This window comes from Hypanus sabinus, chromosome 1 (genome assembly GCF_030144855.1).
Source record: "Hypanus sabinus isolate sHypSab1 chromosome 1, sHypSab1.hap1, whole genome shotgun sequence".
Lineage (NCBI taxonomy): Eukaryota > Metazoa > Chordata > Chondrichthyes > Myliobatiformes > Dasyatidae > Hypanus > Hypanus sabinus.
In genome coordinates this window covers 206,823,044-206,895,132 of record NC_082706.1, presented here as the reverse complement: position 1 = coordinate 206,895,132, position 72,089 = coordinate 206,823,044, and the positions used below count along the sequence as shown (strand labels likewise).

General features: G+C 45.6%; 1 long non-coding RNA gene across 2 annotated transcripts; it reads right to left on the bottom strand.

Moving 5' to 3' along the window:
• Positions 1 to 36,726: 36,726 nt before the first annotated feature.
• Positions 36,727 to 70,513, bottom strand: LOC132385412 (uncharacterized). Of its 2 annotated transcripts, none has more exons than XR_009509186.1 (3): positions 70,066 to 70,513; positions 69,712 to 69,952; positions 36,727 to 36,776 (listed from the first exon to the last, which is right to left on the bottom strand). It is a non-coding gene; the product is annotated as an uncharacterized LOC132385412 (long non-coding RNA). The 2 variants fall into 2 exon arrangements; XR_009509182.1 differs by lacking the exon at positions 36,727 to 36,776 and adding an exon at positions 67,723 to 69,012.
• Positions 70,514 to 72,089: the final 1,576 nt, after the last annotated feature.

The window sequence follows — 72,089 nt, the reverse complement described above, 5'->3', positions numbered from 1 at the left end:
GATAAGTGTCAGAGTTTGGCTGTTTGTTAAATTGCCATATAGCAGTTAAATTCCAGTTAAGTTAGTCGTTTGTTTACTTTTGTTGAGCAGAGTTTAATAAATGTTTATGTTTGTTTATGAAACCTGACTCAATTCTATATTAATTGTTGCTGACCACATAACTCTTCCAGTGTTTTTAAAGCTTTGACCGAAAGTACAGAGTAGTCAGAGCAGCAAAAGAAGCTTGTCAGGCCCATGTTCTCTTCTCACTGCTGCCATCCAGAAGGAGGTACGGGAATCTCAGGTCCCACACCACCGGGTTCCAGAACAGCTATTATCCCTCAGCCGTTAGGCTCTTGAACCAAAGGGGATAACCTCACACACCTCAACACTGAACTGATCCTGCTGTCTCTGATAAACAAGAGACGCTGGAAATCCAAAATGCTGGAGGAGTTCAGCAGGCCAGGAAGCATCTATGGAAAAAAGCAGAGTTGACATTTTGCGATGTGTGCAACGTCGACTGTGCTTTTTTCCACAGATGCTGCCTGGCCTGCTGAGCTCCTCCAGCGTTTTGTTTGTGTTGCCACAATCCATGGACTCACTTTCTAGGACTCATGTTTCAGTATTATTATTTTGTTGCATTTGCACATCTTGTCTTCTTTTGCGCGTGGGTTGTTTGTCAGACTTTGTGAGTGGTTTCTCATTGATCTATTGTGTCTCTTTGTTCCATTCTGAATGCTTGCAGGAAAGTGAATCTCAGGGTAATTTGCTGGCCTCCATCGGTCAGGGTCAGCCGTCGATGTTGCATCCGAGCTGTCTAGGTACGCAAGCCAGGGCAGTACAACCTGGAGAGCAAGCTGTGCCCCCTCCCCCTCTCCCTCTCCACACAGCTGATGACTTTCCCACTGCATTTGTTGCTTAATGTCTGATTCCCTGCATCTACAGAGTTTGAGGCTGTTGGGTAAATACCTGACAGGATTCAGGCTGACCTATGTCGGGGCTGTGATAAAATATCAGGCAAACCTGTGTAAAGTTTGAAAGTTTGTGTTCACTGTCAGTCAGATCTACGTTTCCAATAGTGGGAGATTCTAGCACCAGCCTCAGATCCCCTTATTTATTTATTTATTTAGAGATACAGCACGGACAGGCCTTTGTGCTTCACTGAGCCATGCCTACCAGCAACCCATCCATTCAACACTAGCCTAATCACAACGACCAATTAACCTGCTAACTGGTAGGAAACCCATTTGGTGGAAACCCACGCAGTCATTGGGAGAAGGTACAAACCTATTACAGCTAGTGCTGGAACTGAACTCCCCACTCCGACATTCCAAGCAGTAACAGTGTCGTGCTAACCGCTATGCTACTGTGGCCCCCAGCACCTTCAGAACAAAGCAACACACACAAAGTGCTGGCGGAACTCTGCCGGTCAGGCAGCACCTACGGAAAGGAGTAACTCATTACTTTTTTCCACAGATGCGGTCCGGCCTGTGGAGTTCCTCCAGCATTTTGTGCGTGTTGCTCGGATTTCCAGCATCTGCAGATTTACAACAGAGCTGAGGAGGAATTTCTTTAGCCAGAGGGTGGTGAGTCTGTGGAATTCTTTGCCACAGACGGCAATTCACTGGTTATACTTAAAGCAGAGGTTGAAAGATTCTTGATTAGTAAGGATGTCAAAGGTTACGGAGAGAAGGCAGAGGAATGGGGAAATAAATCAGCCATGATGGAATGGCAGAGCTGACACGATGAACCAAATGGCCTAATTCTGCTCCTGCGTCTATGGTCTTATGGTCTTATGGTCTTATAGAACATAGAACAGTACAGGACAGAAACTGACCCTTCGGCCCACAAGGTTGTCCCAAACCAATTAAATTAGTAATCAAATGGCCACCTCAACTTAACTTTTCTGCCCACACAATGTCCATATCTTAGCATTTTACTCACATTCATGTGCTTATCTAAATGCTTCTTAAAAGTCCCTAATACATCTGCCTGTACCACCACCCCAGGCAGCGCATTCCAGTTGCCCACCAACCACTCTCTTGTGTTCCCCTCTCAGGATTCAGGATCAAGTGAGTGCTGGAATTTTGACCATTGCACTTCCAGCAATTCATGGGAAGTTTAGAAGTTGCTAAGTTTTCGATCTTGCCTTCTCCACATGAGCGCTTGAAGACAGGCCAGCTGACCTTTGTAGTCTTGCTGACGAGCCATCCAGGGACCCCAGTCCTTACCACAGGGAAACCTACAGCAGAGTTGAAACTTGCAACATGTTGACTGCTGTTTGCATGACCTCCCAGAGATTTGTCTTGTGCAGATGTTGCAATAAGTTGAGAAATCTCTTTCACAGAATATCCGAACTGGAATTGATTTATTATTGTCACATGTATGGAGATACAGTGAAAAGCTTGTCTTGCATGCGGTTCATACAGATTAATTCTGTACACCGTGCTTGGAGGTTGTTCCAGGCAGAACAATAACAAAGTGCTCAATACAGTGTAGGGTCTATAGAGAAAGTGCAATGCAGGAGGACAATGTCTGTCAGTGACTTGGACTATGGGATTAATGGATTTGTGGCTAAATTTGCCAATGATACAAGGATCGATGGAGGAGCAGGTAGCGTTGTAGAAACAGAGAGACTTGGATAGCTTAGGGGAATGGGCAAAGAAGTGGCAAATGAAATACAATGTTGGAAAGTGTACGGTCATACACTGTGGTGGAAAAAATAAATGGGCAGACTATCATTTAGATGGAGAGAGAATTCGAAGTACAGAGATGCAATGGGATTTGGGAGTCCTTGTGCAGGATACCCTGAAGGTTAACCTCCGGGTTGAGTCGGTTGTGAAGAAGGTGAATGCAACGTTGGCATTCATTTCTAGAGGTTTAGAATATAAGAGCAGGGATGTGACATTGAGGCTCTATAAGGCACTCGTGAGACCACACTTGGAGTATTGTGTGGAGTTTTGAGCTCCGTATTTTAGAAAAGATATACTGACATTGGAGAGGATTCAGAGAAGATTCACGAGGATTACTCCAGGAATGAAAGGGTTACCGTATGAGGAACGTCTGGCAGCTCTTGGGCTGTATTCCCTGGAGTTCAGCAGAATGAGGGGGGATCTCGAATAAACATTCCAAATGTTAAGAGGCCTGAACAGATTAGATATGGCAAAGTTATTTCCCATGGTAGGGGATTCTAGGACAGGAGGGCACATCTTCAGGATTGAAGGATGTCCAGAGATGCAGAGGAATTACTTTAGTCAGATGGTGGTAAATCAGTGGAATTTGTAGCCACAACAGTCTGTGGAGACCCAGTCATTGAGTGTATTTAAGGCAGAGATAGATAGGTTGTTGATTAGCCAGGGTATCAAAGGGTATGGGGAGAAGACAGGGGAGTGAGAATGATTGGAAGAATTGGATCAGCCTATGGCTGAATGGCAGAGCAGACTCGATGGGCCAAATGGCCTACTTCAGCTCCTATATCTTACGGTTTTATCTTATGATAAGCTGAAAGATCATGACCGGTTGGACTGTCAGGTCATGATTCCTACTTATCGTACTAGGAACTTACTAGACTGACAGTACCGTGCTAAAGGACTTAGGCACATCTATAGTGCCTATAAAAAGTAATCCCTGCCTTGGAAGTTTTCATGTTTTATTGTTTTACAACATTGAATAATAGTGGATTCAATTTAGCTGTTTTTGACACTGATCAAACAGAAAATGACTCTTCCATATCAAAGTGAGAACAGATTCCCTTGCACACTGCATCAGGATTCCCTCCAGGATTTACCTGTATTTTGCTGCATTCACTTTACCCTCCACCTTCACAAGTCTTCCAGGGCCTGCTGGAGTGAAGCATCCCCACAGCATGATGCAGCCACCACCGTGCTCCACGGTAGGGATGGTGTGTTTTGATGATGTGCCGTGTTTGACTTATGTCAAACAGTGTTTAGACTGATGGCCAAAAAGCTCAATTCTGGTTTAATCAGACCATAGATCCTTCTTCCAGCTGATGTCAGAGTCTCCCACATGCCTTCTGGCAAATTCTAGCTGAGATTTCATGTGAGTTTTCTCTTTGTCACTCTCCCATAAAGTTGCAACCAGTGAGTCACCCAGGCAACAGATGTTGTTTGCGCAGTATCTCCCATCTCAGCCATTGAAGCATGTAAAAACCTCCCGAGTCGTCATAGGACTCTTGGTGGCCTCCCTCGCTAGTCCCCTTCTTGCACGGTCACTCAGTTTTTGAGGATGGCCTGCTCTTGGCAGATTTACAGCCGTGCCATATTCTTCCCATTTCTTGATGATTGGCAACTGTACTCCAAGGGACATCCAGTGACTTGGAAATCTTCTTGTATCCATCTATTATAGACAATAGACAATAGGTGCAGGAATAGGCCATTCGGCCCTTTGAACCAGCACCGCTATTCAATGTGATCATGGCTGATCATCCACAATCAGTACTCCATTTCTGCCTTCTCCCCATATCCCTTGACTCCACTATCTTTAAGAGCTCTATCTAACTCTTTCTTGAAAGCATCCAGAGAATTGGCTTCCGCTGCCTTCTGAGGCAGAGCATTCCATAGATCCACAACTTTCTGGGTGAAAAAGTTTTTCCTGAACTCCATTCTAAATGGCCTACCCCTTATTCTTAAACTGTGGCCTCTGGTTCTGGACTCCCCCAACATCCTGCCTCTAGCGTGTCCAATCCCTTAATAATCTTCTACAAACATTGTATGTTTCAATTAGATCCCTTCTCATCCTTCTAAATACGAGCCCAGTCGCTCCAATCTTTCAACATATAACAGTCCCGCCATCCAGGGAATTAACCTCGTGAACCTACGCTGCACTCCCTCAATAGCAAGAATATCCCTCCTCAAATTTGGAGATCAAAACTGAAGACAATACTCCATCTATTGGCTTGTTCTTTTCAATAACCTTTCCGTGGCGTTGCTTGGAGTGTTCTTTTGTCTTCGTGGTGTAGTTTTTGCCAGGACACTGACTCACCAGCAGTCGGAGCTTCCAGACACAGGTGTATTTTTACTACAATCAATTGCAACACCCTGACTGCACACAGGTGATCTCCATTTAACTAATTATGTGACTCCTGAAACCAACTGGCTGCACCAGTGATGATCTGGTGTGTCATATTGAAGGGAGTGAATACTCATGCAATCAATTATATTGTGTTTTTATTTGCAATTAATTTGGTTAACTTTGTGGAGATCTATTCTTACTTTGACACAAATGAGTCTTTTTCTGTTGATCGGAGTCAAAAGAGCCAAATTAAATCCACTGTGATTCAATGTTGTAAAACAAAAACCATGAAAACTTCCAAGGGGGATTATATACTTTTTATAGGCTCTGTACGTAGCTAGGGCAAATAGAACATAGATGAGTACAGCACAGGAACAGGCTCGTCAACCCACAAAGTTGTACCAAACCAGCTTAAAGTAAATCAAAACCACTCAAACAGCAATCCTTCCTACCCACACAAAGTGCATATTCCTCCATCTTCCTTACATCTATGTGCCTATCTAAACATCTTTTAAATCCTCTAATGTATCTGCCTCTACCACCATACCAGGCATCCACCACTCTGAGTAAAAAACTTAACCCTCTCACTTTCAGTGTATGCCCTCTGGTAGTAGATATTGCAACCCTGGGAAACAGATACTCCCTGTCCACTCCGTCTATGCCTCTCATAATCTTATAAACCTCCATCAGATCTCCCGTCAGCCCCCGGTGCTCCAGTGAAAATAACCCGTTTATCCAGCCTCTCATTATAGCACATGCTCTCCAAACCAGACAGCATCTTGGTGAACCTCTTCTGAACCCTCTCCAAAGCCTCAACATCCTCCCCATAGTGGGGCAACCGGACCTTGCCCTTAACACTGGACTGTCTCTTTTTATTTGCCCTACTGAGGTGCAACACCTCACATTTCCGTGGGTTAAACTCCATCTGTCATTTCTCAGCCTACATCTGCAACTGATACATATTGTGCTGCATTCTTTGCCAGTCTTCTACACTATCCACAATTCCATCAATCTCGGTATCATCCGCAGGTCATTTATACACATTACAAACAGCAGAGGTCCCAACACAGATCTCTACGGAGCTCCACGGATGAAAGACCACCAGCTCGAATAAGTCCCTTCAACCACCACCCTCTGATACACAGCCAGTTCACTGCAGACTCCATGCATCTCAATCTTTCGGATTAGCCTCCTATGAGGGAGTTTGTCAAATGCCTTACCAAAATTCATCAATCTCTCTCATCACCTTGTCAAAAAACTCAATGACCTACCCTGCACAAAGCCATGCTGGCTCTCCCTAACTAATCCATGGGTTCTAAATGCTCATATATCCTACCCCTTAGTATTTTCTTCAGTAATTTCCCTACTGTTTAAATGAGACTCACCGGTCCATGGTTCCCAGGATTTTCCCTTGCTTTCTCTGCCCATAACTACACCTGATGTACGTTGTGCTGTATTCTTTGCCAGTCTTCCACACTATCCATTCTTAAATAACGCTCAGCCAGAACCTCACCTGTGCTACAGAGAACATGAAAATACTGGTCAAAGTCCCAGCAATCTCGTCTCTTGCCTCCTTCAGTAACCTGGGGTAAATCCTATTATGCCCTGGGACTGATCCAGCTTAATACTCATTATGAGGCCCAACACTTCCTCTCCCTTGACTTCTAAACATCCTAATACATTTATACATTCAGCACTGATTTCCTGGTCCTCCATATCCTTCTCCTTGGTCAATACTGAAGCAAATTACTCATTAGGTACCTCACTCACATTCTCTGTATCCAAACAAATGTTCCCCATTTATCGTTTAGTGGTCCCACTCTCTCCCTCGTTATTCTATTGCTCATGATGTATGTATAGAATGCTCTGGGAATCACCTTCATCCAACATGTCAAGGACTTTTCATGGCCTCTCCTAGTTTTCCTAATCCCCTTCTTTAGTTATTTTCCGGCTTATTTATATTCCTCATGAGCTTCATTTGATCCTAACTTCCAAAGCTTTACTTACTTATCCTTTTTCTGCCAGAAAAAAAAAAGGTGTTCTCAATTAACTCTACTGTTCACCCACGGGAAGGTCAGTCCCCTGGCCAGGCTCATCACCCAACACCTGGTCCAGTACGGCCACTCCTCTCATTGGACCATCCACATGTTGACTGAAGAAACTCTTTAGGGTGCACTTAGCAAATTCCTCACCATCTAAACCCCTTACACCGAGAAGGTCCAAGTTTATATTAGTGGTTGACAACAACCCTATTATTTTGACACATTTCCTTAATCTGATTACATAACTGTTCCTCAATGTCCCGATGGCTATTGGGGGGGGGGGTGCCCTGTGGTACAATCCCATCAGTGTGATTGCACCCCTCCTGTTCCTGAGTCCCACCCAAATGTCTGATCCCTCTTCTATGCCTCCCCTAAGGGCAGCTGTGATATTGTTCCTGATTAGTAGTGCAACTCCACCCCCCCTCGTTTACTGCCTCCTCTATCTTTCCTGAAACTGAAAACCGGGTGTATTAATCACCCATTCCTGCCCCTTTCTCAACCAAGTTTAATGGCTACAACATCGTAGTTCCATGTACAGATTCATCACCTTTACCGAGAATTAAAATATATACACTTCAAACTATCCGACCCATCATTCCTGTTATTTCAATTTTGCCTTTCAGTTCTTTCCCTGACAGCTACATTCCAGTCAGATCCATCCCTTACTGACCTGGGCCTCTGGCTCCCAGCCCCCTGTTTGAACTCTCCCGAGTAACATCAGCGAACCTCCCAGCCAGGGTATTGGTTCCCTTACAGTCAAGGTGCAACTGCCCCTCTTGTAGAGTCATCCACCCCTAGAAAAGGTTCCAATGATTCAAGAACTAGAAACCTGCACCATCTCCGCAGCCAGTCATCCATTCGTGCTAACACCCCATTCCTACCTGCACCAGCCCGCGGCACTGGGAATAATCGAGATTACTACCTCTTCAGCCCCTGTCCCAAGTCTGCATACTCACTGGATAGGACCTCTTCCCCTTTTCTGCCCATGCCAACCTCTGGTTGCTGCCCCTCCACCTTGAGAATACATCATGGACCCAGCACCCAGGAGGCAACACACCATCCTGGTGTTTCTTTTGCAGCCACAGAATCTCCTTTCTGTTCCCATAACTATTGAGTCCCTTATAACTACCGCACTGTCTGACTTTAGACTTCCCTGTTGAATTTCAGAGCCAGGCAGAGTACATCCAAATCCAGCTCCAACTCCTTGTCATCATGCAGTAGACAGTGAGCCCATAAACCTGACGGAGCAAAGGAAGTTGGGCATGCTGAGGGCAGAGTTCCACTCGAGGGGTGAGGGACAGAGAGGGAGTGCCAGGGGCATGGGGGGGGGGGGGGTTGATGCCACCAGTCCAGACCTACCCAGCCCTGAGACACCAGGCAAGGTCATTTGATTCCAAACAATTGGTTTATTGATCATTACAGAATGTCTCTCTGGTGCTTCCCGCTCCCTCCCCTCTCCCTTCCCGTTTTCCCTACCATGATTCCCCTCTCCCTGCCTCCTTCCCGCTGTCAGTCCACAACAGAGACCCATATTGGAATCTGGTTTATCATCACTCACAGATGTCATGAAATTTGTTTTTTTTGTGGCAGCAGTACAGTGCAATACGTAAAGTTACTACAGTATTATGTAAAAGTCTTAGGCAGCCTATATGTGCCTAACACTTTTGCCCAGTACTGCATAACCATGCTGTCCTTGAGCCTGGTTGTACATGGCTTCAGCCTGTTGTATCTCCTGAGAGGGGAGAAGAGCAGATGTCTGGATGAATGATGTCTTTGATTTTGCTGGCTGCTTTACGGAGGCAGTGGGAAGTAGGGCACATTCTTTTCGCAGATTTGATTTGATTCAAACGATGTGGTTCATCGTATGACTCGGTGCACATGTGACCAATGAAGCTGATCTCTTCAACTTTCATATTGGTGGTTGTTGTCCGCCATGTTGGACGATGACGGGAAACCTGTGCAGTGAGATTTTTTTAGTGTGGGGAAGCCATTGCACTGGGGCAGTTCCACTGAGGCCCAGGTCCAGTGGTACAGAGAAGCGTCACAAACAGAGGTCTTCCTTGGTTGCAATGGGTGACCATGACTTCCTCTGTGCCTTGTCACGTCCTGTGCCCTCTGTGCAGCTTTGCAGTACCACCTTCCCGGCCATTGGATCTGACTGCAAATCTCATTACCCAATCCGTCGGAGTTGACAGGCGTGTCCCTCTCTCACCGGGCCTGCCCGCCTGTCGAAGCAGTGTGGCCACTGTCGAATGCAAACAGCCACTTGGAACCACAGGTGAGAACTGACTGTCCAGTGGGGAGCAAAGATGAGTGAGCTGCCCCAGAATGGGCACAAGAAGCCCCTTCACCAGAGGTGATACCCCTCATACAGCCCACATACTTCTTTACATTAAATGTTCTCAGGACCTCAATAACCATCACAGCGTCAACAGCGACCAAAGATGCTTCAACGAGACAGGAGCAAAGGAAGGAACAGATGGTGAGGAAAATATTAACAGCCAGAAAGGCAAGTGAAATAAACTGGAATGAGGGAAGAATTCACAGAAAATAAATTACAAACAAGATTAGAGAAAGCGATGGCAGAGACAGGAAAGAAAGGTGGGGGATGGAGAGAGAGTGGGAAAGAGGAAGAAAAAAGAGCGAGAGAAGTGAGGAAGATGGGGAAGGGGAAAGGCAGAGAGAGTGAGGCATAGCTGTGGATATGGAGAGAAAGCAGATAGAGAAATGGAAAAGAAAGAGTGAGGGAGACAAAGAGAGAAGCAACAGAAAGGGGAGAGAGCCGAATGAAAGACCACTAGGAGAAATTAGAGAGAGAGAGAGAGAGAGAGAGAGAGAGAGAGAGAGATGGAGTGAGAGGTGAAGAGGCCAAGACAGTAAGAATGAAAGAGGCAGAGAAACAGAGGGGAGTAAATCACAAAGGAAGAAGGAATGTGGCATGATAAAGATATTCGTTCTGAGCAGATCCTTCAACCAAAATCATTTTTCATATTTGAATGCAGATCCAACTGCAGCCTTCTTATGACATTGTCAAGTGAATTACTCTGCTTGAGCCAAGCGATGCTGGAGTCTGCCCTCAAAGCATGAGGCACAGCCTTTTGTAAGCTGCTGGAACATCCAGCTTGATGGACTATTTAAGGATAAGGGGGGTCAGAAGAAAGAAAACACTCTGACATGCTCGTGCGGGTGCCGACTCAGAGGAGCTGTACTCCAAATCTTCGCTGTGGTCTCCACATCCTAAAGCAGCAAACGGATGGCTGAGGGAATACAGAGGCTCTCGATTTCACCACTTCACTTGTCGTTCGATTTGCCAGAGCAATATGAAGCCATTTAGGATTTGTAAGGTTAGTTGGATTCACCATTCGATTATTCTTTGCAAGGTTCACCTTCCAGGAGAAGTCGAACCTGCGAGAGACTGTGGTGAAAAAAGTCAATGAGCATACTGGCCTTCACCATTCAGGGTAGTGAGTGCAGGAGTCGGGACATTATGTTGCAGTTGTGTTAGTTATTGGTGAGGTTGTGTACGGTTTCAGTCACTCTAGGAAAGCCATGGTTAAATTGGAAAGTGTTCAAAAGGATTTAGAAAGATGTTGCCAGAACCAGGAGGCTTGAGGTACAGGGAGAAGTTGGCCAGTCTAAATTTTTATATCTTTGAACGTAGGAGAATTAGGGGTGGCCGTATAAAAATGTTTAATATTATGAGGAGCATTGATATTGGTAGCAGTCATTTCCATAGGAGTCCAAAATGAGGGTTTGTAGGTTCAGGGTGAGCAGGGAAAGATTTAAGACCGTAAGACAGGAGCAGAATTAGGCCATTTAGCTCCGTCATTCAATCATGGCTGATCCTTTTTTTCACTCCTCATCAACCCCATTTCCTGGCCTTCTCCCTGTAACCTTTGATGCCATGTCCAATCAAAAAACTATCAATCCCTGCCTTGTTACACTCAATGACCTGGCCTCCATAGCTGCCCGTGGCAATAAATTCCACAAATTCACCAGCCTTTGGCTAAAGAAATTTCTCTGCGTCACTGTTTTGAATGGACGCTTCTCTATCCTGAGGCTGCGCCCTCTTGTCCTAGACTCTCCCACCATGGGAAATATCCTTTCCACATCTACTCTGTCTAGGCCCTTCAACATTCAAAAGGTTTCAAATGAGATCCCCCCGCATCTTTCTAAATTCCACTGAGTACAGACCCGGAGCCATCAAATGTCCCTCGGATGATTCATTCGTGGAATCATCCTTCTGAACTTCCTCTAGACCCTCTCCAAGGCCAGCTCATCTCTTCTAAGATGAGGAGCCCGAAGCTGTTCACCATACTCAAGGTGAGGCCTGACCAATGCCTTATAAAGCCTCAGCATCACATCCTTACTCTCGTATTCTGGACCTTTTGAAATCAATGCTAACATGGTATTTGCCTTCTTCACCACTGACTCAAACTGCAAGTTAATCTTTAGGGTGTTCTGCACAAGGACTTTGAGATTTGCATCTCTGATTTTTGGATTTTCTCCTCGTTTAGAAAAAAGTTTGCACATTTATTTCTACTACCAAAGTGCATGACCATGCATTTTCCAACATTGTATTTCATTTTCCTAATCTGTCTAAGTCCTTCTGCATCCTACCTGTTTCCTCAACACTACCTGCCCCTCTACCAATCTTCATATCATCTGCAAACTTGGCAACAAAGCCATCTATTCCATCATCTAAACCATTAATAAACAGCATAAAAAGAAGTGGTCCCAAAACCGACCGCTGCGGAACACCACTAGTCACTGGCAGCCAACCAGACAAGGATTATTTTATTCCCACTCGCTGTCTTCTTCTAATCAGCCAATGCTCTAATCATGTTAGTAACTTTCCTGTAATACCATGGGCTCTTAACTTGGTAAGCAGCCTCATGTGTGGCACCTTGTCAAAGACCTCCTGAAAGTCCAAATATACAACATCCACTGCATCCCCTTTATCGACCCTATTTGTAATCTCCTCAAAGAATTCCAACAAGTTCGTCAGGCAGAATTTTCCCTTAAGGAAACCATGCTGACTTTGTCCTGTGTCATCAAGTACTCCATCGCCTCATCTTTAACAACATCTTTAACTCCAACATCTTCCCAACCACTGAGGTCAGGCTAACTGGTCTATAATTTCCTTTCTGCTGCCTTCCTCCTTTCTTAAAGAGTGGACTGACATTTGCAATTTTCCAGTCCTCTGGCACCATGCCAGAGTCCAATGATCTTTGAAGGATCGTTTCTAATGCCACCACAATCTCTAACGCTACCTCTTTCAGAGCCCTGGGGTGCAGTTCATCTGGTCCAGATGACTTATGTACCTTTATGTCTTTCAGCTTTTTGAGCACCTTCTCCCTTGTAATAGTAACTGCATCATTTCTCTTCCCTCACACATTACAACATCTGGCACACTGTTAGTGTCTTCCACAGTGAATACTGATGCAAAATATTCATTTAGTTCATCTGCCATCTCCTTGTCCTCCGTTATTATTTCTCTGGCCTCATTTTCCAGTGGTCCTATATCCACTCTCATCTCTCTTTTATTTTTCACATACTTGAAAAAACTTTAGTATCCACTTCAATATTGTTTGCTCGCTTGCTTTCATATTTCATCTTTTCCCTTTTAATGATTCTTTTAGTTGCTCTCTGTAGGTTTTTAAAAACTTCACAATCCTCCATCTTCCCATTTTTGTTTTCACATTAGCTTTGACTTCCCTTGTCTACCACAGTTGTACTATTTTGCCATTTGTGTATTTATTTATTTTTGGAATACACATGTCCTGCACCTTCCTCACTTTTCCCAGAAACGCCCGCCATTGCTGCTCTGCTGGCATCCCTGCCAGCAGCTCCTTCCAACTTACTTTGGCCAACTCCTCTCTCATACCACTGTAATTTCCCTTACTCCACTGACATACTACGTCAGACTTTACTTTTCTCCTTATGAAATTTCAAGTTGTACATAATCATATTGTGATCACTGGTTCCTAAGGGTTCTTTTACCTTTAGCTCCCTAATGGCCTCTGGTTCATTACATAACACCCAATCCAGTACAGCTCATCCCCTGGTACGCTCAACAACAAACTGCTCTAAAAAGCCATCTCTTCGGCATTCAACAAACTCACTCTCTTGAGATCCAATACCAACCTAATTTTCCCAATTGACCTGTATGTTGAAATCTCCCACGACAATCATAACATTGTTCTTTTGACATACCTTTTCTATTTCCTGTTGTAATCTGTGGTGCACCTCCCAGTCACTGTTGGGAGGCCTGTATATAACTGCCATCAATGTCCTTTTACCCTTGCAGTTTCTTAACTCAACCCACAAGGATTCAACATCTTCCAATCCTATGTCACATCTTTCTACTGATTTAATGCCATTCTTTACCAGTTGAGCCACACCACCCCCTCTGCCTACCTTCCTCTCCCTCCGATATAATGTGTAACCTTGGACAATCAGCTCCCAACTACAACCATCCTTCAGCCACGATTCAGTGTTGGCTACAACATCATACCAGGCAATCTGTAATAGTGCAACAAGATCATCCAAATTATTTCTTGTACTCCATGCAGTGAGATACCACACCTTGAGTACCATATTTGCTACCCTTTTTGATTTTGCATCCCTAATGTTTTGATACTCACCCTGTTGGCTGCAATTAAGTCCCATCATCTGCCTGCCTTTCCTGACAGTCTGACTGTGTGCTATCTTTACTTTTTTACCATCCGTCCTATCCTGAGTCCCATCACTCCGGTTCTCAACCCCCTGCCAAGTTAGGTTAAACCCTCTAACAAACCTGCCCGTGAGAATATTGGTCCCACTCGGGTTCAGGTGTAACCCGTCACTTTTGAACAGGTCATATCTCCCCCAGAAGAGGCCCCAATGATCCAAGAATTTAAAGGGGCTTTAGGTGCATCCTTTCCAAACAGAGGAAGGTAAGTGCATGGAACAAGCTACAAGAAGAAGTGGCTCCCCCCCATATCCCTTCATGCCCTGACCAGTCAAGAATCTATGAACCTCTGCTTTAAGTATACATAAATACTTGGTCTCCACCACTGCCTGTGGTAAAGAATTCCACAGACTCACCACTCCCTGGCTAAAGAAATTCCTCCTCAACTCTGTTCTAAAAGGACGTCACTGTATTCTGGGGTTGTGTCCTCTGGTCTGAGCCTCTCCCACCACAGGAACATTCTCTCCACATCTGAACCCTTGAAGGAAGGAAATGCAGGCGATCAAAGACAACTTGGCACCGTACGTAGAGGCAGAAGTGAGGACCCTGAACCACACCTGGGGCACAATAGAGAAGATGGCCAAGGACAGACAGAGATGTCGGACCTTCATTACTGCCCTAAGTACCAGCTCTACTCGGCAGAAGAGCACAAGTAACAACATCTACAGCAAAACAAAACAGGGCAATAACAACAAAACAAGTCCCTATACATATCCTCCCCCCCCCCCACACACACACACACACTTCCCCCCCACCACACACACACACACAACTTCCTCCCCCCACACACACACACACACACAACTTCCTCCCCCCACACACACACACACTTCCCCCCCCACACACACACACACACACTTCCTCCCCCCCCACACACACACACACTTCCTCCCCCCCCACACACACACACTTCCCCCCCCACACACACACACACACTTCCCCCCCCACACACACACACACTTCCCCCCCCCACACACACACACACACACACACACACACACACACACTTCCCCCCCCACACACACACACACTTCCTCCCCAACACACACACACACACACTTCCTCCCCCCCACACACACACACTTCCCCCCCCACACACACACACACACACTTCCTCCCCCCCACACACACACACACACTTCCTCCCTCCCACACACACACACACACTTCCTCCCCCCCACACACACTCACACTCACACACACTTCCTCCCCCCCACACACACTCACACTCACACACACTTCCTCCCCCCCACACACACACACTTCCTCCCCCCCACACACACACACACACTTCCTCCCCCCCACACACACACACACACACTTCCCCCCCCCACACACACACTTCCCCCCCACACACACACTCACACACACACACTTCCCCCCCCACACACACTCACACTCACACACACTTCCTCCCCCCCCCCACACACACACACACACTTCCCCCCCACACACACACACTTCCTCCCCCACACACACTCACACACACACACTTCCTCCCCCCACACACACACACACACTTCCTCCCCCCCCCACACACACACACACACACACACACACTTCCCCCCCACACACACACACACACACACTTCCCCCCACACACACACTCACACACACACACACTTCCCCCCCACACACACACACACTTCCTCCCCCCCACACACACACACACACTTCCCCCCCACACACACACACACACTTCCCCCCCACACACACACTCACACACACACACTTCCCCCCCACACACACTCACACACACACACACTTCCTCCCCCCCACACACACACACACACACACACACACACACACTTCCTCCCCCCCACACACACTCACACTCACACACACTTCCTCCCCCCACACACACACACACTTCCCCCCCCACACACACTCACACTCACACACACTTCCTCCCCCCCACACACACACACTCCCCCCCCACACACACACACACTTCCCCCCCACACACACACTCACACACACACACACTTCCCCCCCCACACACACACACTTCCTCCCCCCCACACACACACACACACTTCCTCCCCCCCACACACACACACACTTCCCCCCCACACACACACTCACACACACACACACTTCCCCCCCCCACACACACTCACACTCACACACACTTCCTCCCCCCCCACACACACACACACTTCCTCCCCCCACCACACACACATATATCATCCCCCCACCCCTCCCCCCCCCACACACACACACACACATCCTCCCCCCAACACACTCACACACACACACACACACACACACACACACCGGGGCTTCCAGTCCTTGGCAGTTAATTGCTAATTGAAGCGAATATTCCTATTTATGTGGACACAGTTGATACCATGACTTCACTCAGATTTACAGCTGAGTTTGACCTGGCACAGCTATGAAATTTACTAAAGTTGGACTCTGAGCTAATCGGTCCTAAATTGGCATAATTGTTTCTTGTGTTGAAAATTACGTAAAGCGGGAAATGAGCACGGAGGAATGGTATCAGTGTAAAAATCTGGCATGATCAATATTAAAAGTGTTTCTTGTGTTACATGATTATTAAGTAACGCAAATCTATCTTGATTGCCCTAAGATTATCAGACATAGGAGCAGGATCAGGCCATTTGGCCCATTGAATCTGTTCCACCATTCCATCATGGCTGATTCAAAGGTTCAAACATTCAAAGTACATTGATTATCAAAGTCTGTATGCAGTGTACAACCCTGAGGCTTGTCTTCCTCACAGACAGCCTCGAAACAAAGAAAATTATGGAACATGTTCAAAGAGAAACATCAAACTCCTCCCCACACGCAAAGCAACTCATGCAAATTGTAACAAAAAAAAGAAAACAAGTGAAAGACACAGAATATAAAACACAAAATCGAAAGAGTCCAGGCAAGTTCAGTTCAGCTCAGAGTTCATTATCTGCTGGCCTCTCTGATTCAAAATTTCCTAAAATAGCAAAGAAGAAGAAGCAGCGACCAGAAACCGTGACCACATCACAAAGCTGCAAAGTCCAATCCACAAACCACATCAATTAAACCTGCCCAGCACCCAGAACTCCCGGCCATTATCCCTTTCAACCCCATTCTCCTGCCTTCTCTCCATATAGCTGATCTTTGCATCATCAATGGGGATGGGACAGGTTCCGGAGGATTGGAGGGTAGCAGATGTTGTTCCTTTATTCATGAAAGAGAGTAGAGATAGCCCAGGAAATCATAGACCAATGAGTTTTACCTCAGTGATTGGAAAGTTGATGGAGAAGATCCTGAGAGGCAGGATTTATGAACATTTGGAGAGGTATAATATGAACAGTCAGCACTGGCTTTGTCAAAGGCAGGTTGTGCCTTACAAGCCTGGTTGAATTTTTTGGAAATGTGACTAAACACATTGATGAAGGTAGAGCAGTGGATGTAATGTATATGGATTTCAGCAAGGCATTTGACAAGGTACCCCATGCAAGGCTAATTGAGAAAGTAAGGAGGCATGGGATCCAAAGGGGACATTGCTTTGTGGAACCAGGACTGGCTTGCCCACAGAAGGCAAAGGGTGGTTGTAGATGGGTCATATTCTCCATGGAGGCCAGTGACCAGTGGTGTGCCTCAGGGATCTGTTCTGGGACCCCTACTCTTTGTGATTTTTATAAATGACTTGGATGAGGAAGTGGAGAGATGGGTTAGTAAATTTGCTGATAACGCAAAGTTGGTGGTGTCGTGGATAGTGTGGAGGGTGTCAGAGGTTACAGCGGGACATTGATAGGATTCGAAACTGGGCTGAGAAGTGGCAGATGGAGTTCAACCCAGATAAGTGTAAGGTGGTTCATTTTGGTAGGTCAAATATGATGGCAGAATATAGTATTAATGGTAAGACTCTTGGAGGTGTGGAGGATCAGAGGGATCTTGGGGTTCAAGTCCATAGGACACTCAAGTCTGCTGCACAGGTTCACTCTGTGGTTAAGAAGGCATATGGTGCATTGGCCTTCATCAATCAGGCTCATAAAGCACAACGTGCTTTTGACCAAGCCATGCTGACTATTCCTAATCATGTTATGCCTCTCCAAATGTTAATAAATCCTGACTCTCAGGATCTTCTCCATCAACTTCCCAACCACTGAGGTAAGACTACTGGTCTATAATTTCCAGGGCTATCTCTATTTCCTTTCTTGAATAAAGGAACAACATCCGCAACCCTCCAATCCTCCAGAACCTCTCCCATCCCCATTGATGATTCAAAGATTATTGCCAGAGGCTCAGCAATCTCCTCCGTTAACTCCCTGAGTAGCCTAGGGTACATCTTGTCTGGTTCTAGTGACTTATCCAACTTGATGTTTTCCAAAAGCTTCACCGCTTCCTCTTTCTTAATATCTACATGCTCAAGCTTTTCAATCCTCTGTAAGTCATCCCTACAATCATCAAGATCCTTTTCCATAGTGAATACTGAAGCAGAGTATTCATTAAGTATCTCTGCTATCTCCTCCGGTTCCATACACACTTTTCCACTGTCACACTTGATTGGTCCTATTCTAACTGGTCTTATCCTCTTGCTCATCACATACATAGAATGCCTTGGATTTTCCTTAATCCTGCTCACCAAGGCCTTCTCATGGCCCCTTCTAGCTCTCCTAATTTCATTCTTAAACTCCTTCCTGCTAGACATAATCTTCTAGATCTCTATCATTACCTAGATTTTTGAACCTTTCATAAGTTCTTCTTTTTTTCTTAACTAGATTTACAACAGTCTTTGTACACCATGGTTCCTGTACCCTACCATCCTTTCCCTGTCTCAGTGGAACGTACCTGTGCAGAACTCCACGCAAATATCCACTGAACATTTGCCACATTTCTGCTGTACATTTCCCTGAGAACATCTGTTCCCAATTTATGTTTCCAAGTTCCTGCCTGATAGCTTCATATTTCCCCTTACTCCAATTAAACGCTTTCCTAACTTGTCTGTTCCTATCTCTCTCCAGTGCTATGGTAAAGGAGATAGAATTGTGATCGCTATCTCCAAAATACTCTCCCACTGAGAGATCTGACACCTGACCAGGTTCATTTCCCGATACCAGATGAAGTACATCCTCTTCACAGACATCCACAAAAACTGAAGAAAACTCCAAAAGAATGAATGACAGGAAAATGTTGGTACCCTAAAGCCTCCCTCCCCCTCCCACACACAAGCTGCAGCAAAAACATTAGCCTTGACCCTTCTCCCCCTCCCCCCACTTGCTCTAGCAGGATTTATTATCTGAACGGTGTAGAGTTAGGTAAGGGAGAAATACAAGGAGATCTAGGAGTCCTTGTTCATCAGTCACTGAGGGTGAATGAGCAAGTGCAGCAGGCAGTGAAGAAGGCTAATGGAATGTTGGCCTTTATTACAAAGGGAATTGAGAACAAGAGCAAGGAAATCCTCTTGCATTTGTACAGAGCCCTGGTGAGACCACACCTGGAGTATTGTGTACAGTTTTAGTCTCCAGGGTTAAGGAAGGACATCCTGGCTGTAGAGGAAGTGCAGCGTAGATTCACGAGGTAAATTCCTGGGATGTCCGGACTGTCTTATGCAGAGAGGTTAGAGAGACTGGGCTTGTACACGCTGGAATTAAGGAGATTGAGAGGGGATCTGATTGCAACATATAATATTATTAAGGGATTGGACAAGATAGAGACAGGAAATAAGTTCCAGATGCTGGGAGAATCCAGTACCAGAGGGCATGGTTTGAGAATAAGGGGTAGGTCATTTAGGACAGAGTTAAGGAAAAACTTCTTCTCCCAGAGAGTTGTGGGGGTCTGGAATGCACTGCCTCAGAAGGCAGTGGAGGCCAATTCTCTGGATGCTTTCGAGAAGGAGCTAGATAGGTATCTTATGGATAGGGGAATCAAGGGATATGGGGACGGCAGGAACTGGGTATTGATAGTAGATGATCAGCGATGATCTCAGAATGGCGGTGCAGGCTCGAAGGGCCGAATGGTTTACTTCTGCACCTATTGTCTATTGTCTATAAAAAGCATCAGTCCCCACCCCCGACCCGCCACACAAGAAACAGCAAAGCCCCAAAGAGACCATGATCTAGTGTCGATGAAAGACCACCATTCACCCGACAGATCGACATGCCACACCTCTCTCTCTCTGTCACTAACGAGGGGGGTATCGCTCCTGCCACATCAAGGGGGAGACCAACAGCTCGCTGTTTTGATGTCACAACCTGCAGCGTCACTTATTTCAACAACAGTGTACACTGCACTCTCGATGTTCTGATCTCCCCCGATGCTACAGTCAGCGACACAGGCCTTTAATCGGTTCATCCGCAGGGCCACGGACCACACCCAGAAGGCGCCTGCCTTTCAGGCTGCTCCAGAAGATATCAAAGTCAATTAGCTGCTCAGTGTGACAACCCATCTCCATGAAGAGCCGCATGGACTCCAACAGGACCCCAGCCACCTTGAAACGGAAATAAGAGAAGTTAGAGAGCAGAATTAAACTGTGTTATAGATGGACTGAGAGAAATTGCCCTTTGGGGCCATCTTTAGCTCCGTCCCTATCAGAGTAGCCAATTGGTTTGCCCGAGACACACAACCATTGAAGCAGGCCTGAGATCCACTTTCCTCAGGGAGAGGATCACTGTTGTACAGCCAGCTGACTCACACAGACTGTGGGTCCCCCCCCCTGTCTGCTGGCATTGCCAGTCTCTTGCCGATTGGAAAGATTTCCGTTTGCTGAGTCACTGACAGTGCGCAACCTGCAAAAGAGCTCATTGTGCACTATGAGCTGGCTCAGATACGAGTACCCAGTGGAGTGTGTTTGCTTTAGGTTTGCCAACGTGTGTTCCTAGAGATTTCATTCCATGATTGCCAACTTCAGTCAGATCAACACACGCACACACAATGCCGGAGGAACTCAGCAGGTCCGGCAGCATCATGGAGAGTCGAAGTTTCGAGCTGGGGATGGGAAGGAGGCAGAAGCCAGAATAAGAATGTGGGCAGATGGATAGGGGAAGAATACAAGCTGGTAGGTGACAGGTGAAGCCAGGTGAGAAGGAAGGTGGGTGGGATGAACTAAGAAGCTGGGAGTTGATAGGTGGAAGAGGTGAAGGGCAGAAGATGAAGAAATCTGATTGGAGAGGTCAGTGGATCAGAGGAGAAAGGGAAGGAGGAGGGGCATCCGCGGGAGGTGATGGGCAGGTGAGCAGAAGAAAAAAGGTTAGAGAAGGAGCATTGATCGTGTGGATAGACAGAGGCTTTTTCCCAGGGCTGAAATTGCTAACACGAGGGAACATAGTTTTAAGGGGCTTGGAGATAGGGGATGTCAGGGGAAAGTTTTTCACTCAGAGAGTGGTGAGTGTGTGGAATGCACTGCCATCGGCGGTGGTGGAAGCTGATACATTAGGGTCTTTTAAGAGACTCTTAGATAGGTACATGGAGCTTAGAAAAATAGAAGGCTATGCAGTAGGGAAATCCTAGGCAGTTTCCAGAGTAGGTTACATGGTCAGCGAAACATTACCTGTAACGTGCTGTAGATTCCGATGTTCTATCCTCTATGTAAATGTTTAAATACAAAAGAAAAAAGAAATAATAATAGAAATAAATAATAAATAATCAACAAATAAATAAATAAATAAATAAATAAATCGATCAATCAATCAATCAATCAATCAATAAATAGATAAATAAATAAATAAATAAATAAATAAATAGACAGACAAATAAATAAATAAATAAATAAATAAATAAATAAATAAATAAATAAATAAATAAATAAATAAATAAATAAATAAATAAATAAATAAATAAATAAATAAATAAATAAATAAATAAGCAATAAATGTCAAGAACGAATGATAAAGAGTCCTTGAAAGTGAGACCATAGGTTGTGGGAACATTTCAGTGATGGAGCAAGTGAAGTTGAGTGAAATTATCCCCTCTGGTTCAGAAGCCTGATGGTTGAGGGGTGATAACTGTTCCCGAACCTGGTGGTGTGAGTCCTGAGGCTCTTGTACCTCCTTCCTAATGGCAGTAGTGAGAAGAGAGCATAACTTGGCGGTGGGAGTCCCTGATGACAGATACTGTCTTCCTGCTATATTGCTCTGTGTACATGTGCCTAATAGTGGGGAGGGCTTGACTGTGATGACTGGGACATATCCACTGCTTTTTGTAGGATTTTCCACTCAAGAGCACTGGTGTTTTCAAACCTGGCCGTGATTCAGCTCAATATACTCTCCACCACACATCTATAGCAGTCTGTCAGAGTTTTTGATGTCATGCTGAATCTTTGCAAACTTTTAAGGAAGTAGAGGCACTGCTGTGCTTTTTTTTGTCAAGGCACTTGCATGCTCAGCCCGGGAAAGATCCTCTGAAATGCTTTTTAATCCCTCTGAGATTTTCTCTCTCGGTTGCTGACAGCGGAGAAAAATAAATGAGCTCTCGGACCTGGAAAATCCCTAAGCCTTCTGCGAGCTGGTTGCAATTGTATGAGTCATGGGGACAGCCGCATTTGGAGTTCTTGGTCACCCTGTAAGAGGAAAGGCGTAGTTTAACTAAGAAAATGCAGAAAAGATTTTTGAGGATGTTGCCAGGACTAGAGGTGTGGAGTTACAGAGAAAGGTGGCTATCCAAGGTTTTTATTCCCTGGAACATAGGAGAAAGAAAGGCAAACTTAAAGATGTTTAAAATTATGAGAGGTTTATATGAGAATAAAATTATGAGAAGCAGTCTTTTCCCCAGGGTAGGGAAGTCCAAAACAAAGGAGAATAGATTTCAGGTAAAGGGGAAACATTAAAAACTGACCTGAGGGGTAACTTTTTACACAGAGGTGGTGAATTGTCAGAACCTCCAGTTGAACTTTGTCTTTTTGTGTGTTTCCTCCTAGCCGTCACAAAAAGAGAGGCCTTTGTCAGTTGGGGTCAGCCACGGATGTTGCGTCCTAGCTGACCAGATACACAGGCCTGAGGCCTGAGCAGTACGATATGGAGAGCAAGCTGTTGCAGACTCCTCTCCGCACAGCTGAGAGACCAATACAGTTTGGCGCCAGCGGTTACCAGTCAGAGTAGAACTCAACATCAGACTGCCTTAGGGATTCCAGCTCCAGATTTTTCCCCTCGGGGTTTACTCCCACAGCCTTCCCAAGAATGGGTGTAGCCACAAGGCAGCAGAAGTTTGAGATCAGAGCTTTCCTTCTCCGAGATGAGCTGCCAACCATGCTGACGGGACCCATCTGCCTGGGGTGGCTGGTTTTAAGTTGCCAGTAAACGGCCTTTTCCCTCCTCCTGTCAGTGGAAATGGTTCTGCCAGGCTTAGCAGCTAAGCTACATGTGAAGACCAGGAGCTGTCTTGGTTGTCAGAGTCTACTTAAGTTGCATACCATTGGCAGTATTTAATAGGTTGTTGGAGCTTGCCCCCATTAACACCCCAGCTATAGCAATTTTAAGGAACCACATCTCTTAAAAATACCACACTTTACCAGCAGTTTCCTATATAGATCACCAGCTCTGGTGAGATGTGGACCTGGGGGTTTCCTCACCTGTAGTGATGTCATCCCCACATCTCCACCCTCAAAAGATCATAAGAGAGATAGGAGCATAACCAGGCCATTCAGCCCATCAAATCTGCTCTGCCATTCCACATGGCTGATTCATTACTACCCTCAAGCCCATTCTCCCGCCTTCTCCCTGTGCTGAGGAAAGAACCTAAGAGCACAGGTTATCCGTGGCTCCCACGTTTTTCTTCTGATTAATTTCTGGAGTTACAAAACATGACTGTGGTGATGAAGAAGTTTAAAAATCAACCCGACATGACTATCTACCAGTTGAAGTCCAGCACGTTTTTCTTTGGAATGGGAGAGAGACGTTCAAGTTTACAAAAAAATACATTAAATAGATGAAATTAACAAGCAACGAGTATGGCCGGAGGTTCATAAACAGTGAGCACCAGGTGATAATAATAATGAATCAAAGCATTAATGGCTGGCTGCATTGGAAAGATAGATGTGATCAGTTGCACACAGACAACCGGATGGTGAATGAATTGAACAATATTTTGAAGCAAATGAAATAGCCACTGAAAAGCAAGTGCCAAAATTACTGAGTGCAATAGGTGGAAAAACATACAGTTTGCTTAGGAGTTTAACTGCTCCAGCCAAACAAGCTGAAATGAGCTTTGCTGACATCATGAATGTAATACAGGAATATTTAGAACTTGAACCATTGTTGATTTTAGAACACTCTTATAAGCGGAATCAAAAAGAAGTCTATTTCAGCATATAGAAATATAGAAACATACAAAGTGGAAAATAGGTGCAGGAGTAGGCCATTCAGCCCTTTGAGCCTGCACTGCCATTCAGTATGATCATGGCTGATCATCCAACTCAGAACCCTGTACCTGCTTTCTCTCCATACGTATGTGGCTGAACTGAAGGAAAATATTGTTCAGGCAATATCAGTTCAGCGATGGGCTTAATGATGCAATGAAGAATTGTTTAGTAACCTTGTTCAGGTTAAATTGTTTAGTAATCTTACAAGAGAGCATTCAAAAATGCCTTCTAGTTGAAGCACAAGTCACATTTAAAAGCGCAGTTGAAATAACCATATCAATGGAAACATGACACAACTGAGTTGCAATCAGGAATGAAAGTGAACGTGAACAAAATTACAATGTCTAAACAGAAACTGGCCTGGCTGAATAAATTGTATTATAGTTGTGGCAGGGATTCACTTATACCAGACCAACACCGGTTTAAACGTGAAACTTGCTGAAAGTGCCACAAAGTAGGACTCATACAAAGAGCATGTCAGGTAGACAAAAATAAATGGACTGCAGAGGGAAGAGAAAAAACTAAAAAGCCATGTTTCAGTTTCAAGAAGGGTCAGAGCCATCTGTATTTCCTGAGGAGACTGAGGTCCTTTAACATCTGCTGGATGATGCTGAGGATGTTCTACTAGGCTGTGGTGGCCAGTGCTCTCATGTTTGCTGTTGTGTGCTGGGGCAGCAGGCTGAGGGTAGCAGACACCAACAGAATCAACAAACTCATTCGTAAGGCCAGTGATGTTGTGGGGGTGGAACTGGACTCTCTGATGGTGGTGTCTGAAAAGAGGATGCTGTCCAAGTTGCATGCCATCTTGGACAATGTCTCCCATCCACTCCATAATGTACTGGTTAGGCACAGGAGTATGTTCAGCCGGAGACTCATTCCACCGAGATACAACACTGAGCATCATAGGAAGTCATTCCTACCTGTGGCCATCAAACTTTACAACTCCTCCCTCGGAGTGTCAGACACCCTGAGCCAATAGGCTGGCCCTGGACTTATTTCCACTTGGCATAATTTACCTATTATTATTTAATTATTTCTGGTTTTATTTTGCTATATTTCTACTCTATTCTTGGTTGGTGCAACTGTAACAAAACCCAATTTCTCTCGGGATCAATAAAGTATGTCTGTCTGTCTGTCTGTCTGTTTCAAAAAGAGCACAAATCTGCCTGCTGTTAATGAAAAAATTGATAATAAGGGAAGTGGTGCAGGACTGAGTAGCTTTAGGATTTACAATATGAAAACTAATGAGGGACAAGCAAAATGGCTTATACCAGAAGTGAACAACAAATTAATTAAAATGGAATTGGACACTGGATCGGTAGTTTCAGCCATTCCACAAAATGAGTTTGAATGGCATTTCAAGGATACTGAACTGAAATCTGCAAATATCTAACTGATAATTTATACCAACAAGCCACATTGGGCTTGTATGTGGTAAACACAGGAGGGCCAACATTGTGAAGTTGTGATTGGCTGAGACAATCCATTATTTGTATGCCACGCCCCCTGCAAGAGAGTCAACTAAAAGAGAATTAAGAAAGGCACTGGATGATATCACAACAGTGTTCTAGGAATGCATTGTGTTATGGATGCACCACAGCTCTGAGGGGCCAAAGGGTGCGGGGTAGCCCCCTTCTTTGTGAGAATCGCAAGAGCATTATTGGGTTGAGTCAGAGGACCCAGGAAATGAGAGAGAGAGACATGGCCATTGTCTCCTGGAGACAACGTTTGTGGATTGGGGACTACGCTACGTGCAAGCCCTCGGGCAAAGTGGGCTGGTTGAGAGAGAGATTGCATCACCCCAACCTGATTGACATCTACTACCCTGCGAGTTAAGATAAAAGGGGGGGCTGTAGGGACAGCCCCTCAGACGCACCAGAAGAAACGCTAGCGATCCTGCAATAGTGGGAAGCCATTTGAAGGAAGCCACGTGCGTTCGGTTCCCTTGCCCGGGGGCTGGTGGCTGGTACCACGGAAAATGACTTGGAACTAACAATGGGGAACCAACTCCCCCGATGCAATGGATTGGCCTCATAAAAGTCCTGGGCAAGTTTAAAACCGTCTCTCTTAAACCCAAAAGGCTGCAGCTTGAAGGGACAGTGACTTTTATCTTTCCATCGGACAATACAATATTCCCTAAACGGTAGAGCTATTGCTAAATTGATGATTATTATTATACCCGCGTTTTTAGATTGAGTATTGACGACGTATTTTATCTGAATGTCTGTATTAATCTTATATTTGTGCCCCTTTATAAATAAAGACTTCTAAAAATAGTACCATCAGACTTCAACAGTCCTCTTTATCTTTGCTGGTAAGTGACCCAGTTACGGGGTTCGTAACAATTGGAAAACACAAACATATCACGGGTAACATTGTGTTAAGTAAAAATGCCACATCGAAGTATTGCAAAGCCTGTCTGGTTCTTCATGTCATCTGTGTTAAAGTAGCCAGTGAGGCTGGAGGCTGAAGGAGTTCTTTCCCGGGTTGAGTGGAGCCCATGAGCAACACCGATAAAGATGGGTCTGTGAGGAACTGTGGTGAGTTTAAGGTCAACTTCAATCTAGTACTGAAAGGAGATCAATACCCTCTGGAGGAAAGCATTTCAGCAAAATGGACAGCTGAGGCGTACCTACAGATGGGGATGGAGGACAAGCCCAAAGTGTTTCTCACTGTAAAACCTTTATCACTACCATAGGATTATTTTTGGAGAATATCTGCACCTGCATTCTGGCAGCAAGGTATAGCTCAGGTGCTCAGCATTACCTGGATGTCAAGGAACATCTCCGAAGTCTGAAGATAATATTTAAAAGATTAGGTGATTATGGGCTCAGAGCCACCATGTGACAGGTATGAATTCTTAAAACCAAACATCACCTACTGTGGTCACACTATCGACACACAATGATCAGAATCAGAATCAGGTTTATTATCACTAGCATGTGACGTGAAATTTGCTAACTTAGCAGCAACAGTTCAAAAACAAATAATAAATAAAATAAAACATAATAATAAATAAACAACTAAATCAATTACGTGTTTAAATAGATTTTTAGAAGTGTGCAAAAACAGAAATACTGTATATTAAAAAAGTGAGGCAGTGTCCAAAGCTTAAATGTCCAATTAGGAATCGGATGGCAGAGGGGAAGAAGCTGTTCCTGAATCACTGAGTGTGTGCCTTCAGGCTCCTGTACCTCCTACCTAGTCTGCCGAGAAAATTCAAGCAGCGACAAAGCCAAAGGATGTTTCACAGTTGTGGCCCATTTAGGACTTGTCACATACTATAACATGTTCCTGAAAAACCTGGCTACTGTGCTCCATCCCTTAAACTCTTTACTACAGATCAGGAGGAATTGGCAATGGACAAAGCAGTGTGAGCTGACTTTCCAAAAGGCAACCAGCACCTCTCCATACCTGGGAATGGCCTGTATTGCCTTGGCAGAGGATTCATGTGGGTTTTGTCAGACCATTCATGGGCGCAAATTCCTTGGTAGCAGTGGATGCAGCCACAAAGTAGCCAGACGTGTCCCCAACAGCCTCCACTACAACCTCACAGTGTTGAGAAGCCTCTTTGCAAGGACTGGTGTTTCAGAATACTAGATCAGTGACAATGGACCACAGTTGGTGGTGGAACAGCTTCTATCATTCCTAAAAATATTTGCATCTTTTTTACCATATAACCATATAACAATCACAGCACGGAAACAGGCCATCTTGGCCCTCCTAGTCCATGCAGAACTCTTAATCTCACCTAGTCCCACCTACCCGCACTCAGCCCATAACCCTCCACTCCTTTCCTGTCCATATACCTATCCAATTTTACCTTAAATGACACAACTGAACTGGCCTCTACTACTTCTACAGGAAGCTCATTCCACACAGCTATCACTCTTTGAGTAAAGATATACCCCCTCATGTTTCCCTTAAACTTCTGCCCCCTAACTCTCAAATCATGTCCTCTCATTTGAATCTCCCCTACTCTCAATGGAAACAGCCTGTTCACGTCAACTCTATCTATCCCTCTCAAAATTTTAAATACCTCGATCAAATCCCCCCTCAACCTTCTACGCTCCAATGAATAGAGACCTAACTTGTTCAACCTTTCTCTGTAACTTAATTGCTGAAACCCAGGTAACATCCTAGTAAATCGTCTCTGCACTCTCTAATTTATTGATATCTTTCCTATAATTCGGTGACCACAACTGCACACAATATTCCAAATTTGGCCTTATCAATGCCTTGTACAACTTTAGCACTACATCCCAACTTCTGTACTCAATGCTTTGATTTATAAAGGCCAGCGTTCCAAAAGCCCTCTTCACCACCCTATCTACATGAGACTCCACTTTCAGGGAACTATGCACAGTTATTCCTAGATCTCTCTGTTCCTCTGCATTCCTCAATGCCCTACCATTTACTCTGTATGTTCTATTTGGATTATTCCTGCCAAAATGTAGAACTTCACACTTCTCAGCATTAAACTCCATCTGCCAATGTTCAGCCCATTCTTCTAACCGGCATAAATCTCCCTGCAAGCTTTGAAAATCCACCTCATTATCCACAACACCTCCTACCTTAGTATCATCGGCATACTTACTAATCCAATTTACCACCCCATTTATGTATATTACAAACAACATTGGGCCCAAAACAGATCCCTGAGGCACCCCGCTAGTCACCGGCCTCCATCCCGATAAACATCGGCATCTCCCATCTAGCCACTGTTGAATCCATTTTATTACTCCAGCATTAATACCTAACGACTGAACCTTCTTAACTAACCTTCCATGTGGAACTTTGTCAAAGGCTTTGCTGAAGTCCATATAGACTACATCTACTGCCTTACCCTCGTCAACATTCCTCGTAACTTCTTCAAAGAATTCAATAAGGTTTGTCAATCATGACCTTCCACGCACAAATCCATGCTGGCTACTTCTAATCAGATCCCGTCTATCCAGATAATTATAAATACTATCTCTAAGAATACTTTCCATTAATTTACCCACCGCTGATGTCAAACTGACAGGTCTATAATTGCTAGGCTTCCTTCTAGAACCCTTTTTAAACAATGGAACCACATGAGCAATACGTCAATCCTCCGGCACAATCCCCATTTCTAATGACATATTAAAGATCTCCGTGTGTTTACATGTGTACTGTACCACCCAGCTACAAATGGCTTGGCGGTGAGGTTTGTTCAGAGTCTAAAAAACACACTGTGAACAGTGTCAGCGGAACAAACTACAGTGACGCTGAATCAGAAGCTTGCCAATTTTCTCTTTGCATTTCATGATGCAGCACACTCCACAACCAAACAACATCTCACCAGCTATACTGTTCTGGGTCGTCCCTTGTGCTCATGCTTGGATCTCCTCAAACCCCATCTCAGAAGGATTATGCAGGACAAGCATTGAGACAACTCCAGGGATCCTCAAACAAGGAGGTTTGATGTTTCCTCCCTGGACAAGCAGTCCTGGCGAGAGACTACAGAGGAGAGCGAAAGTGGGTATTTGGAAGAATGCGGGACGGAGCTAGACCACTGTCCCACCAAGTGGAGATTGTGTCTGATATCATCTGGAAATGGCTCTTCCATCACTTGAGGAGAGCAGAGTCAATTGTTGGAGAAGAAAGGTGTCCAGAGCTGTTAGAACCATCTCCTGCAGCCCCAGAGTCAACTCCTGCAACCACCACGGAGGAGGCCACAGAACCTGAGAACGTTTCACAGCCACAAGTCTCACCTGCCAAGTGATCCTCCTTTATCCCACAGGGTAAGAAATCCAAGATAGCGATTAATTCTTTAGATCTGAATGGGACAATTTGCAATTGAGATGCATTCTACATTGAGTTGGAATTTATAGCTAAACAGGGGGAGTGTTGTGTATTTAACATTTGAGTCATATAAAAACATTGTTTAATTAAGCATTCTTTGTTTGCTTACGTAATACATTATAGGTTATATGTAAAAACTACGTGAATGGCACCTGTTATTATGCCACCGTGTCATCTGTGAGCACACACTAAAGAACATAACCTAAGTACACATATTATCCCCGGGCCCCATGTTTTTCTTTTGATTAGTTTCTGGAGTTAAGCATTTGAATCGGTGGTGAGGAAGGCAAATGTGATGTTAGTGAGAGGACGAGAATATAAGAGCATGGATGTAATGTTGAGACTTTATAAAGCACTGATGAGGTCTCACTTGGAGTATTGTGAGCAGGTTTGGACCCTTTATCTTTGAAAGGATGTGATGAAACTGGAGAGGGTTCAAAGGAGGTTCACGAAACTGATTCCAGGATTGAATGGCTTGTTGTATGAAAAGCATCTGATGGCTCTGGGCCTGTATTCACTGGAATACAGAAGAACGAGGGGATGATCTCATTGAAACCTCTGGTGAAAGGCCTTGATAGAGCAGATGTGGAGAGGATATTTTCCATGGTGGGAGAGTATAAGACTAGAGGACACAGCCTCAGAATACAGGGGTGTCCTTTTAGAATGGAGATGAGGAGGAATTTCCTGAAGCAGAATTTTTGCCACAGGTAGCTGTGGAGGCCAAATCTTTGTGTATATTTAAGGCAGAGGTTGATAGGTTCTTGATTAGTCAGGGCGTGAAGGGATACAGGGAGAATGCAGGAGATTGCAGCTGAGAGGGAAAATGGATCAGACCCAATGGTGGAGCAGACTTGATGGGCCTAATGGCCTGATTCTAATCCAATATCTTCCGGTCATATGGTCAGATATACAGAGCTAATCACCAAGCAATACTGTCGTTGCAAAATGAAGAAGTTCTTCTTTACACCTCAAACAATCTTTTCTTTTCCAATTCCCATCTAACTCCAAGCAAAAGTGCAGAAAAATACAGTTTTAAGGCTGTGCTGGTCTTTCTACAGCACTAATCCTGGGAAAACTGGAAGGTGTTGTAGGCCATTTGACACCTCTGGTCTGTTCATTATTTGAGCATGGCATAGTTACATAGCGGCTAGCATTATATTTTACAGTGCCAGCGAATGGAGTTCAATTCCCACCACCATCTGAAAGGAGTTTGTACGTTCTCCTTGTGACTGCATGGGGTTCCTCCAAATGCTCTGGTTTCCTCCCACATTCCAATGGTTGGGGTTAGTAAGTTGCCAGCCTGCTATTTTAGTGCCAGAAGTGTGGCAACATTTGCACGCTGCCTCCAGTGCATTGTCGGGCTGCATTGGTCATTGATGTAAATGACCCATTTTGCTGTATGTTTCGATATTCATGTGACAATTAAAACTTTTATTGATACAAAGAACATCTGACTGTGTGAGGACATTCCTCAATGTGTATTGATAATGCACACAGCCACTCAGTGACCACTTTATTAGGTACACCTGCTCGTTAATGCAAATATCTAACCAGCCAATCACGTGGCAGCAGCTCAGTGCATAAAAGCATGCAGACATGGTCAAGAGATTCAGTTGTTGTTCAGAGCAATCATCAGAATGGGGAAGAAATGCGATCCAAGTGACTTTGACTGTGGAATGATTGTTGGTGTCAGATGGGGCAGTTTGAGTATCTCAGAAACAGCTGATTGCCTGAGATTTTCACATACAACAGTCTCTAGAATTTACAGAGAATGGTGCGAACAACAAAAAAAAACAGGAAGCTGACAGTAACTCAGATAAGGACACGTTACAACAATGGTGTGCAGAGGAGCATCTCTGAACACAAACAACGTCAAACCTTGAAGTGGATGGGCTACAGCAGCTAAAGACCATGAACATACACCCAATAGCCACTGTAGTAGGTACACAGGATAATAACGCAGAAGCCCTGAACACCACCGGAGGTGGAAGACCTTCATTGTTGCTCAAAGTACCAGTGGCATAATGAGCAGTAAGTAAGTAATGATGTGACCACTGAGTGTATATTTCCAACAAATTCTTCTTGTATCTGATAGATGACTGGTGATGGAGATGTGTGAACTTCTGCAAGAAGATCTCCTGCCTGAATCCTTGCCTGGATCGTAGAAGTCAAGGTCACTTCCTTATAAGACTATTGAATGGTTCCATAGTATGATAAGTTGAACTCTTGATCTTGTTATGACCTTATACTTATTGTTATTATACGTGTGTATGTGTGAGTGTGTGAGTGTGTATACTGTATGTACGATGGCTAGAGAGCAATATGTTACATATTTGAGTTGAGATGCTTTCTATATTGAGTTGGAGTTTACAGCTAATATATTTGTGTTTAATATTTCAGTAAAATTATAAATATGTAGTTTGATGAAGCATTCTTTGTTTACATAATTCATTAATGGTTATATGTGAATGGCACACATCATCACACCACCACGTCATATGCGAATGTCTCAAATATAGACAAATATCCCTTTGATTCTTTTGTTTAGATTCTGGAGTTATAAAACATAATAGGGTCAGGTTAGTATTTTAGGATGAGAGGGAGTTAGAGGTCAGGGGCAGTAAATGGACAAGAGTTCAAGTCAAAGTGCTCTGCAGGTGGAAGGCCTGTGTCAGCAGGCTCTGTGGAGACCAGTGATTCCAGTTCCAGAGCTGGATGGAGGCCCATACAAGAGTCATGTGCCCACCAATTCCACCTTTCTCTAGCCCGTCACTAACTTTCTGATTGCTCACCACACTGTTGCTTCATGGGATCTTGGAAGTCTATCTTGTTTAGACAAGCCAAAAACAACAAAACATCAAGAGCACTGTGAGAGATATCGTTGTACATTTCCATTTATTCCAGAAATAGCCCTGAAAGTTTATTGTTTCATCTTGTTCCCTTCCCATTATCCAGGGGTTTGTGTTTGTTTTGATGTTTTTATTATTAGCACTTTGAAATGTGTTCCCTATCAGAGTTTAACTCATCATTCATAACTAATTCCGCTGTAAGGGCCCTGTTGATATTCAGTCACTTTCGTTCAGTTTGCATCATACATCGGCGTGCTCGGCTCAGTTAACTAATCAGATAACCGTAGCCTTTGGTCAGGAGCAGATGTCGTCAGCTGGTGCCCAATCTTCATAGAGCGTTTTGCCCTTTAACCGCTACACTCTCCAGTTGGCGAGTCAGCAGTGGTGGCCAAGTCACTGCCCCTCTGCTTCCGACTTCCAGCTCAACTCCTCTCGCCTGCTCTGTATCCAGCAAGAGGCTCATTCTGCTTCCTCCCCCTTCCTGCGAGCTGCTTGGCATTTGCTCTTTTCAAGGCCCAGTGCAGACAGCAACCTCCACGCCAACCTTGCGGAAACCTACACAGCCGATCTCCACTAGGAATAGCCAAGTCTGCACTCCAAAGGGAATAGCCTTTGTCTCTGCTGGGCTAAGGACTGGTACTTCAGGGCTTTCCTCTCATGAGCCTCCTTGCATCCGTCCTCCTATGGTGCTCCGAGCTCCACCGGGGTGATTTCTTGACTTCGGTGGACCACAGTACAATGCCTGGTCGAAGTGTAGTTTGCACCACCTCTGGGAGCTTCCTCCCCACATCGACCCTCATGTCCCATGATTTGGCAGTTTGCAGCAGATTGGATTTAGGCCTCTTTGATGAAAGTGACTGCCCTGTTTGCCTCTCTGCCAGCTGGTCTCTTTGTACACCTCTCCCACCCCAGTGTGTCAGCAAGGGACAGCAGGATCTTACCGCAAGGAAAGCAACATATACTTTCCTTGTGTTAAAGCTGTTTTGCATCCTGACAGTATATGTGCCAGTGACCACAAAGCTTGCAGTTAGGGTCCTCTCTCAGCCCCCATGTGTGCAGCTGTGATGGTGTAGGGCATGTGTCAGCCAGGGACCACAGGAGGAAAGAAATGCATAAGGGCTCCAGTCTCCAAAACTCTGCCCAAGTTATCTTGCACTTGGGAAGATCCCATTTTGTCCAGGCGCCCTGTGGCCCTAACTCTGTGAAGTCCATGTCCACAGGACACTCAAAGCTGCTGCACAGGTTAACAGTGTTGTTAAGAATGTGTATGGTGTGTTGGCATTCATCAACCATAGGATTGAGTTCAAGAGCCATGTGGTAATGTTACAGCTTTATAAGACGTTGGTCAGACCCCATTTGGAGGTACTGTGTACATTTCTGTCACCTCACTACAGGAAGGATGTGGATGCTATAGAGAGAGTGTAGAGGAGATTCACAAGGATGATGCCTGGATTGGAGAGCATGTCTTATGAGAATGAACTCGGCCTTTTCTCCTTGGTGCGACGGAGGATGAAAGGTGACCTGATAGAGGTGTACAAGATGATGTGAGGCATTGATCGTGTGGACAGTCAGAGGCTTTTTCCCAAGGCTTACATGGCTAACACGAGGGGGCACATTTTTAAGGTGCTTGGAAGTAGGTACAAGGGGGGTGTCAGAGGTAAGTTTTTCACACAGAGAGTGGTGGGTGTGTGAATGCACTGACAGAAAAGGTGGTAGAGGTGGGTACAAGAGGATCTTTTAAGAGACTCTTAGAGAGGTACATGGAGCTTAGACAAACAGAGAGCTATGAAGTAGGAAAATTCCAGGCAGTTTCTAGAACAGGTTACATGGTCGGCACAACTTTGTGGGCCGAAGGGCCTGTAGTGTGCTATAGATTGTCTATGCTATATGTTCTAGAGTACCTGGATTCATTGTCCATTCAGAAACCTGATGTCAGAGGGGAAAAACAGTTCCTAACACATTGAGTCTGAGTCTTCAGGCTCCTTTACCTCCTCCTTGATGGTGGAAAGGAGAAGAGTGCATGTCCAGTGTGGTGGGTATCCATAATGAATGATGCCGCCTTTTGAAGAAGTCCTCAGTGCTGGGGAGGCTAGTGTCCATAATGAAGCTACCTGAGTTTACAACTTTTTTGCAGCTTTTTCCAGTCCAGTGCAGTACCCCTCCATACCAGACGATGATGATGCAACCAGTTAGAATGCTCCCCAAGATACATCTGCACAACCTGGAAGATCCCCACAGGTAACTGGTGATTCTCGCCAGAGACCTCCAAGAAGACTACAACCTTGTCATCGTTTAGAGGCTTGTGTGCCTCAATGGTCCAGAGAGCGATGTTGGCTGGAGTCGGGGCTTTATGCTCTTGGTAGGGTCACCCATCCTAAACAGGTCAAAAGGTCCACCTAAGAGTGGTCCACCGGTCCTCCAGGTTCAGGGGTGCAGCTCCAGGCTAACAACCCTGACTGGTCAAACAAAACTGTTATGGAAACAACAACGAAGAATCCTTCTGCATCTGAGTGTGATGATGTTCCTGAGTCTCCAACCAGGACATCAAAATTCAAAGTTCAAAGCAAATTTATTATCAAATTACATATATGTCACCTTATACAAAACTGAGATTAATTTTGTGGGCATACTCAATAAAACCATAATAGAATAATACCCATAATATAATCAATGAACGGCCACACCAACTTGGGTGTTCAACAAGTGTGCAAAAGACAACAACTTGCAAGTACAGAAAGAAAGAAATAATAAATAAATATGCAATAAATATCAAGTCCTTGAACGTGGTTCCATTTGTTGTGGGAATAGTTTAGTGATGGAGCAAGTTAAGTTGAGTGAATTTGTCCTCTTTGGTTCAGGAGCCTGATGCTTGAGGGGTAATGACTCTTCCTGAACCTGGTGGTGTGGGTTCTGAGGCCCCTGTGCCTTCTTCCTGATGGCAGCAGTGAGGAGACGGCATGGCCTGGGTGATGGGGGTCCCTGCTTTCCTGCAGTGCCAGTGGCGTACTGGGCAGTAACTCTCCAGAGAAGGGCACCCCAGCGCAGTTGCAGAGGGGCTGTGTGTCATTGGCCCCTTTTACACATCTCTGACCACTTGACAATCAGAGCGGCCGGTTTGCCGTCCCCTGCTTTGTGTTGCTGACAACTCTGGGTATGGACGTGGTGCAGTGTGGAGACCAGTTGGTCGCCTACCATGCTGGGTTCTTTGGCCAGTTGCTGACGCAGTTCCACACAGCACAGAGGGACAACTGTAGATGTGGTGACAGCAGAATTATACTGTTATAAAGAATCACGCAACGCTACAACATGGAACAGGCTGGCTCATGAGTTTTATTTCACCAGCAAACCCATGGTTGAGGCCCAAAGCTCAAATCAATGATCAGAGAGTCCTGGGGTTGATACCCAGACTAGGTGAAGTCCGGAGGGCAAAGCCAAAGGTCAAACTCCAAAGCTCAGCAAGATAGAAGCCCAAAGGTTGAAAGCTGAGGTCGCCAAGTCTGGAGGTTGAGACTCGAAGGTCAGAGCTCCTGGATTGGCTTGCCCAGGGGTCAGAGGCCGTATGGCTAAGTCTGAGAGTCCGGGGCTGTGGACTAGAGGCCTGGAGGCAGCGTGTCCTGGGGTTGGACGCCTGGTTGTGTGTATGGGTGGTGGGTGGGTGGGTGCAACATGGTCTCGTTTTGCTCTTGTCGTGCTCTGTTTTCCTGGTTGTGCTGTTCGGCTGAGCATTGTGGCCACGCTACGTTGGTGACAGAAGGTGGGGCGACACTGATGGGCTGCCATCTGATGTGGTCGTTAACGCAAACATCGTTCGCTGTGCATTTCGATGTACTCAGGGTAGATAAATCTCGATGTGAATGCACTTTCTTTGGCTTGCTCACTCGCGGTTAGAGTCCAATCTAATCCGAGCTTTGCTTCATCTCCAGGCTCAGGAGAAAGGCTTTTAATTGACTTGGGGTAAGTTTGGGAATTAGCTGCTGTTATTGTGAAACTTTTTCTGGAACTTGAACCCATGCCTGTGGGAAAGATAACAGATACAGTCAGGGATATTAATTACAGGCTTCACAGCCGATCATAACCCTAACCCACAAGTCCAACACTCCCCTCCCCCTTAAAATCCTGTTGCTACGGTTGATTTTTCATACATTTTTTTATTATAGAGACTGTCCTCAAGTTACATAATGTTTCCTTTCTGTGAAGTGTCCATTAGCCAATTATTCCATAATTCACAAACAGCAGATTTCAATCATGGTCGACTAACATAAGCATGTAGTAACTGGTTAACCCTTCAGATTGTTCAGTGAGAAGAGAAACTGCTCTTCTCTCTTCTGCCATCAGGAAGAAGGTACAGGAGCCTTAGGTCCTGCACCACCAGGTTCAGCAACAGTTATTACCTCTCAACCATCAGACTCCTGAACCAGAGGGGATAACTTCACTCACCCAAAACTGAACTGATTCCACAACCCATGGATTCAATCTGTGGAATTTGTTGCCACCAGTGGCTGTGGAGGCCAAGTCATTGGATGGACTTAAGGCAGAGATAGATTAGCCAGGGCATCAAAGGGTATGGGGTGAAAGCAGGGGGTGGGGATGACTGGAAGAATTGGATCAGCCCATGATTGAATGAGACACAAGGGGCCGAATGGCCTGCTTCTGCTCCTATATCTTATGGGCTTATGGACTCAGTTTCAAGGACTCTACATCTCTGAGAGCCTAACCTGGGCCTAACATATCAGTGCAGCTCCAATGAAGGCAAGACAGTGACAACTCATTAAGAGTTTGGGGAGATTTGGTATGTCACCAAAGACACTCGCAAGTTTCTGCAGATGTACCATGGAGAGCATTCTGACTGGCTGTATCGCCATCGTGTAAGGGGATCCCCACCACCCAGGACATGCCCTCTTCCCATTGCTACCCTCAGGAAGGAGGTACAGAATCCTGTGGCCGCACTCTGACTTGGGTGACCTTGCCAGGAGCTGAGCTCCAGGTGGCATCACACTCAAGATCAGAGGAACTCACAGGCCTCGCCACCACGAGGTGACGATCCTCAGAGAAGGCCTTAAATTATCCATGGATGATACATAGTTTGCCAAGTATCCTACAAGTGGGGTGTCCAGGGAGGGGTAGCCCCTGTGGTGAGGAGGCTTGTCATGTCCACTTCGGGGCAGCTCACTCACCTTTGGTCCCCACTGGTGTTACGTACCCGTGGGTATCTTGTACTTGTCACATGACAGTGCTGTTGAAGCTATACTGGACTTGAGGTAATGGTCTTGTGATGGTGGAGTGACATCATTTTCCTGCCAGTAGAGGTCATGTGACAGGTTTTTTTTACAGGGTATAAAAGGAGGACCCCTCCCTGTGAGGAGGGGCAGTTCGTGGCTGGATTTGCCATTTTGACTCCATGCCACTGCGTGTGCAGTATTATGACCCAGTGTGGTTGAAAGTTGGAGTTTTATTTAATGCCTAAAGTTTAAAAGGTCATTGCTGGCAGTTTCTTTATAATTGCCAGTTAAAAATCAGTGGAGAGTGAAGATCGGAGTTCGGGAGCTAAAAGATCAAGGAAAGTCGATTTCGACGGTGAAACAGGTTCGACCTTGTTTGATCCTCATTCGAAAGGAATTTGTTGGCTGTGCCCGAGTTAATCCCTGCAAAATAACAGCAGAAAGGGTTGGGTACAGTTTTGTAAAGGAAAGGTCAGTGCCTTTAAGCCATTTCATTTTCATCTTCGTAAATTCTCCGGGAAAAGTATAGTTCGACTGGGAACCACAACAACACGACGTGAAAGAGAATTTAAATCATCTAAAAAGTCTCTCCTTTGACGGACTGTAAGCATTTTGAACTTTTGCAATACTACTTTGAAGAACTGTTTTTGCAACATCGCTTTAAGAACTGTTTTCTCTTTATTCCTTTAAGAGCTGTTCAAGCTGCCGCACAGCAGCTGATTTCCGGTTGCGTTAGTCGTTTGTTTACTTTTTGGGGGTTTGGTTTTCAGTGTTTAATAAATGTTTTATTTGTTATAAAAAAAACCCTGCCTCACTTATATATTTATTGTTGCTGAATTCGTAACATTGGACACTCAACCCTCACCTGTGGCTCCAAGTAGCTGTTTGCAGGCAACCACGGCCACACCCCGGTACTCGGCTCTGACAGGCGGGCTAAACCAGGTGAGGGTAGCTGGCGGATCTCATACCCCAGTGAGGTAGGTACATGCCCGTCCTGGCATGCGCAGTCGGCTCTGGCAGACAGGACGGGTGAGATCCGATGGCCGGGAAGGTGGTGTTGCAACGCTCCCGCGGAGACCGAAGGGCATGGCAGGGCACAGAGGGCGACGTGGTCATCCACGGCAGCCCGAGTTTGTGACGCTTGTTCGTACCGCTGAACTCAGACTTCTGAGATCGAGGGAGGGGAACTGCCCCGGTGCAACAACTTTTCCATTTTAATAACTTTCCCGTGCAGACTCTTCCCCCTCATTGTCAGACGTGATGCACAACCACCATCCTACAAGTGTCAATAGTGTCAGATTTCAAGTTCTGACGCCCTTCAGCCCACACTTGTCCATGCTAGCCAAAACGTACATTCAAACTACTCCCACTTCCAAGCACCTGTCCCATATCCCTCTATTGTCATCCACATTCCTGTCCACATCCTTCTTGACGATGGCATCCGTTAGTTTCGCAAGACCATGGATCTGCACCCGGAAAGTCTTGCTTCAGTCCTCTCCAGGGCGCAGGCCTGGGCAAGGTTTTATGGGAGACCGGCAGTTGCCAAGCAGCAAGTCTCCCCTCTCCACGCCACCGATGTTGTCCAAGGGAAGGGCAAGGGCCGATACAGCTTGGCACCGGTGTCGTCGCAGGAGTTGCCAGAGCGAGGTTGAAGATAAAAGCACACCGGGATCCACCTTCGCCCCTTCTCCTGTCAGTAGAAACAGTTCCACCGGGCTTGGAGGCTAAGCCACACGAGAAGGCCAGGAGTTGGTTGTCAGAGGCTATTTGAGGTGCGTGCCATGAGGAGCACTTTTAGGTAGTGAGAGCTTGTCCCCACTACCACTCCTCGGCTTGACAACCATGTAACATCCTTCTTAAATGTGTTTAATGCACCTGCCTCAACACTTCCTCGGGCAGCTGGTTCCATATGCCTGAATCTACCACCTGCCATGCAAAATCGTTAGCCCTGGGTTTTTAGCGGGGTGGCAGGGAAGGTGCATCGCTTCACCGTGCCAGCGAATAGGATTCAATTCCCGTCACTTCCTGTGAGGTGGGTGGCAGAGTGGGAATACATCTGTACCAAAGGAGGTGTAAGGCACACTTTCTCCTTGGGCAAGGTGTAGCACCTGCTTAGCCCCCCCCGATCAGAGTCGGGGTAATATGAAGCCACGGGAGCAGGTGGTGGATGGTCGTATGAGCAGCCGGTGTGGATCACAAGTCCTGGTTATGTGACCACTGTCGCCAGGCAGACAGTCTCTGACGAGTATTGACAAGTATTGATGTCTTGTAAAGACATCTTTAGAAAGATTTGCCAAGAACAATCATGGTCATGGAAAGATGATGACTGGCCATGTCATAAGACATGGCACATAACGAGCACATAATGATGATAATGATCTGTAAGGAGTTTGTACGTTCTCCCCATGACTGTGTGGGTTTCCTCCTGGTGCTCTGGTTCCCACATTCCAAGGACGTACGAGGTTGGGTTTAATGAGTTGTGGACAAACCTTATGGGTGGCAGAACCATGAAGACACTTGAGAGCTGCCCCCAAAAGCATCCCTGGATTGTGTTGGTCATCGATGCCAAAGAAGCATTTCAATGTGTCTGTGTGCACGTGACACGTAACACTCATTCTTTCATTAAACCTCTCATTCCTATCCTTATATCTAAGCCCTCTAGTTTTTGATACTCCAACCCTGAAAAAGGACTACCCATCCTATCTGTGAACCCCCCACAATGATTGTACTTGACTCTTCGACAGTTCTTACTCCTCAACCATCAGGTTCCTGAAGCAGCACGGGTAACTTCACTCACCCCTACACAGCACTGATCCCACAAAACCACAGAATCACATTTAAGGATTCTGCAATTCAAGTTCCTGCCGCTGTCTGTAAGGAGTTTGTACTTTCTCCTGGTGACCAGGTGGATTTCCTCTGGGTGCTCCGGTTTCCTCCACATTCAAAGACACACCACCTAACAGATGGTAGGTTATTTGGTCATGGTTAGGCTAGGGTTAAATCAGGGGGTTGCTGGGCAGCATGGCTTGAAGGGCCAGAAGGGCCTGCCGCACTGTATCTTAATCAATAATTAGTATTATTTATTTACTCATTGGCTCGGTTTGTCCTCTTTTGCACTTTGGTTGCTTGTTTGTGTGTAGTTTTTCACTGATTCTGTTGTATTTCTCTGGTCTAGTGTGAATGCCTGCAAGAAAACGAATCTCAGGGTTGTATATGGTGACATATACGTACTTTGAAAGCAAGTTTACTTTGAACTTTGAACTCACTGTCCGACTCACTCACTCTTCTATTTATTATGTAATAAGATTGTAACTACCTTGTGGGATACATCATAAAGACGTGCAGTCTTTAGTTACCTCCATGAGTAATTAAACATGGTATGTCTTAGTGCAGAGTAAAAAGGAGCTCATTGCCAGGACAGTGGACAAAAATAGTAGGGAGCTATTATTGTGTTTTATGCTAGATATCGGCTCCAGCCATTTATCTTTTTGGTCATTACCCACATATCTAGCAACATGTGACCCCTTTAGGCATTCCTCTGTAAAATGTTGTGCCTGAAGTATTTGGATGAAAGAAACATCAATTAAGTTACACTAAGACATGACTAAACAAATAATTGTTTATTCTCTCTGACCGCAAAGGCAACAGGATCTTCTTCCATGTTCGTTCATTTGGCCTAATATTTTTGAAATTTCACCTGTAAAAGTGTCAATGTTACTCCTTCTCTGATGCTTCATCCCTCTGGTGAGGAAGGTGGTACAATCACTTTTCTGGAAAAAGTCCCATTGATGAATTTTAAACAAATGAGATTCTGTAGATGCTGGAAATCCAGAGTTACACACACAAAATGCTGGAGGAACTCAGTAGGTCAGGCAGCGTCTATGGAGAGGAACAAACAATCGATATTTCAGGCCGAGATCTTTCACTGGACTGGAGAGGAAGGGGGAAGAAGCCAGAACAAGAATGTGGGAGGAGGGAAGGAGGTCAAGCTGGCAGGTGATAAGTGAAACCAGGAGAGGGAAAAGGTGGGTGGGTTGGTGGGGTGGGATAAAGTAAGAAGCTGGGAGGCAATAGAAGAGATAAAGGTCTATAGAAGGAGGAATCTGATAGGAGAGGAGAGTAGACCATGGAGAAAAGGAAGGAGGAGAGGTGAAAGGCAGGCGAGGAGAAGAATAGGGAATGGAAAAAGAGAGAAAGGGGTAGGGGGCAGGAATTAACGGAAGTTAGGGAAATTGATGTTCATGCCATCAGATCAGAGACTACCCAGATGGAATATGAGGTGTTTCCCAGCCTGAGAGTGTCCTCAATGTGGCAGTGGAGGAGGCCATGTCAGAATGGAAGTGAGGGCTGGAATCGAGCGGTTGCCCTCTGGGAAATCCTGCCTGCTGCGGGCAGACTCAAGCTGCTTGACATTAGTAAATGTTCTTCTGCTGCAACTATGTGGAAATTGTCCATTGGATCCCACAGCAGATTTAGATTCAGATTTGGATTTACTTGTCGCATGCTCAGTGATCTGTGCCGTTTGTGTTGAAGGATGTGCTGGGGGCAGCCCACAAGCGTCGCCACACATTGCAGTGCCTACACGTCATTCCCACAATGCTCGGCAGAAGAGTACAGAACACAAAAACTACAAAACAACAGCAAAACTTGACGAAGGGTCTCCGCCTGAAACGTCGACAGCGCTTCTCCCTATAGATGCTGCCTGGCCTGCTGTGTTCCACCAGCATTTTGTGTGTGTTGCAAAACAAATTTTGTTTCCTCCCTCCCAGCCACACACACACACACACACACACACACTATAACTACAGGATAGGGCTACCAGTCTCCAGGTTTCAGCCACCGTGCTGCCAGTACAGATTTCGGGTTGACCTTCCAGGTTTGATCTTCCCTGAACTAGCCAGTGACGGGACCCTGAACTCCAGCCTTGAACTCTGGATGCACTGACTCACTTGCCCTCAGGCGTCCTGTGCACATGGACCGACCTGGGACAGCCTACCATCCACTGTTGTCCTTCATCATCTGTCCGTATTGCAGACCTTCGAGCATAGAGCAGAGCCACGATTCCAGATGCCTTTGTCACTGACCTTCGAGCGGGGAGCTGAGACCTAGACCCTGAACATCCTTTGTCACCAACCAGCCTTGTTTGACGTGATTATAATGAATCCCTTGTAAAAGCTCTTCATTGTTGAAAACAAGAGTAAATGTGCAGATGCTGGAAATCCAAACAACATATACCAAATGCTAGAGGAACTTAGCAGGTCAGACAGCATTGATGGAAAAGAATACGGTCAACATTTCAGGCCGAGACCCTTCATCAGGACTGGAGAAAAAAAGATGAGGAGTTGGAGTAAGAAGGGTGGAGTGGGGGGAGGAAGAAACACAAGGGGATAGGTGAAACCAAGGGGGGGGCAAAGTAAAGAGCTGGGAAGTTGATTGGTGAAAGAGATACAGGGCTGGAGAAGGGGGAATCTGATAGGAGAGGACAGAAGGCCATGGAAGAAATTAAAGGGGAAGGAGCACCAGAGGGAGGTGATGGCAGGGAGGGAGATCAGATGAGAGAGGGAACTGGGAATGCAGAATGGTGAAGGAGATGGGGGGGGGGGCATTACTGGAAGTTTGAGAAATCAATGTTCATGTCATAGGGTTGGAGGCTACCCAGATGGAATATAAGGTGTTGCTCCTCCAACCTGAGAGTGACCTCATTGTGAAAGTAGAGGCCATGAACTGACATGTAGTCGGAATGGGACCGGGAAGTGGAATTAAAATGGGTGGCCACTGGAAGATTCTGCTTTTGCTAGTAGGTGCTCAGTGGAAGCAGTCTCCCAATGTACTTTGGGTCTCACTGACATCCGGGAGGCCACACTGGGAGCAGTAGCTAATCCCATAAGAAGCACAGGGTTCTGAGGTGAAGTGTCGCCTCACCTGGAAGGACTGTTTGGGGCCCTGAATGGTAGTGAGGGAGGAAGTGTAGGGGCAGGTGTAGCACTTGTTCCGCTTGCAAGGATACGTGCCGGGAGGGACGAATGGACGAGGGAGTTGATAGGGAAAGAAGAAGGTGGGGTGGAGGGAAAGATGTGCTTGGTGGTGGGATCCTGTTGGAGATGCTGGAAGCTGCTGGACACGGAGGCTGGTGCGGTGGTAGGTGAGGTCTAGAGGAACCCTTTCCCTGGTAGGGTGGCGGGAGGATGGGGTAGGCAGATGTGCGTGAAATGGAAGAGATGTGGGTGAAGGCAGCGTTGATGGTTGGATTACGAAGTGCTTCTTAGTCCTTGGTGCTAACAAATCTTTGGCAGTGGAGAAAACTGAGCAAAAACAGTTGTTTATTAAAATTAGTAAACCAGTTCAAATTGTTTCTAAAATGCAGCCAACTGGTACTAAGGTAACGATGCTGGAATTTACTTTTCAACAGTTAAGCCTGCATTTACCAGTTTCATCTTCCACGTCGACTAAGCTGGCTACAGCTATCAAGCAGGCTCTATATGGCGATGCAAAATGAGTGTTTATCCATTACTGTTAACAAATCAAACTCTACCGAGACATTTCACTGAAATAGAAACCAACAAAGTGGGAGAGGATAGGAAGACTGACCAAGCCAGGGGAGCAGTTTTAAGAACACAAGAGATTCTGCAGATGCTGGAAATCTGGATCAACACGCACATTTAAAAAAAATTATTTATTGAGATACAGCGTAGAACAGACCCCTCCGACACTTTGGGCCATGCCGCCCAGCAATTCCCCTGAATTAATCCCGGCCTAATCATGGGACAATTTACAATGACCAATTAACCTACCTACTGGTACATCTTCGGACAGTGGGAGGAAACTGGACCGCCCAGAGGAAACCCACAGTCACAGGGAGAACATACAAACTCCTTACAGGAAGCAGCGGGAATTGAACCTGCGGTTGCTGGTGCTGCAAGGTATCGTGCTACCATGACATCCTTAACTGTAACTCAATTGTTGACAATGCTCAGGGATCTAAGGGAAATACAAGGAGTTAAGCACAAAGCTGAGAAGCAGGACCTCCAGGGTAGTAATCTCTGGATTACTGACTGTGCCACGTGTCAGTGAGGAGAAGAATGGGATGGGTTGTCAGATGAATGCATGGCTGAGGAACTGGTTCAGGGGGCAGGGTTTCAGATTTCCAGATTATTGGGATCTCTTCTGGTGAAAATATGACCTGTACAAAAAGGACAGGGTACACCTGAACCCAAAGGGGACAAACATCCTTGTGGGTAGGGTTACTAGAGCTGTAATACCTGATTTTCCCAATCTACCTGCATATTGAAATTCCCCAAGACTATTGTGACATTGCCCTCTGGGCTTACACTTTCTATCTCCCCTTGTAATTTGTAGCCCACATCCTGGCTGCTGTTCGGAGGCCTCTATATAACTCCCATCGGGGTTTCTTAACTCTACCCACAATGATTCTACCCCTATGTCACCTCTCTATAAGGATTTGATTTCATTTTTTACCAACGGAGCCACCCCACACCCTCTTCCCACCTGTCTGACCTTTCAATAGAAGGTGTATTCTTGGATGTTAAGCTCCCAACTATGATCTTCTTTCAGCCTCAACTCAACAATACCCACAACTTCATGCCTGCCAATCACTAACTGTGTTACAGGATCATCTACCTTATTCCATACACTGTATGGATTTAAATATAATGTAATACCTTCAGTCCTGTATTCATCACCTTTTTGATTTTGGCCTCTGATACACTTTACCTCATCCCACTGACAGCAATTTTGCCCTACCATCTGCCTGTCCTTCCCCACAGTCTCACGACACACTGCATCAACTTGTATACCAAGAGCCCCATCCTCAGCCTTATCAGTCCTGTTCCCATCCCCTTGCCAAGTTAGCTCTAGCAAAACTGCCCGCAAGGATATTGATCTCCCTTGGGTTCGGGTGTAACTCATTCCTTTTCTACAGACCGTACCTTCCCCAGAAGAGATCCCAGTAATCGATAAATCTGAACCCCTGCTCCCTGCACCAGTTCCTCAGCCACACATTCATCTGCCAAATCAACCTACACTTACCCTCACTGGCACGTGGCACAGGCGGCAATCCAGAGATTATAACCTGGCACTCCTGACTCCCGAGAATCTGTTTGGGGATCTCAGCACTCAGTAGCCATTTCATTAGGTACAGGAGCACCCAGTAACGTGGCCACTGAGGGTGTACACGATACACCATTATCAGCAGCTGCCATCGCTCTGAGAACAGGATGCTCATTGTAATTACATACAAGGGGTTTAACAGATTGGCTCACAGTTATGCTGGCACACCTGCAACATCTGGAACATCTGTACTCTGGGCAATTACAGCTGGATGTGTTAACAAAGTGCAAAGCCCAGGGCTAAATAAGAAAAGATATCGCGTTGTCCACGTGTAGCTGCAGAATCAGGTTTATTATCACTGACATGTGCTGTGAAATCTGTTGTTTGTGGCAGCTGTACAGTGCAAGGTATTGAAAAATTACCAACAGCTGTAAAATAAATAAATAGAGAGAGAGAGAGAGAGGGGGGGAGGGAGAGGGGGGAGAGGGAGAGAGAGAGGGAGAGAGAGAGGGGAGAGAGAGAGAGAGAGAGAGAGAGAGAGAGAGAGAGAGAGAGAGAGAGAGAGAGAGAGAGAGGAGAGAAGAGAGAGAGAGAGAGAGAGAGAGAGAGAGCGCATAAGAACAGAGGACACAGGAGCAAAATTAGGTCATTCCACCCATCTGTTCTACCATTCCATCATGGCTGATTATCATCCCTTTCAACCCCATTTTTCTGCCTTCTCCCTGTAACCTTTGATGTCCTCACTAATCAAGAACCTACCAACTCCAACTTTAAATGTACTCAAAGATGTACTGGTTAATTGGTCATAGTAAATCAGGGGTTTCTGGCTAGTGCGGTGAGGTTCGAAGGCCCAGAAGGTCCTATTCTGTGCTGTATCTTAATATATGTAGGACACATCCTCTCCACGTCCACTCTATCGAGGCCTTTCAATATTTGATAGGTTTCAATGAGATCCCCTCACCTCACTCTAAACTCCACAGGCCCATACACTCCTCATGCTTTAACCATTTAATTCCCAGAATCAATCTCAGGACCCTCTAATGACCAATTACCCTACCAATCAGTATGTGGGAGGAAACCCGAGAACCCGGAGGAAACTCATGCGGTCACAGGGAGAACATACAAACTCCTTGCAGGCAGCAAGAAATATCGAGAGCTTGGGATGAAGAGTCCTTGAAAGTGAGTCCGTGGGTTGTGGGAACGGTTCAGCGATGGGGTGAGTGAAGTTACCCGAAGACATTCAGGTTAGGGTTAGTGAGTTGTGGCTGCGCTATGCCAGTGCCAGAATCGTGACACTTGCGGGCTGCCTAAACCACATCTGCAGAACGTGCTGGTTTCCAGCGCAAAAGGTCGCATTTTAGTACATGTTTCGATGTACGTGCGATAAATAAAACCAATCTCATTTGAAAAGCTCCTCTCTCCACAGATGAAGGCAGGGGAAAGCTACGGCATTGCAAAACAAGGGAAAATCCACAGAGGGTTACTGAAATCAGCCTCCTACACAGAGTAAGTTGAAGAGCTGCAGTGAGTAACACTGTCATCCAACGTGCCCCGAGAGGTTAACCTCTTCTGTGACGCAAAGCCCCATATGTTTCATGAAGAACAGAAGAAAACTGGACAGTGAGACAAAGATCTTCCTTTGAACTAAATGCCTCATTTATTATGTGTTTGAAAATAAAAGGCAGGGAAGCCGTCTCCTGTAAATTAATCGAAGGAACAGACTACGCCTGACTCTTCTTTGTGTTTATGTGTGAGGGACTCTGGGCAGTGAGGTCACCGTGGGGGCAGAGATGACTCATAGGAAATAAGAGGCCCCCTTGGAGTGGACAAATGAATGATTATATTAATTTAGACCTCTTGCAAGGGGTCCTGTATAATATTTTCCCCTCAGGGTCAACTCTGATTCAGTCAAGATACTAAACCAGAATTCTGTCTGTTCCCTTGGAGAGTGCTAAGACTTCTGAGTCATCGATCCCAATGGGCAAGTCCCTAGATTCCTGATAAATATTAATCCTTAACCATTTCTCTGAAGAAAAGGCTGCAAGGTGGATCTTTAATTCTGCTTCTCACTCCTCAAGCAGACACCTTAACCTCAAACACACTCTAATATTAGTCATTTTATTCTGGATCACTGCTGTGCTTTACTTTTAAGAAATTAGAACATGCAACATAGAACACTACAGCACAGTACAGGCCCTTCGGCCCACATTGTTGTGCCAACCTTTTAACCTGCTCTGAGATCAATCTAACCCTCCCACGTAGCCCTCTATTTTTCTAGCATCCATGTGCCTATATTAATCTCTCTTGGCACCCTGGCAGGTGTTCCATGCTTTCACCATCCTCTGTGTATAAAAATGACCTCTGATATCCCCGTACACATCCCTCCAAAGGATGCTCCCTCGTGCTAGCCATTTCCACCCTGAGTTATCTATGTCTCCTACTATCTTTGGATCTCGCCAGCCAGAGAGCAGCAGTGTGCATCCTGGGCTGTAGCAGCAGCCGCTGTCTGCTTCGTACAGAAGACACTGCCCAGCACATGATGGAAACCAGCCCCCTCTCCCCACCTCCATGGATTTACGGTTTTCACAGAGCTGTGGACAAGCTCAGTACCTTACAGGAACCAATCTCCCCCCCCATGGACTCTGTCCACACTTCTTGCTGCCTCGGCTCAGCATCAAAGACCCCTCTCTTCACCCCCTCCTGAAGGGCAGGTTACAAAAGCCTGAAGCCACATAGCACTACTCTCAAGGACAGCTTCTTTCTCACAGTTATCAGACTCTGGAACGTACCTTCTGTACAATAAAATATCTACCTCAATATGAAATTGCTCCTTATTGTCTACCTGCAGTGCCCTTTCCCACTTTATTCTGCATTCTCATTGTTTTACCTTGTTCTTCCTCAGCGCACTGTGTAATGATCTGATCTGTACCGACCGTATGCATGACAGTGTTTTTACTGCGTTCGATACATAGAACACTACTGCAGAGAAACAGGCCCTTTGGCCCATCTAGTCCATACTGAACTTTTAATCTGCCTAGTCCCATCAACCCGTACTGGGACCATGACCCTCCACACCACTCCCTCCCTGTACCTATCCAAACTCCCTCTTAAACATTAAAATTGATCCAGCACCCGTCACATCTGCTGGTGGCTGCATTCCCACTTTCACCACCCTCTGACTGAGGAAGTTCCACCTCAGATTCCCCATAAACATTTCACCTTTCACCCTTAACCCCGATGGGAGCTGTATACTGACCCCCAAATAGTCATGATGATGTGGCCTACAAATTACAATGGGAGATAGAAAATGCTTGCCGGAAGGGCAATGTTACAATAGTCATGGGGATATCAATATGCAGGTAGACTGGGAAAATCAGGTTGGTGCTGGATTCCAGGGGTGGAAATTTCTAGAGTGCCTATGGGATGGCTTTTTACGGCAGCTGGTGGTTGAACCCAATAGAGGATCAGCTATTCTGGATCAGGTGTTGTGCCATGAACTAGAAATGATTAGAGAGTGTAAGATAAAAGAACCCTTAAGGGGAAAATTATCATAATATGATCAAATTACAAGGAGAAGCTCAAGTCAGATGTATCAGTATTACAATGGAGTAAACCCTGTCCCTGGTGATGTGGCAATTTCATGCACGTCTGGCCTCACCCCATCCTCCCGCCAAATCACCAGGGATAGGGTTCCTCTTGTCCTCACCTACCACCTCAGCATCCAGGACATAATTCTCCAAAACTTCTGCCACCTCCAACAGGATCCCACTACCAAGCACATCTTTCCTTCCTCCCCACTTTCTGCTTTCCACAGGGATCGCTCCCTACGCGACTCCCTTGTTCATTCGTCCTTCCCCACTGATCTCCCTCCGGGCACTTATCCTTGCAAGCGGAACAAGTGCTACACTTGCTCCTACACCTCCTCCCTCACCACCATTCAGGGCCCTAAACAGCCCTTCCAGGTGAGGAGACACTTCACCTGTGATTCATATACTGTGTTCGGTGCTCCTGGTGTAGCCTCCTGTATATCGGTGAGACAAGATGTAGATTGGAACACCGCTTTGCCGAGCTCCTGTGATCCATCCACCAGAACAAGTGGTATCTCCCAGTGGCCACCCATTTAAATTCCACTTCCCATTCCCACTCCAATATGTCCGTCCATGGCCTCCTCCACTGAAGTGATGATGTCACACTTTGGCTGGAGGAACAACGTCTTGCATTTATTTTGGGTAGCCTCCAACCTGACGACATAAACATTGACTTCTCTAACATCCAGTAATGCTCCCAACTCCCCCCTTCACTATTTCCCGTCCCCTGTTCCCTCTCTCACCCTATCTCCTGGCCTGTGCATCGCCTCCCTCTGGTGCTTCTCCCATGGTGTTTCTTCCATGGCCTTTTGCCTCTTTCACCCATCAACTTCCCAGCCTCTGCTTCATCCTCACCTTCCAGGTTTCACCTATCACCTGGTGGCTCTCTCTGCCCTTCCCCAACCTTTTAAATCTATCCCTCAGCTTTTTTTGTCCAGTCCTGCTGAAGGGTTTTGGCTTGAAACATCAACTGTACTCTTTTCCATCAACGCTACCTGGCCTGCTGAGTTCCTTGTTTTGTAGGGGCTGCTCATAAAAGTCTAAGAGAGAGCATTTAGCAGAGAAAAACTTAGTGGGAACAGAGGATTGGGAAGACTTTCAACACCAACAGAAGGCAACTAAAAAAGTCATTAAGAAGGAAAAGATGGAATACAAAAGTAAGCTAGCAAATAATATTAAAGAAGATACCAAAAGTTTCTTCTGTCATGTACCCCGTGACCGGGTTACCGAAGCAGCAGAAATGGAATACACGTTGGAGTCTGGTATTACTGTAACTAATAGTGTTCATTAGTAAACTAAGTAATACAGTACTGTAGAATGCAAATATATGAAACAAGTTAGCAATGATATATACAGAAGTGTGGAAATAGGAATCAAAACCAAGCTCTATCGAAGTCAGGGGTAAATGGATAGTCTTACGATGGTGAAGAGTTCAGTTTAGTTCAGTTTAGGTTGAGGTAGTTCTGGTGTAGCGTTGGAGAGAGAGAGAGAGCAAGAGGTGATGCCATTGCCGTCAAACCTTCTGTTATCTTCCTGTCCTGCTATGTTCACCGACTGTGACCCCGTACGACTGTTCTTCAGTGGTAGACCTGTCACCCAGGCTAGGGTGGAGACACAAACAAGCCCCCACCCGTCGCATCTTCACACACTGTGAGCCACTGATCGATTCCCCCCTGAATCGATCCTCCAAACCCCCACCACATGGGTGAACAACGCTCTTTCAGTGTCCCGTGGTGTGTCTGCTTGTGTCTTAGCAGACCTGCTTTTTATCTCCCCTTGCGGGGCACCGGTCATCCATCACCTGGTCCTGCCTTGCTGTCTCAGCAAGAATCCTCACAAGCAGGCAAAGAAAGTGTCCTTGGAGCAAAGGTAAACAATCAGCCAAAGCCATAACACAAAATCATGTCTCTCTCTCTCTCTCTCTCTCTCTCTCTCTCTCTCTCTCTCTCTCTCTCTCTCTCTCTCTCTCTCTCTCTCTCTCTCTCTCATCTGCAGCAGGATGCCTCCCCCCTCTTCTTCTCTCTCTCTCTCTCTCATTAACAGCATAGTTCACAGGGGGGTCAACTCTGGGCCCCATCTCAGCTTGGTTTGCTCGTCACACTTCAGATACATAAGGTGTAAAAAAGAGGTGAGAGTGGATATCGGACAGCTGGAAAATGGTGCTGCAGAGGTTGTAATAGGGGTCAACAAAATGGAAGACAAATTGAATAAGTACTTTGCATCAGTCTTCACTGTGGAGGACTCTCGCAGTGTGGTGGGAGTTCCAGGTGTCAGGGGGCATTGCTAGAAAAAAAGTTCTTGGTAAACTGTAAGGTCTGGAGCAAGACAAACCACCTGGGCCAGATGGACTACACCCCAGCGTTCTGAAAGGTGTGACTGAAGAAATAGTGGAGGCAATAGTAATAATCTTTCAATAATCACTAGATTCTGGAATGGTTCCAGAAGAGTGGAAAATTGCAATGTTACTCCACTCTTCCAGAAGAGAGAGAGACAGAAGAAAGGAATTCAGGGGCTGTTAGTCTAACCTCAGTGATTGGGAAGGTATTGGAGTTGATTATTAAGGATGAGGTTTCAGGAGGGACATGATAAAGTAGACCACAGTCAGCAAGGTTTCCTCAAGGGAAAATCTTGCCTGACAATCTTCTGGAATTGTTTGAAGAAGTAATAAGCAGGATAGACAAAGGACAGTCAGTTGAAGGTGTGTATGTGGATTTTCAGAAGGCCTTTGACAAACTGCCACACCACTCTCTTTAGCCAGAGTGTGGTGTATCTGTGGAATTCTTTTCCAAAGGCACCTGTGGAGGCCAAGTTTTTATGTATATGTAAAGCAGAGATTGATAGATTCTTGACTAGTCAGGGCATGAGTGATACAGGGAAAAGGCAGGAGATCGGGGCTGCGAGGAAAATTGGATCAGCCATGATGAAATGACTGAGCAGACTTGATGGGCCAAATGGCCTAATTTTGTCCCTCTATCTTATGGTCTTAACCTATGACCTCTAGTTCCAGTCTCACCCAAACTCAGTGGAAAAGCCTGTATACATTTGTTGTAATTGATTGAATTCGGCAGAGAGACCCAGAAACTGGAGATATAAAAGTCTTAATTCATCATAACAAGCAGGTGTTGTTATAGAGACACTCATGGCAGAGTCCCACAATCTCAAAAACCCTTAAGAACAGCAGGTGATTCAATACAGTTTCAATGGTTACAAAGGTTCATTTATTATCAAAGTATACTACTCTCAAATTCTTCGATTCACTGGGTAGTCATGAAACCAAGAAAGAAAAGAAAGGCAGCACGATCATTAACCCCCAAATTCCACCTCCCCACAAAAAAACACCAGGCACATCAACACCAAATCCCCCTCCCTACACCAAAAAACAAATATAATGGATCAGGCACATCAACTCCCAAATCCCTCTCCCCACACAAAAAAATGAGAAGATCGGGTGAAATAAACACAGAATATAAAAACCATAAGACTGAAAAAAGTCTATAGTCTAAAGACCATGTCCAAAATGCAGAAAAGCCTGGGGAACACTCTCCAGGCCCAGCAACAGAGCTTTCCCTCTTGCGATCAAAAGACAGGCAGTTGGCAGTCACTCTCCACACTTCACACACAAAATGCTGGTGGAACACAGCAGGCCAGGCAGCATCTACAGGGAGAAGCGCTGTCGACGTTTCGGGCGGAGACCCTTCGTCAGGACTAACCGAAAGGAGAGATAGTAAATTTGAAAGTAGTGGGGGTAGGGGGAAATGCGAAATGATAGGAGAAGACCGGAGGGGGTGGGATGAAGCCAAGAGCTGGAAAGGTGATTGGCGAAAGTGATACAGAGCTGGAGAAGGGAAAGGATCATGGGACGGGAGGCCTCAGGAGAAAAAAAGGAGTGGGGGAGCACCAGAGGGAGATGCAGAACAGGCAAACAACTAAATATGTCAGGGATGGGGTAAGAAAGGGAGGAGGGGCATTAGTGGAAGTTAGAGAAGTACTCTCCACACTTGCTTCGATGCTTCAATCTCCCTCATCATTTTAATCAGTGAACAATAGGAGCCTTAACCGGCAAACTGAAGACAAACATGGGCTTGTGCCCCACCCTGCAGCCTACACACCTCGGGGTTCCCACACACCGACTCTGTCTCCCAGAATGCAGAGCGCACGAACAGCCAAACAATCTCCAAACTTCTGCATTCACCTTAAGGTTTCAATCACCCTCATTGCTTTAATCGGCAAACAATGGAAGCTATAATCGGCAAAATGGGGTCAAACGTCAGCTTGCGCACCATCCTGCAGCCTTCTCGTCACGGGGTCCACGTACGCACGCTGCCTCTGTCTTCTGGAATCCTCCCGGAGACTGCAGAGTGCTGAAGCATACAAACAAACTGCTAACGGCAAAGCACGGGCTTCAACAGTTCCGCAACCACATTCAAGATGAGAGACAAACATAAAGGACATAAAATAAGTGAAAAAGATGGTTTTATGACCTATGCAAAGATGTTGCCCAAAGGAACATTCTACACAGGTGCCATCTTGACTGAAACATTGACAGTTTCCTTCAATACTTCGGGTGGACAATTGGTTCCTTTATTCACATTGGGAGACACCTCTGAAAGTTCAAATAGTTTCACTGGGACATCTCCCAGAGCTTATGTACAATGGAGTAAATTACTTAAACATGTAATTGTTGGGTTGATGTAGGACAATTAACACAACCCCATTGTTTTAACTTTTGGCTGATGCAAATGCAATCTCTTAGTGTGTGAGTCAGCTTGCGCTTTTAACTTGAATTTTTTAAATCCTTTATTTATTTGGAGATGCAGCACAGTGTGGGCCATCCCGGCACTTTGAGCAACCTCCGACAAACATGATTAACCCTAATCTCATCACGGGACAATTTAAATTCACCAATTGGGCTGTGTGAGGAAACTAGAAGACTTGGAGAAAATCCAGGCACTCCACGGGGAGGATGTACCAAGACTTCCTACAGAATGACTCTGGAATTGAACTCCAAACTCCAGACATCCTGAGCTGTGTTAGCGGTTGCATTAATCGCTACACCAGGGGTCACCAACCTTTTTTGCATCACGGACCAGTTTAATATTGAAAATATTCTTTGAGGAGGGGGGTTAATTACGACCGGAATATAGGTGATAAGTCAACTATAAGACACTTATAAATGGCTAATACACTCAATTTTGTTTCTAAAAGTGTTTAACTAATGAATTTAATATTGAACACACAGCTCATATTTTCCTCGTATGAACAAATAAAATCATTGCAACACACCAGTGAGAGGACAAGGTGAGGGCTGGAGGTCCCCGTGCCGGGGCCGAGGTGGTCACAGTCCGGAGAGAGCGACTGACCGAGTGAGGAGTGCGACGGGCACATGCCCGCCCCCCTTGTAGGTAGGTAGGATCTATCTGCTGACAAAAGTTTGGCTCGAGGGATGACTTTCAGTAGATCACAGTGAGGTAGCTGCTCTGCTACTTACAAAACCCCGAGCCCGAATTAGGTCGTCTGAGGATACTTAGCACCGGGTTCCCCACGGACATTCAGTGTGCTAAACAGGTTCGGAGGCGGCGCCCGTCTGTCCGCGCTCCAGGCCAACCAGGAGGCATGCTCCAGGCGTGAGGTGGCGGGTTACCCGAGGCCAGTCAGTGATCCCTGGCACCAGGGTATCACTGCATTTAGGCGACTGATGACCTCACGTGGGTTCAAGTTCAACAGTGGGTGCGACAGGGAATGAGGAAAAGTGCAGCTGACTCGTATCGTCTCATATCGTTTCCTCGTGGCCCGGTAGCACATGGGTTGACCACTGCGCTATACAACTATCGCACCGTGGTTGCAATTTACAATAAAAGCTGAAGATTGGTTCTTCCTTGAATTAATTTCTGCTATATTTCCAGAATACACCCTAATAGCACTTAACCTATCTATACCTCTCTCGTGATTATAATAAACCAATTTCAATTCCATTTCCCGTCCAACGGCCCTGCATGTCAAAGTTCAAAGTGCATTTAATATCAAAGTATGTATGCAGTATACAGTCCTGAGATTCATCTTCCTGTAGACAGCCATGAAACAAAGAGACGGATGGGGTCAGCCATGAACGTTGCCTCCCAGCTGTCTAGAGGAGTACGATATGGAGAGCAAGCTGGTGCCCACGTAACTGGCTCTCACTCTCCACACAGCTGAGGAATCCAAGGGAATGATAAAGTTTGGCACCAGCGGAATTGCAGGAGTTGCCAGTCAGCTTTGAACTCAACCAGGGACTGCCTTAGGGATGCCGCCTCCGGATTTCTTCTCAGGGTCTGCTCCCGAGGCTTTCCCCGCAAGGCAGCAGAGGTTTGAGATCAGAGTTCAATGAGTGGCTAACCACGGACGACAATCCCCATCTGCCCAAAGCAACTATTATTAAGGCACCAGTAACCCACCCTTGCCCCTTCTTCGGTCAGTAGAATCAGTTCCACTGGGCTTAGTAGCTGAGCAACTCATGAAGGTTCGGAGCTGGACTTGGCTGTCAGAGCTGGTTGAGATGCAGTGGGAGCATTTAATTGGTAGTACAAGATTATCCCCACTACCACCCCGCCCATAACAACCGCAAGGAAATCAAAGCACAAATATGTCACCCTGAGATTCATTTTCTTGTGGGCATTTACAGAAAAAGCAACACAGTTTACAAAAACGCGCCATAAGCAGGCAAAGACTGACAAGCAACCAATGTGTAAAGGAAGGCAGACCGTGTAAATACAAATAACACTGAGAGAGTGAGTTGTAAGAAGCCCTTGAAAATGAGTCTCTAGGTCATAGATTATTACAGCACAGCACAGGCCCTTCAGCCCACAATACTGTGCTTACCTTTTACCCTACTCCAAAATAAATCTAACGCTTCCCTTCCACATCATGTGTCTCTAAAAGTTTCCTAAAGGCCCCTACTGTATCTGCCTCTACCACCACTCCTGGCAGAATGTTCTCTATTTCCTTTCTTGAACGACAGGACATTAACGACTAGCCATTTCTCTGGGCCTTTGCCTCTGACTAGAGACGGACATGAAGATCTTGGTAAAGGCTCCAGTGACCTCAGCTCTTGTCACTCTCAATAAACTGGGCTGCATCTCATCAGGCCCTTGGGACGCGAGCCCCTTAACATTCTCACACTAGCTCTGAAGGTCACTTAAGTTTCCACGTCTTTGCTATACTGAGAGGACCAAAACTGAGCATCATAAAGCAACATCCTGTTAATAGCAGAGCTCTGACTCAGTCTTGATTATATGCTATCATATAATTATATGATTATATCCAGATCTGTCCCATTTTGACCCAAACCATTGTAGGGTAACAGAAATGGGAGAAATGTACATAATTCATAACCACCAACATTAAGTTGGGGTTTTCATCTTAAGAGGCTGGTGTGACACGATGATAGGTTTTTAGCTCTCAATGTGTCATCAACAGGCAACAGGAGCCCAAACAGTAGCACAAAACAGAGACTGTAACAGCTCCTTAATGCTATTGAGAAGGTGTTTGAGAAGAGAATTGGTAAACTCAAAGGCAATGAAGGCCAGAGTTGAACTGAACGAAGCAGCAGCACCTAGATTCCACGGAACATGTCCAGTGCCTTACGCACTACGTCCTAAAGTGGATGCTGAACTGCAGAGCTTGGAGGCGTCCGGCAATCTCTCCGAGGTTGAATGGAGTGATGGGCCATGCCCATTTTCCCCATGATCAAGAAAGGGGAGGCTGGAGCTTCAGGTCAAGATCCTTCAGCAGGGCTGGAAAGGATGGGGACAAGAGGCTGGAGAGAGAATGAAAGGAGAGGCCAGGTGAGGGGGAAGGTGGGTAGGTGGGGGTGAGAGGGGATCAAGCCAGAAACTAAGAGGAGATAGATGGAAGAGGTGAAGGGCTGAAGAAGAGGATCCGATAGGAGAGGGAGTGGACCATGGAAGAAAGGGAAGGAGGAGGGGCCTCAGAGGGAGGTGAAAGGCAGAACTGGCTCATACCGGGGGGCATAAGCTGAAGGTGATTGGAGGAATGTATAAGGGGGGATGTTCTTTACAAAGAGATTGGTGAGTGCTTAGAACACCCTGCAGGGGGGTGGGGGGAAGCGGAGGCATTTAAGAAATCGGGGGATTTAAGAAACTCTTAGATAGGCACGTGGATGATTGGGGAAGAGATGGGGTAAGAAGGGAGTCAAAATGGGGAATGGAAAAAGAGATAAGCAGAGAGGGGAGAAATTACCAAAACTTTGAAACATCAGTCTTCATGCCACCAGGTTGGAGGCTGCCCAGATGGAAAATGAGGTGTTGCACCTCCAAACTGAGTGTGGCTTCATTGTACCACCCACCCTGCTTGTGGACTCCCAACAGGGAGGAGGCTACATAGACCATCAGACTCTAAAACAGTTACTCTCCCCAAGCAGAGAGGCTGATCAACATCCCCACCCACTAACCCTGTCAGTCACCTTATGAATAGCCTAACGTCAAGTTATGGACATACAATCAAGTTCTAAGTTATCTTGTATATTTATATTTGTTGAGTGCTTATTTTATTGTTATCGTGTTATTTATCTTTTGAGGGTTTTTTGTGCAGAATCAGATCTGAAGTAACAATTATTTTGTTCTCCTTTACACTTGTGTACTGGAAATGATTTTCAACTATCTTGAATCTAGAGGAGGCCACAGACCAGGACATCGGAATGGGGATGGAAAGATTCAGAATATAGCATTAATGGTAAGACTCTTGGCAGTGTGGAGAATCAGAGGGATCTTGGGGTTCAAGTCCATAGGACACTCAAAGCTGCTGCACAGGTTGACCCTGTGTTTAACAAGGCATTGGTCTTCATCAATCGTGGGATTGAGTTTAGGAGCTGAGAGGTAATGTTGCAGCTATATAGGACCCTGGTCAGACCCCACTTGGAGTACTGTGCTCAATTCTGGTCGCCTCACTACAGGAAGGATGTGGAAACCATAGAAAGGGTGCAGAGGAGATTTACAAGGATGTTGCCTGGATTGGGGAGCATGCCTTATGAGAGTAGGTTGAGTGAACTGAGCCTTTTCTCCTTGGAACGATGGAGGATGAGAGGTGACCTGATAGAGGTGTATATGATGATGAGAGGCATTGATCGTGTGGATAGTCAGAGGCTTTTTCCCAGGGCTGAAATGGCTGCCACAAGAGGACACAGGTTTAAGCTGCTGGGGAGATGTCAGGGGTACTTTTTTACACAGAGAGTGGTGAGTGTGCGGAATGGGCTGCCGGCATCGATGGTGGAGGTGGATACGATAGGGTCTTTTAAGAGACTTTTAGATAGGTATATGGAGCTTAGAAAAATAGAGGGCTATGGGTAAGCCGAGGTAGTTCTAAGGTAGGGACATGTTTGGTACAGCTTTGTGGGCTAAAGGGCCTATATTGTGCTGTAGGGTTTCTATGTTTCTATGAAATGGTTAATCTAGAGGAGGCCATGGACCTGGACATTGGAATGGGAAGGGGAGGTTGAATTGAAAAGGATGGTTAAGCTTGGACTGGTAGAGTGTTCCAGCGACTTGAGGCAGCATCGTGAAGCAGCTGGATACGTGGAGTTTGGAATGTTCCCAGTTGAACTGGCAAATTAAATCATGTGTGCAAAATCAAGGGGTTTGCTTTTGCCTGCAATAAAACAAACCACTTGTGCATTCAAGAGGTCCCAGCTTACATGGTGGGAAGTTTTGTTTTGAAGATCTTTGTGCAACAGGCGGACATCAAAATAAAAATTGCACTGTCAACAGAGAAGAGCAATAGGAGTGGAAAGCAGATATTTATCACTTCAGAAGTTGCTGGGTCATAGAACAAAGAACACAGAACACTACAGCACAGTACAGGCCCTTCAGCCCACAATGTTCTGCTAACCTCTTAACCTACTCTAAGATCAATCTAACCCTTCCCTCCTGCACAGCCTCCATTTTTCCGTCATCCGAAGATTCAAAGTACATTTCTGTTTGCACTTCCCCACGGACCAGCCTCGAAACAAAGAAAACCATGGAACCCGTTCAAAGAAAAACATCCAACCCCAACGCGCAAAAAAAAAATCAAATCTTAATGAAAAATGCAGAATATTAAAAAACAAAATTGAAAGAACCCAGGCATACTCAGTTCTAGTGCAATCTTGTGCATTTAAGAACCTAAGAGTTTTTAAAGTGTCTTTAATGAATTTGCCTGTATGATAATCTCTAACAGGGTGTTCCATGCACCCACCAGTCTCTAAATAAAAAACATATCTCTGACTCTCTTTCTCTATCTTCTACCAATCACCTTAAAAGTATGGTCCCTGGTATTAGGTATTGCCATCCTGGAAAAAGGTTCTGACTGTCTACTTGATCTATGCCTGTTATCATCTTGAACCCTCGAGCTTTTCAAACAGAAAAACCCTAGCTCACTCAGTTTATCGTCATGTGTTCTCAAAGGATGTCGGAGATATGAGAGATTCTGTGGATAACAAACAAGTGGAAATCTGCAGATGCTGGAAGTGCAGAGTAACACACACTAAATGCTGGAGGAACTCAGCAGGTCAGGCAGCATCTATGGGTGGAATAAACAGCGAATGTCTTTTGGCAGAGATCCTTCATCAGGAGTGGAAAGGAAGGAGGCAGAAGCCAGAATATGAAAATGAGGGGAGGGAGCCTCTGTATCTACACTGTGCACTGTGTAAATGATAAACACAAGAGATTCTGCAGATGCTGGAAATCCAGATCAGCACACGCAAAATACTGGAGGAACTCAGAAGGTTGGGCAGCATCTATGGAGAGGAATGAACAGTGAATGCTTTGGTCCGAGATCCTTCATCAGGACTGGAAAGGAAGAGGAAAGAAACCAGAATAATAAGGGAGGAAGGGGAAAGAGGGAGGGGGAGAGATTACAGAAATCAATGTTCATGCCATCAGGCTGAAGGCTACCAAGGTGAGGCTTTGCTCCTCCAACCTGAGTTCAGCTTGATCGTGGCCATGAGGAGACCATGGACTGGCATGCCGGAATGAGAAAGGGAAATCTAATTGAAATGTGTGGCCATCTGGAGATCTCAGCTGGATAATAAGCTTGACTCTGATCTGAAAAGAATTCCAAGCCTTCAAACATTTTTCCTGTTTTGCACCATTTCGGGGTTCTAGATTCCTGAAGTTGAAGCTCATTCGCTGGAAAGCAAAGCACTGAGCTCACTTCCATCAGGTCAAACTCTGGATACCTGGGCATCCGAAATATTCTGGATCCTTTTGTGCTCCACCACACAATTGCTTATATTTTTGTTTTATTTAGAGACGCAGTGTGGAATTGGCCTTTCTGGCCCTTTGGGAAAAATAGCCTCACAACCCCAGACAGCCTCGATTTAACCCTAGTCTAATCATAAGACAATTTACAATAGCCAATTAACCTACCAACTGGTATGTCTCTGGACTGTGGGAGGAAACCCAAGCACCCGGGAAAACCCACACATTCCAGAGGGAGAAAGTACCGACCCTTTACAGATGACACCAGAATTGAACTCCGAGCTCCGACACCCAGAGCTGTAATAGGCTGTAATAGGCTGGCCGCTCCGCTATCGGTGTGGGAGAGCTGTAGACACAACTCAACACATTATAGAAACTAACTTTCCCTCTCTGGACTCAGTCTATACTTCCCACTGCCTTGGTCAAATGCTAGCATAACCAAAGACCTCACCCACCCTGGACATTCGCTCTTAATCCTTCTCCCTTCAGGCAGAAGGTACAAAAGCCAGAAAGCATGTACACTCAAGGATAGCTTCTAAATGGCTGTTATACAGTACTGTGCAAAAGCGCTAGCAACATATATATATATATATATATAGCTCGGGTGCCTAAGACTTTTTTACAATACTGTATTTGTCAATGTGGAGTTTGTAGACCTGGTAGGAGCAATGGATGTTGGGAATGGCGAGGGTGGAGCACCCTGGGACAGAGAAGGAGTACCAGGGATGGAGGAGTGGGACAGGTGCAGACACACCCAGCCCTGAGATACCAAACAGGGTCATTTCATTCCAAACAATTGGTTTATTGATCATTACAGGATGTCTCTCAGGTGTTTCCCACTTGCTGCCTTTCCCCTTTTCCCAACCATGATTCCCCTCTCCCTGCCCCCTTCCCACGCTCAGTCCACAATAGAGACCCATCTCAGAATCAGGTTTATCATCGCTCCCATTGCCACAGGGATCGGAGCTCGATCCATTGTTGTTTGTCATCTATGTCAACAATCTGCATGATAATGTGTTAACTGGTCAGCAATGTGTGGCAGACAGCAAGAAAGACTATCATAGTTTGTAGAGGCGATCTGCATCAGCTGGGAAAATGGACCGAAAAATGGCGGATGGAATCTAATGCAGACGTGCATTAGGGTTTTGCACTTCGGTAGGACCAGCCGGGGTAGGTCCTACACAGTGAACGGGAGGGCATTGAGGAGTGTGGTAGAGCAAAGGCTTCTGGGAAAACAGGTCCATAATTCATTGACAGTAGTGTCGCAGGTAGATAGATATGTAAAGAAAGCTTTTGGCACATTGGCCTTTGTAGATCAAAGTGTTGAGTACAGAGGATGGGATATTATGTTGAAGTTGTATAAGATGTTGGTGAGGCCAAATTAGGAGAATTGTGTGCAGTTTTAGTCACCTACCTACAGGAAAAATGTAAATAAGGTTGAAAAAGTACAGAGATAATTTACAAGGATGTTGCCAGGAATGGAGGACCTGAGTTATAAGGAAAGATTAAATGGGTTAGGACTTTATTCCTTGGAGCATAGAAGATTAAGGGGAGATTTGATAAAACTATTGAAAATTGTAAGGGGTATAGATAGGGTAAATGCAAGCACCCTTTTTCCTCTGAGCTTGACTGGAACTACAACCAGGGGTCATGGGTTAAGGGTGAAAGGTGAAATGTTTAAGGTGAACATGAGGGGAAGCTTCTTCTCTCAGAGGGTGGTGAGAGTGTGGAATGATCAGCCAACATGTGCACGTGAGCTCGATTTCAACGTTTAAGAGGAGTAAGGTCAGTTACATAGATGGTAGGGGTATGGAGAGCTATGGTCCCGGTGCAGGTGGATGGGAGTAGGCAGTTTAAATGGTTTGGCATGGAATAGATGAGTTGAGGGGCCTGTTTCTCTGCTGTACTCTTCCATCACTCTATATGTGTTTGCTATGCCTTGTGCTGTGTGTGACTGTTGGCATTGTGTTTGGCACCGGAGTAACACTGGTTCATATGACTGTATGCATGGGTGTTCATGTATGGTTGAATGACATTTAAACTTGAACAATTGATCTATTCAACTATTGTATACCTTAGTTTAGGATTCACCAAGCCTGGGGAAAAAACTATGACCATCCACCTTATCTGTAGCCTTCAAAACTTATAAACTTCTCTGATTGATTCCTCAATCTCCTGCGCTCCGAGGAATGAAGACCCAGAGTAGCCAGCCTCTCTCTATAACTCAGGCCCACCAGTCCAGGCAGCAGCATCCTAAATATCTTCTGCCCCTCTCCGGATTGATGATGTCTTTCCTACAACAGAGTGAGCAAAATCGTACCAGATGCCCCAAGTTAACCAGCTTGGCCACCTGCCTGGCCCTTCCTGTTAGATGGGGAGGATTAGCTTGCAGTCACATGCCTCCGTTCAGCGCGGGGTCACCCTGTCAGGGACGAGTGAGAGAGCCACCGCTGGATGTCAACTGGCACGGTGCCAACATTATACTGGAATTGGTTTATCATAGTCACATGACCAGGATACAGGGAAAAGCTTGGCTTGCAGCTCGTACTATTAAATAGAGCCAGATAAAGCAATAACGATACAGGCTGAAGTGTACCAGCTACAGAGAAAGTGCAGTGAAGGTAAATGATAAAGCACGAGGTAGACTATGAAAACCAAGTGTTCCTTTTGTACAAGAGGTCTGTTCAAGAGTCTGATAACAGCGGGGTAGAAGCTGTCCTTGAGGCCAGTCGGCAGTACAAGTTTTCAGGCTTTTGTATACAGTACACAGCTTGAGATTCTTACGCTTCACAGACATCCATGAAACAGGGAGAAGAAAAATCCCAAAGAATGAATGACAGAAAACGTTAGAAACCCAATAAACCCCCTTCCCCAAGCACGATGGGAGAAGGGAGAAGAAAGAAGGTCTCAGAAGGGTGGGTTATGATGATGCTGGCTGGCTTACTGAAACGGATGAGTATAACAACCGCGTAATGCTGCCCTCTGCAATCAGATGGATGAATGGTAAATGAACCCATGAACACTATCTCTGGTGCTTCCCACTCCCTCCCCTCTCCCGTCCCCTTTTCCCAACCATGATTCCCCTTTCCCTGCCCCCTTCCCACTCTCAGTACTCATTAGAGACCCATATCAGAATCAGGTTTATCATCTCTCACATATGACATGAAATTTGTTTTTATTTTATGGCAGCAGTACAGTGCAATACATAAAATTACTACAGGGTCTGATAAAGGATCTCGGCCTGAATCATCGACGGTTTACTCTTTTCCATACATGCCGCCTGGCCTGCTGAGTTCCTCCAGTATTTTGTTTGTGTTTACTTGGATTTCCAGCATCTGCAGATTTTCTGAGGTTTGTGGGGGGGATGTCAGAGTTAAGATTTTCAACATAGGTGCATGGAATGTGCTGCCGGGGGTGGTGGTAGAGGCAGATACTTAAGGGACATTAAAGAGATTCTTAGATGAACACATGGATAACAGAAACATGGAGGGCTCTGTAGGAGGGAAGGGTCAGATTGATTATAATGTCGACACATTTTTGGATAAAGGGTCTGTACTATTCTGTTCTAATAAGTGAAAGTTCAAAGGAAGTAATATGTCCACATGAAACGAAAAGGATTATCATGAAGTCAAAGTGATCCCTTTATCTTGTCATTAAGATTGTTGTTAGATATAAGAACTGAGCTTGTTTGAAGCTGCTGGTTTTAAACTTTGCAAATTGCCTAAGTAATTATGTTTAGCTAGAATTGAATAATTTGTTTTATTGGACGTCGGAAACTTTTAGCCAGATTTCAGAGATTATTTTCTGCTTGGTCTCACTTCGGCCTTTCTCATGACTGTGTTGTTCTGTTTGACACTGAGTGGAATGTTCCCAACATCTGAAGACTGTTGATGAAATCTTCAATAACCTTTACTCATGAGCCTCCACCCCAGCACAAAGCAGTCTCAGAACACAGCAGCCCGCCTTCAAAAACACAAAACTCATCCTTCCTTTTGAAACATACATAAAATGCTGGAGGAACTCAGCAGGTCTGGCAACATCACTGGAGAGGAATTAACAGGCGCCATTTCTGGCCAAAACCCTTCAGGACTGGAAAGGAAGAGGGAAGAAGTCAGGGCAAGAAGTTGGGGGGAGGAGTACACACTGGTAGGTGATAGGTGAGGGGGGAAGGTGGGTAGGTGAGGAGGGGGAATGAAGTAAGAAGCTGGGACATGGTAGGTGGAGGGGATAAATGGCTGACGAAGGAGGAATATGATAGGAGAAGACAGGGGACTGTAGGAGAAAAGGAAGGAGGAGAAGAGGTGAGGAGAAAAGAAAGGGGTAAGAGGGGAACCAGAATGGGGTATGGGAACAGAGAGAAGTGGTGGTGGGGGGGGGGAGCACCATAAATTACAGATATCAATGTTCGTGTCATCAGCTTCAAGGCTTCCCAGAGACAGAATATAAGGTGTTCCTCCTCCAACTTGAGTTTGGTCTCATTGTGTCAGTAGTGGAAGACTGATATATCAGAGTGGGAATGGAAAGTCAAAGTGTCCATGGACCAACAAATCAGAATGGGAATGGGATTGGGAAGTTGAATTGATCATGGGCCAACAAATCAGAATGGGAATGGGATTGGGAAGTTGAATTGACCATGGACCAACAAATCAGAATGGGAATGGGATTGGGAAGTTGAATTGATCATGGGCCAACAAATCAGAATGGGAATGGGATTGGGAAGTTGAATTGACCATGGACCAACAAATCAGAATGGGAATGGGATTGGGAAGTTGAATTGACCATGGACCAACAAATCAGAATGGGAATGGGATTGGGAAGTTGAATTGACCATGGACCAACAAATCAGAATGGGAATGGGATTGGGAAGTTGAATTGACCATGGACCAACAAATCAGAATGAGAATGGGATTGGGAAGTTGAATTGACCATGGACCAACAAATCAGAATGGGAATGGGATTGAAGTTGAATTGACCATGGACCAACAAATCAGAACGGGAATGGGATTGGGAAGTTGAATTGACCATGGACAACAAATCAGAATGGGAATGGGATTGGGAAGTTAAATTTACCGTGGACCAACAAATCAGAATGGGAATGGGAAGTTGAATTGGCATGGACAGTCATATCAGAGTGGGAATGGAAGTGGAATTGGCCATGTTGGGGAAATTGTGGTCCCATTTACCAGCAGACCAAGGCTCAAACTAAACTCCAATCTGATAAAAATAAAACAACAATTGAGAAGCTGTGAGATATTGCTTCACAACATCACTCTAATACCTAGAGACTCATACACCCATACGTCTCAAACCAGTTCCGTGTAACCAAGGCCAGAATATGTAGGATATTGTTACCAAAGCAAGTCTCCTTATTCTTACACCAGTCCTGATTAAGGGATCAGCAATAGAAAGGGTGTCAACATCCTTGAATCTATCCTGGGCTCAGCATGCTGATGCAATTACAAAGAAGGCAGGCCAGTGGCTGTATTCCATTAAGAGTAGGAGATTTGGTATGTGACAAATGACGCTGGTGCATTTCTACACATATACTGTTGAACGCATTGCATCACCACCCAGTTTGGAGGGACTGGTAAAAGCTGCAGAGAGTTGTAAACTCAGCCAGCTCCATCATGGCACGAGCCTCCCCACCATCGAGGACACCTTCAAAAGGCGATGCCTCAGGAAGGTGGCATTCCATCATTAAGGATCCCCCATGCCCTCTTCTCATTGATTGCCACCATCAGGGAGGAGGAACAGGAGCCTGAAGATACACACTTAGCGTTTCAGGAACAGCTTCCTCCCCTCTGCCATCAGATTTCTGAATGGACAATGAAACCATGAACTCACTATTTTTGCTCTCCTTGCATTACTTACATATTTTTAAAATATTTATGTGTATATATTTCTTACTGTAATTTTATCTATTAAATTATTGTGGATCCCTGACAGATTGAGACAGGGTTAAGGATCAACTTTATTCACCATATTCATTTACAAGACGTTGCCGAGGCTTAATTTGGAGTCTTGTGTACAGTTTAGGTCATCTACCTACAGGAAAGATGTAAATAAGGTTGAAAGAGGGCAGAGAAAATTTACAGGGATATTGCCTGGACTAGAGGACCTGAGTTATAGGGAAAGGTTGACTAGATTAGGACTTTATTCCCTGGAGTGTAGGAGAATGAAGGGAGATTTAACAGAGGTAAACAAAATTATAAGACCATAAGACATAGAAGCAGAATTAGGCCATTTGACCCATCGAGTCTGCTCTGCCATTCAATCATGGTTAATCCCTTTTTTGCCTCCTCAACCCCACTCCCTGTCCTTCTCCCCGTAACCCTTTCTCCGCCATGCCGAGGCTATGAACTGATCCGGCTGCTGTGCTATCCTACCCCACTGAACCTCCTAATCATGAGATGTACAGATAACTTCAAGCAAGCAGATTTTTTCCACTGAGGTTGGGTGGGACTACAACTAGAGGTCATGGGTTAAGGGTGAGAGGTGAAATGTTTAAGGGGAACATATGAAGGAACTTCTTCAATCAGAGGGTGGTGGGGGAATAGAACAAGCTGTTAACAGAAGTAGTGGATCTCAACATTTAAGAGAAACTTGGATAGGTACATGGATGAGAGTGGCATGGAAGGCTGTGGTAGGGTACAGGTTGATGGGACTAGGCAGATTATTAGTTCAGCATGGACTGGATGGGCTGAAGGGACTGTTTCTGTTCTGTAGTGTTCTATGACTCTATGTATTAAGAATTTGCTATGGGTGTTGGTCAGGGCGGGCATGCAACCAAAAACAACATTTAACAATTACACAGAATAACAGATTAAAGTTCAAGTTTAATTATAATTGAAGCATACACATGTATACAGCCAAATGAAACAGCGTTCCTCTGGGGCCAAGACACAGCACATACAGTTACAATAGCACATTGAATCACAAAATGATATTAACACAAGACCCTGAGTGGCAGGGCCTGAAGATCGATGGTACACGGGATGTTGTGCTGGAGCCACGTTTCTGTAAGAACAAGTATGCAGCAGTTCCTCATCTCTCACTGGTTCAGCAGGAGGAGGCAAATCGGCTTGTTTGGTGCTAGGTCAGCTGCAGGCAACCCAGCTTGTCTTCCAGGGAGCAGTGCCAGCCCTCCAACCCAGCATAGATGATATTTCAAAGATTCAAAGCACATTTATTACTGCAGAATGTGTAACTTATTCACCTTGAAACTTGTCTGCTTACAGGCAGTCACAAAGCAAGGAACCTGAATAACCCAATTCAAAAAGAGACCAAAAAACACTGTGCAGAAAAAGAGAAAGAGAAAAACACACACATCATGCAAACAACATATAAGATGATGAGAGGCATTGATTGTGTGGATAGTCAGAGGCTGTTTCCCAGGGCTGAACTGTTGCCACAAGAGGACTCAGGTTTAAGGTGCTGGGGAGTAGGTACAGAGGAGATGTCAGGGGTAAGTTTTTTCCTCAGAGAGTGGTGAGTGTGTGGAATGGGCTGCCGGCAACGGTGATGGAGGCAAATACGATAGGGCCTTTTAACAGACTTTTGGGTAGCTGCATGGAGCTTAAAAAAAAATAGGGTAAGGACATGTTCGGCACAACGTTGTGGGCCGGAGGGACTGTATCGTGCTGTAGGTTCTCTATGTTTCTAATAGAAGCAGGCCAACAGCACCCTGAACCAGACGGAGCAGGCCCAAAGCCTCGGTCCCCAGTACATCATACCAGCAGGGCAGAAACGCACAGCAGCCAAATCAGTTCACAGCATCGGCGCCACGGAGAAAGGAATGATCATTCGCGGGAGACCAGGCGGAATCAGCCTGACCCTCGCCTCTATTCACGACACTCGAACTTTCCAGTCTATCTAGGCCAATGTTTAAGTTGTCCAAGCACTGGAGAGAGTGCCACATTCTAGGACCTGGATCCCAGCTCTTTGATGTACAGTCGACCCTCCGTACCCGTGAGGGATTGGTTCCGGGACCTCTCGTGGATACCAAAATTCGCGGATGCTCAAGTACCTTATTCAAACTGTTTCAATGCAGTGGATCTTAGGACCCAGCGGAACCCCAGACCTTATTTAACCTGTCTCAGTGCGGTGGAAGTTAGGACCTGGCGCCGGAGCTCTGAATGCCCAGTGTTCCTGTTTGCGAAAATAATCACGATCACAATTGAAAATAAAGTGAAAATAATAACGCCATCGGTCATTGGAAAAGCATTAGGCTACAGTCGATCAATGATTGGAACAATTTTAAAGGATAAAGTGAGAAAGGCCTTGCCCCGATGAAAGCTACAATTATTACTAAGCAACACAATGGTTTAATTATTGGGTTTTGGAGTTCTGAGTTTTTGATCCTCCACATCAACCCGGCACGGATGGAGAGCACACTCAAAAGTGGTCTGTCACTGGCTCGTACTCGGGAACGGTTCCCGAGCCCGACGCTGAAACATATGCTCTTAAGTGTTTTATATGCATAGAAAAGTAAAATATATACTATATACTAAGAAAAACGTCTGTCTAACTGATGCTAAATAATACCGGATGTACTTGTTCTGACTTATTTAGTAAGAGAACTTCCGATTTTTTAAAATCCTGATTCACGATAACCCACGTACATCCTCCTGTGTACTTTAAATCATCTCTAAATTACTTATAATACCTAATACAATGTAAATGCCATGTAAAATAGTTGTTATACTGCATTGTTTAGGGAATAATGACAAGAATAAAAGTCTGTACATGCTCGAACAACAAGTGCTGGAAGAGCACTTCCGGGTTTTCACGATTCGCGGTTGGTTGGATTCGCGGATAAGGAGGGCCGACTGTACTTGGGCCACTCACCAAATTGGCTTTCCCTTGGACCAATCCAACCTCGCTGCTGGGTTAGATGAACGGGCATCGAAATGCTTCTGCATCGACCCCTCTCCGGATCACTCACTCCGTCTCTGACTGTGGTACAAACTCCGCCTGCGGTCCCAGCTCGAACATGCTGCGCCTCACAATACCCCAGCACGGCTCATCCCCCAAACCAGCCTCATCTCCGCCGGCCTCCTCACTGACTGCGCCGATGGTTCACCACAATCTGCTCCATGAAAGATGTAAATAATGTTTTTAGTCGGATCTCCTGCCTTATGATTAACAAGTAAACTGACAAGTAGCCCCATCTTAAACCGGAAACCAGTGTGCCCGACTCACCTCTGTTCTTTCCCACACTTTCTCCGGCACCTCCTCCCCGGGTGGCTATAACAGGCAAGGCCGCGGCACAAAGGCCTAGTCCGTGCAACAGCTGAGGCCACGCAGCTCCCTCGCCGTCAGTCTCACCAACGAACCAATGAGGCAGACCCGCAGTATTTTATCCTACCAATGTTCACAAGAAAAACGTTTATGATACACATTTGTGCCATTATGGTAAAAAAGCTAATAAAGTTAGAGGTAAAGGATGGATATGGAATAAAATGTGCATAAATACAGTACCGGCATATACTTACAATGTAAGTTGTATTAGCAAAGTGTTTGCGATGTAGTGATGCGGGAAATAGATAAGGGCATGGAGGCTAGAGAGTAGTTGAAGTCTAGTTTCCTGAGTTAAATACTAACTGCCATTTCTTTGCACACTATTCCAGTTGATCCAGTCCTGAAGGAGGATCTTAGCCCAAAACATCGAGCCCTAGACTAGAACCAGTGAGAAGGTGACCGAGGTAGGTCAGGTGACCTTGTGCCAATAGGATGGAGATCCAACAGTTCAACTGATGAGGAACAATATAAGGGTCAGGAACTCCAAATGTGTAGGGATGCTAACTCTCCAGCAGCCAGAGATCAACCATTGCGGACAAGGAGGACCCCATGGACACGTGGAGAATGGGATAATGAGGTACCCCGGCCAGTGCAGACTCCTTTCCTGGGTAACATCACTTCTCTTCATTGACTGTTCATGGAGGCTCAGGGGTTCTAATGGGGTGCACACAGGGAGATAGTTTGTGAACCCACATGCTTTTTAGTTGAGACATTAAAGTTACTTGTCGTTAAATACAGATGCTCTGTGCCTCACTGATCAATATTACAAGAGGCGATTGTTGCAACAAGATCACTGACATGCCCATGTCAACTTTCTTGGTCACCTCTTCAAAAAACTCAACCAATTTCATGAGACACAATCCCCACACACAAAGACTAACTCTATTGCAGCAGAACAATACGGGTCCATAACTTATTGAAATTGATGTCACAGGTTGACAGGGTTGAAAAGAAAGCTTTTGGCCCATTGGCCTTCATAAATTGGAATATTGAGTACAGGACATGGGAAATAATGTTGAAGATGTATAAGATGTTGGTGAGGCCTAATTTGGAGTATTGTATGTAGTCTTGGTTATCAACAGGAAAGATGTAAACAAGGTTGAAAGAGCACAGAGAAAATTTACAAGAATGTTGCCAGGATGGGATGGCCTGAGTTTTAAAGAAAGATAGAGTAGGTTAGGACTTTATTCCTCAGAACGTAGAAGATTGAGGAGAGATTTGATAGAAGTACTGTATACAAAATGAGGGGTATAGATAGGGTAAATGCAAACAGGCTCTTTCCACTGAGATTCCACTGGGACTACAACTAGAGCTCATGGGTTAAAGGTGAAAGGTGAAAAATTTAAGGGGAACATGAGGGGAATCTTTTTCACTCAGAGGGTTGTGAGAGGGTGAAATGAGCAGCCATTGCAAGTTGTGCATGTGAGCTTGATTTCAACGTTTAAGGGAAGTTTGATAGGTACATGGATAGTAGGGGTATGGAGAGCTATGGTCTAGGTGCAGGTTGATGGGACTAGGAAGTGTAAATGGTTCAGCATGGACTAGATGGGCCAAAGGGCTTGTTTCGGTGCTGTACTTTTCTATAACTCTATGACAATGATTCTATTCAGTCCTTGCCTTTCTAAATGCTGATCCTGTCTGTGAAAATCGGCTTCAGAAACTTTCTCACCACTGATGCTCACGGACCTGCAGATTCCCGGCTTGTCTTTGAAGCCCTTCTTAAATAAAGGCAAAGCATTAGCCACCCTTCAGATTTCCAGAATCTTCCCCCCGCTAAGGATGATACAAAAATCTCCGAGTTCATATTAGGTCCCGCCCTGCTGCTTTATCCACCTTACCGCCCTGCTAGACCAGCAATAACTAACCTTTAGTAATGCTTCAGGACATCACTGTCACATAACAGGTTAGAGCAGATGCAACCTCAC